This window comes from Miniopterus natalensis, chromosome 19 (genome assembly GCF_054644295.1).
Source record: "Miniopterus natalensis isolate mMinNat1 chromosome 19, mMinNat1.hap1, whole genome shotgun sequence".
In the NCBI taxonomy this organism is placed as follows: domain Eukaryota; kingdom Metazoa; phylum Chordata; class Mammalia; order Chiroptera; family Miniopteridae; genus Miniopterus; species Miniopterus natalensis.
In genome coordinates this window covers 10659897-10730542 of record NC_142099.1, presented here as the reverse complement: position 1 = coordinate 10730542, position 70646 = coordinate 10659897, and the positions used below count along the sequence as shown (strand labels likewise).

General features: G+C 46.5%; 5 protein-coding genes across 12 annotated transcripts; 4 read left to right on the top strand and 1 right to left on the bottom strand.

Annotated features, from left to right (window-relative positions):
* Window positions 1–7631: 7631 nt before the first annotated feature.
* SPRR4 (small proline rich protein 4) lies at window positions 7632–12274 on the top strand. The gene is made up of 2 exons (XM_016220138.2): window positions 7632–7665; window positions 12027–12274. The coding sequence occupies exons 1-2, from the start codon at window positions 7632–7634 to the stop codon at window positions 12272–12274; spliced, it is 282 nt and encodes a 93-aa protein (XP_016075624.2).
* Window positions 12275–28508: 16234 nt separating this feature from the next.
* Window positions 28509–40396, top strand: LOC107542694 (uncharacterized). Of its 8 annotated transcripts, none has more exons than XM_087828018.1 (3): window positions 28509–29096; window positions 40039–40044; window positions 40148–40396. In XM_087828018.1, the coding sequence occupies exons 1-3, from the start codon at window positions 28509–28511 to the stop codon at window positions 40394–40396; spliced, it is 843 nt and encodes a 280-aa protein (XP_087684144.1). The 8 variants fall into 8 exon arrangements, with proteins under 8 accessions (XP_087684144.1, XP_087684149.1, XP_087684145.1 ...); XM_087828023.1 differs by lacking the exons at window positions 40039–40044; window positions 40148–40396 and having other exon boundaries at window positions 28509–28688; window positions 28905–29000; window positions 29073–29186; XM_087828019.1 differs by lacking the exons at window positions 40039–40044; window positions 40148–40396 and adding an exon at window positions 29130–29186 and having other exon boundaries at window positions 28509–28904; window positions 28977–29036.
* Window positions 40397–44076: 3680 nt separating this feature from the next.
* LOC107542705 (uncharacterized) lies at window positions 44077–44397 on the bottom strand. The gene is made up of 2 exons (XM_016220140.1): window positions 44350–44397; window positions 44077–44247 (listed from the first exon to the last, which is right to left on the bottom strand). Exons 1-2 carry the CDS (start codon window positions 44395–44397, stop codon window positions 44077–44079), a joined length of 219 nt encoding a protein of 72 aa, XP_016075626.1.
* Window positions 44398–61286: 16889 nt separating this feature from the next.
* On the top strand, window positions 61287–61604 carry LELP1 (late cornified envelope like proline rich 1). Its single transcript, XM_087827930.1, has one exon. The coding sequence runs from the start codon at window positions 61287–61289 to the stop codon at window positions 61602–61604; it is 318 nt and encodes a 105-aa protein (XP_087684056.1).
* A 7868-nt stretch (window positions 61605–69472) lies between these two features.
* On the top strand, window positions 69473–69823 carry PRR9 (proline rich 9). Its single transcript, XM_016220139.1, has one exon. It carries the CDS (start codon window positions 69473–69475, stop codon window positions 69821–69823), a length of 351 nt encoding a protein of 116 aa, XP_016075625.1.
* The last annotated feature ends 823 nt before the right edge of the window (window positions 69824–70646 follow it).

Here is a 70646-nt window from a genome sequence, read left to right as displayed (position 1 = left end):
AGGTCACAACTCAGCAGACACTACACATCATTGAATGCTGTCAATCACACTCAAACACATGTTCACACACACTCAGACACCTGGGCGCACAACCACTGACATTGTCATTGTCACTCATGTGTGTGGCTCCTGAGCAGAGTCCAGCCTCTGATCTCATGTCCAGTGGCTTGTTCTCTCACCTTTCCCCAGGCCTCTGCCACATTCCAGCAGGGATGGCTGACCGTCGGCCCTGGGATTTCTACAGACAGAGGCCCCAGGATGAAGGGTGTGGTGCTGAGGGCTTGGAAGGAAGAGTGCCTTCCTCCAAGAAAAGAAAGTCCCTGGAAAGGGGCTTGGGGTGGGGGGTAAAAGAATACCTGGGTTAATCCCCTCTCCCCAACTTTTTATTGAGTAACCTTGGCTGATTACTTAGATTTCTGAGCTGTAAAATGAGAACAGCCCAAGCTTCCAGATCTGAACCACACTCGAGCAGGGGGTAGGGGGGTCTGCCCATCCCTTGTTCAACCTTCACAAGTCCCCTGGGAAAGTGAAGGCGCTTCCGCTGCTGGGGGGCTGTGCCTCCAAGGTGTCCCCAGCTGGCGGTGGCTTTCACAGAGAAGCCCGGCTCCAGCCACCAGGCGCGGGTGGCGGGAGCGCCGCCTGTGCGTGCGGCCGGCCCGCTTGGCCCTGCCTTCTCCTGCCTGTTTGTACATGCGGTGTGGCTGCCTGACGCTCTCGGGGGCGTCACGGAGAGACGCCTGGCAGACAGCGGGCTTGGCCTGTGCCCAGGCCTACCGAGACGACTCCTGACTCACAGCGGTGCCACCTGTGTCCCTGTCTGGGGCTCTGTCCAGGGCAGAGAGCACTCGTTGTTGACAGCAACTCCTGGCCCCTGGAATTTATCTTAGTCCCCTGTCTTCTGGAATGTTCGCACCAGCTATTAGGTGTTAGACTACGGCTGCTTCCATCTCACTCTTCAGTAAAATAAGAAGGGAACCATTCTCTGTCCTCAGCTGTCTAGGCAGCCTGTTGGCTTGAGTCTCCTTGGTCCCCAAGGGCAGAGAGAAAGAGGTTACCTTCAATGGGTTTTAGGAGGCACTATAGCTCCAAATGGAGAGCACTGGACAGAGAGGTGTGAGACTCGAGTTGTCATCTTGGTTCTGCCCCTGGTCTCCTGTGTGACCCTGAGTGAGTCATTTCCTTTCCCTGGGCCTCAGTTTCCTTACCTGCACGTGACAACGTGTCGCTTGCCTGGTTCTTTCTCAGCTTCCTTCCCATACTGACTCAGTCTGAGTGACTCACTCTAATCTTTATTTAATCTCTTCTGCTAACTAGTCACAGTCACGAAAAACCTTTAAAGATGTAAAGGTAGAATGGGGCCACCCAATACCAGACATTTGTATGGCTTCCTTAAAAGGCATAGAGCAAGCTTAGCTAAAATCAACATCTATATTTTAATATTCCTCAATCTTAGGACTAATAGAACCAAAACACCCACATAGTCTAAGGCTAGTTTTAGATTTATATATATTTATATTTACATATATATATACACATATGTATCTCTATATATTTACACACATATATTTATATACATCTATACACACACATACATATTTAAAGGTAATAAACTGCTATTATAAGCAAGGTACTATACTAGGATCTTAAGTTATTTTATACAATATTTATTACTACCCTGAAAGATAAAAAAATCTTATTTTGCAAATGAGAAACATAAGACCCAAGGCAGTAACAAATTTTGCCCAAGACTACACAGCTAGTAGCTGACAAGCTGGGATTCAAATATAGGTCTGTCTTTCACACAAGCTCCTCTTTTTGGCTAATTCTACTCTTCCCCCAAGGTTAACCTGAACACTTTCCCTGGCGAGCAGGGGCTGGGTTGTTTTCATCTGCATTTTGTTTAGTGCTTGGTAGAGAGGGAACTCCGGGTGATGTCCAATGGGATGCTTAGGTGCTACCTCTGGCTTCAGTGGAACTGGCCAGGAATGCTTTCTCTTGCTTATCATCACCTTGAAGAAATAAAGACTAAATGGCAAGGCAACTGTGCATGGAGCCAGAGCATTTCTGTGGGGAGATGGTGAGAGATTAGCTTGTGGTTTTTAAGATCAATTGATAGCAGTTGGCCGCATTTCATTCAAATCTTCATGGAATGTTCTTATTCCACCCTCTGCTTGAGACTGGCTCAGAGTGGTGGCCTGTGCATTGGCTCCCTTAAGACAAGGGGTGTGTGCGTGTGTGCGTGTGTGTGTGTGCATGTATATATGCTATTCTCTTTGAGGATAGTCAGGAAAGTGCCACCAGCTACCATAATCTTAATAAAGTTTCCTGCTGGTCTCCCATTATGTGTTGTATTATGATTGGGCCCCCTGGGAAGAGAGATGTAACATCAGAGTCTTGGTCAGAAGAGGCTCATTCTAACACTCTTTAGAATAGACTGGGGTGGTGAATATAGCGTTGGCTTTTCTCTCCCAGGGGGCTGGTGACCACTGGGTGCATGACAGGTGGTGTGAAAAGAGGGAAAGTTGAAGAGACAGGATCAGGCAACAGGGGCCAGTGACCTTGTGAAGATGTGAACAAGGACAGGCACGTGCCCAGGACACCTGCAGGTGCCAACAAAGCAGCGCACACGGCTCACAGTGGGGCTGATGATAAGTTCCTTCCACCTCCGGGTTGGACCAAGAGGGACCGTCTGCCCCAGGGCTTGGAGCCAGATGGCTTTTGTGGGAGGAAAGCTGGGAGCTGAGTGGTAATTAAAGCTGTCTCTCTGAGAAATCTCCACCAGCTGAAATTAGAGATGGTCCTTTGAGGTCACCAGTGGGAAAACAAGCCCCAAGAGAGGAAGCATGGACCTTCAGTCCAACTCTTGCTCCTCAAGATGCACCTTCCATTTGGAGATCTCTTGCTAACTGTGACTTTCTCTTTTTAAGCTCTTGTGTCGGAACTAAAACGAAAGCAGAGCAGCCTTTAAACAGGACTGTGCTAAAGGCTCAGTTACAACCAAAGGGGAATGGGCCTGGAGGGAGGCATGTGACCAGATCATTGGGTCGGTAAAGCTGGGTCACTCATTCTCGGCAAGGCTCCACTCCAAGGTGCCTTCCTGCTCACCCTGCCCTGCCTCAGGCACAGAGGTCTCCACACCCTCACCATCCAGGGGCACCTGCAGGCTTTTCATCCGCCAGACCTGCACTTCATAACTTCTTCCCTGTTCTTTCAGTAACAATGGTTTGCTAGAGTAGTGATTCTTCAAGGGAAGAGATGGTGGGGGCCCGGCTGTGTAGGTCCAGAAGCCTTTTGTGAACCACCAGAGGAGATGTAAATGTCCTGTGGCTCCCCTAGTGTGCTACACTTAGCCGTCCTGGAGATTATCACCTGGTCCCTTGTCTTCCTGTCCCACTCACTGCCTGTTGGTTTACCAAACACTTGGCTGGGCACAGATAGGTCCTCCAGAAGCATCTGCTGTATTGGGGAAGGACCAGCTTGCGAAGCCGTTGGAATAAGAAGGGAACCGGCTGAGGTGCTTAGTTCCTCTGCCTGTGAAGAGAGGTGAGGGGCTCAGGAGGGTCTTCTGGGGCCTGCGGGTCTGTACCAGCCTCTGAGGGCGGGACTCTGCTGCTATTGAAAACCGCTGCGCTGGCTCTGCAGGCCCAGCAGGCGGCGCTCTGCCCTAACTACCTAGGGCTTGACGTGGGTTGTGGTTTGGCTCAAGGTCCCGTGACCAGAGTGAGAAAAGAGATGGTTTATTTAGCTTCCCAACCACAGACAGAAAGTCATTTGTAGGAAAATATCAGTTGCCTGCAAGCACATGTCCTTGCTGTGGACTGTGTAGGCCCAGGCTGCCTCCTCCATTTCCCTGCCCCTCCTGTCCTCCCTACAGCCCACCTCCGGGGCGGGCAGGCACACACATCTGAGCGTGCACACACACAGGGGCACGCGCACACCTGAGTCACTGTCTTGGCTGCCAGTTAGGATACGCTGGGTTCAAGCATTTCTTTCCCCTTTGGCCAGAGCCAAGCAGAACCAGGAGTGGAATCTCCTCGGGAGAAGGAAGTCAGGAGGGGCTAAGCCGTGCTTCAGTAACCACGAAACCCCGAATCTCAGCAGCATAAAACAACAAAGGCAATTTCTGCTCACCCCACCTGTGCACCTAGGGTCAGCTGCCGTCCTGCTGCACGTTACTTTAAGTGCAGGATGCCAGCGGGCAGTGCTGCCCCGATCTGGAACACGGCCCTTCTCATGGCAGACGGGGAAAGAGCATGCTGAACCTTGGTGGCTCTTCAAGTTGACACTTTATGGGCAAAGCAAGTCAGAGGGCAGGGATGCCATCATCAAGGGGGCAGGGAAGGTAGTCTCTGGGGGAGAGGGGCACGGGCAGCAAAGCCTTTATGAATGTAGCACCACCTGCCTCACCCACCTAAGAGAGTTTTGGAAACCTACCCCTTAGAATTATTGATCCTGGTGTTGTCTTCCTTTGAAACGTGAGTCTCGTCCTAGAAAACCTAACTGACCTTTATCAGGTTCTCCTATATGCAAAGGGCCGCCAGGGCCCTGAGTAGGAGAAAGAACCACAGCCCAGCAGGGAGGAACACAGGCTGCGAACAAAGCACGCAGAGGGCCTGTTCGACCAGGGGGCCGACACAGAGGGGAGACACACCAGGAAGGGGGACCCAGCAATGTGGGAGCCGCTGAGCTCAGCCTGGGCAGAGGATGTGCGTGCCCCTGAGGGCCACGCATCATGACTTCTGGTTGGAGCTGTAGAGAAGGGTGGGGTTACCGGGAAGAGAGACTAGAAGCCTTCTCAGAGAGGGCCAGAGTGTGGAGGGCCTTTTACACCCTGCGAGTGACCGTGGACTTGATCCAGAGGGCTGTGGATATCACAGAAGGGTTTGGGCATGGAGTGGCTTGGTTACTATGGATAGAAGGTATTGTCCTGCCCCTTCCCTCCTTGTCCAGTTCAGGCGGGTGGCTGTGGCAGGGTATATCAGTCTGTTGAGTAGGTACAAAGCCAATCACTGACAGAGCGGCAGCTCAGAGCTCTGTGAGCCCTGGTCTAACCTGGGGGTCTGAGTCATCACCTGGCATTGTCCGAGGCTAGGTCCTGCAGCTACTTCTGTAGCCACTTCCCCAAGGAAGGTCTCTGTGGTCAGAGAGCAGGGCATTGACTGGGTAAACTGGCCTAACTTGTGGTGTCTGCTAATTTGTCTGTTTGATTTGGTTCCCTATCTTAGCCACCATCACAGAGGCCCCTTTCTCTGACCTGAGGGACAGATCTGAGGCCCGGCTCACCACCCAAGGCACAAGGAACAACCAGGGTCCCCATTGGGCAGTGCCATAAATGAAAATGTTCTCTTTCCCCAACCATCTTTTTCTAGGAAGAGAGCTACTGTTCCGCCATGGCTGCCTCTGGCTGGCCTTTGCTTGAGGTTACATCTACTGAGCTCAGTTGACTAGGAATGGAGATCACAGAGGGCTCCTAGAAGAAGAAAGAAAACTAAGAAATAGTTGTCTAGCTAATAATAAACCCTTCTTACGGGCACCTATACAGAGCAGTCTCTTTGGTTTTATACCATTATTCCCATGTCCCCAATCTGGTTTTCTTTGCTATGCTAAAGCAGACCTTGCTGTCCAAAATTCCCCATTAGCCAGCCAGCTAATCAGTCAGCCAGTCAGTAAGGCAGTTGGTCAACCACTCAACCAGTCAGCTGTTCAGAAAACTAGTCAGTCGGTCAGCTAGTTTGTCAGCTTTATACACTCACTCACTCCTTCCTTCTTTCACTCTCTGACTCACTCACTCAACAGCATCCTTCAATAATTGGACCACCCACTCACTGATTAGCTAGTCTATCAGCTGGCCAAACACCAGTTTTAACCAGGGTCTAAGTTCTGTCCTGAACATCTTTCCTCCCCTTAGGAATCTAGTAGTTTGACTGGGTACAAAGATACACACACACACACACACACACACACACACACATCCAGGTACCAGGGCCTCCTACGAGTAATGGTTGATTTCAGCATAGATCTTCAAAGTTTGAGAGATATAAAGACAGAGCATGTGGTTGGGGTAAACAGGGAGAGCTACTTAGAGAGGGCGAACATAAGCCTGAACTTGAAAAGATGGCTTAGCCCAGAAAGCGTCTTGGTACTTCATTGGTTCTGACTGTAAAGCCAAAATGTCTGAATCAGTTTACCATTTGGTTCAACTCATTCATTTATAAATCATTCACCCATTCATTTCTGCATTCATTTGTTCATATTTATTGAGTGGATACAATATATATTTGATGAAGGTGTAATAGCTCCTGCCATCAAGGAACTTACGTTTAATGCTAAAATAAGTAAATAAATAGATATTTTCTAATTTATATGTATATCAAGTCAAAAATTATGTGAAAAGTTCTTCAGGTAGGTATAAATAAAAAGCTATGGGTGTTCTGCAGAAGACAAACCAAAGAGATCATGGAGAAAGTAGTATTTAAAATGATTCCTAAAGATTACCTTGAATTTCACTGGGAATCTGGGCGTAGAGGGCTATCACAGATGGAATGATTGGCCATCTTCCCTGAGGGATGCTTTGCCCACTCACCCCGTCTCCCTCCACAGCCAGTTTTCAACTTCCACAGGTGACATCAATGGGTGTTCTGTTGGAACTAGCCCCTCACAAGATTCAGGACTTTAAATCTCTCTTTAGAAAACTCCTAGGACTGTTGAGGGTCTTCTAGAAACATATCATAGAGGGATGAGGGGTGGAGGAAGGAGATAAATTAATCATATATTTCTGGAGACTCATCATCTCACTCTTCTCCCCATGGGTGTGCTTTTAATGCCATTACACAAAATACTTAACATAGCATCTGAGCATCTTATTTACAAACAGGTAAATTACAAGATGAAGTGACTCATGTTGCAAATGGATTTTCCACATTAATAAAAGGTCACAAGATCTCTTTAGTGTAGCATTCCCTGCCGTGTTTGTTGATAGATTAATTGGTGAAAGGAGAAACTCGAAACTGAAATGTTCTAAGCCACACCTGCTAGTTAAGTATTAGCCAGAAATTAAGATAAAGCAAACCTGACATGATTATGATTTTTAAAATAGGATGTAATTTGCCCAGATTTACATTTTTTATTTTACTGGATAAGCAGCTAAAATACAGGAATGGCGGCAGCCCCAAACCTCTATGGTTCTCTCTGCCTTCCCATCCTAAAAGCCTCTCCTGAGTAACCCAGCACTCTCTTTTGTCTTTTCTTGTTTTGTTCTTGGAAAAAGCATCATAAATATGTTCCATGTGTCTCCAGATGGAGCCATCAACAACCCCTTTTCCCCAAAGCCCAGAGAAAAAGTTCTCTGGTGGGGATGAGTCTAGATAGAGAAATAGATGATTAGTCCTATTGTCTCTGGCAGGGTCCCCTCCCAGTGTCAGGTTTCTGTTGCCCAGTCACCCCGTTGTTTGTTTGCAGGGTGGAGCTGGGGTTTCTCAAGCTTTGATTCATCCTCAGAAATGAGTTTTGCCTGTTCCCTCCCCTCCCTGATGGAGTCAAAGGCACACACCTGCTCTCAGGTGTCTTGCTCCCTAGAGAGAGAAGATGCAGAGCCTGGCCTTCTGGTTTCAATACAGCATGGCCCTCTGAGGATGAGAGAGCAGATGCAAGACTCAAGATGGCCGGGTGACGATGGTCCAAGGCCAGGCTGGGCAGTGGGGTTTCAGAGTGGGAACTACAGAGTCACCATTTCACTTGGCTTCTCCGGTCCTGCCATACCTGCAGGAGTTGTTTACATGTGGCGATTGATTCCAGGGGTGCCAGGGAGTCTCCCCCTTCTTCCTCCTTTGAAAGGAGAGTCCACTCTGGCTGGAAATCTGTCATTACAGATTTGAGAGACTTGGATTGGCCTTCTCTTCTAGTTTCAGGATCCAGTCACCATCAGAGCCAGTGTTCTCAGCCATAAAATTTATAACACAATTAGCTTTCTTCATAGAGTGTTGTGAAAACTGTATATGCAGGTGCTTTATGAGGTTTAACGACTAATGAAAATGCACCTGTGCCTGGCATGTGCGGACCAGGGGTCAGTGTGGGTCTGTTAGAGAAAGGAGGGAAGACAGGCTTGGCAAGGAAGGGAGCACCTGAGTGCCAAGGAGGGAAGGAGGGAGACTTGTGCAAGAGGTGAGAACCACCAGAGCCAACTCCATTTAGTCATTAACGTAGCCTCTGCTAAGAAGCAGCCCAGTGGCTCAGTCACTTCAGCTGACTGAAAATAGCTGTGACGTCAGATGACCTGTGATCCAATCCTGGCTTTGACATTAACCTCTCTGTGACCTTGAGCAGAGCATGTCCCAGTTCCAACTCTCGGTGTCCCCCTCGATAAGATGGGGATAGTGTGGCCAACGGGAAAGTTGAGCGCCAAGGGCTTGAAAAGTTGAATGTGTTGGATGCAGTTGAACTTGATGTCGTCTTAGGGATTTATGACCTGGAGCGCACAGCCCCTTCAAGGTCAGCCATGCTTTAGTCTCTATGTCAGCCACCCCTGGAGCATCCCCGAGCTAAAATTCTCAATCTTAAGCAGGAGCTGTTTACTGATCAAGCCAGGGGTCGATGAGCAGACTCAGAATAAAGACTCGAGTGTATTCCTGAGCAGCCGTGTGGTGACTGAGGCGGGAGGGGTGGCTCCATCTACTCACTTGCACCCAGCACACCTACACTCAGGCCTTCCAGGGGCCAGGCACATGGGATGCCTTGATTTACCTCCATACCACGTCTGTCTTGCTGCATATTTCCCTTTTGGAGAGTCTGTGTCAGGGCGAACACAGTGGAGTAGGAGCGTGGAAGTGAGGGGCGCAGGTGGAGAGGGTGTTGTCTCCAAGATGGGACGCAGAACCCCGAATCCAGAGCCGATCTTAAAGATGGTGGGTTTGGGGGGAGGGGGAAGGAAGGCTTAATTTCAAAGGTTTAACTGATCCTGGAAAATGAGCAATATCCGGTCTACATATGACAGAAAGCTCAGGTAAGATCATTAGTCATGGTCCCCACCCAGGGGCAGTCCTTGTCCACAAGGAGATGCTGGCCACTGTGATACAGTGGAAACGAGCTTTGGGAAATGTCCCCACCCGACTCTGCCCCTATCAGTTACATGTTGTTGAGCCGTCAGCTAGCTTTCCTGGGTCTACTTTTTAACTATAAAATCTGATTTAAACTACCCAGCAGAACTGCCATGAAAATTAAATAAGGGATTTGGAAATGATTTGACAATCACTTTTAGGTTTTTCAATCATTTCTCAGGCAGCCTTACACTTAGCTCAACAATGACAGAAATGAGCACATTGGTCTCTAATTGAGCAGGATCCTGAGGTCGAAAGGGGATCAGCCTCCCGGAGCAGTCCTGTCTCTCTCCCTCCCAGGGGCTTGGAGGCCAACTGAGGGTCAGAGTTCTTTCCTCCCATCTGAATATAGTTGCCAGATTTAGCAGATAAAAATACAATTTGCCCGGCCAGTGTGGCTCAGTTGGTTGAGCTTCATCCCAAGCACCAGGATGTCCCCAGTTCAGTCTCTGGTTCAATTCCTGGTCAGGGCACATGTCCAGGTTTCAAGCTCGATCCCCAGTAGGGGGCGTGCAGGAGGCAGCCAATCAATGACTCTTATTAATATTTCTCTCTCTCCCTCTCCCTTTCTCTCTCTGAAATCAATAAAAACATATTTTAAAAAATATATAATCTGCCCTGTTACAGTTGAATTTCATATAAACAATAAGTAATTTATAGTATATTTAATACAATATTTGGGACATACTTACACTAAAAAAATATGTATCTTGTTTATCTGAACTTGAACTTGAACTGGGTATTCTGTATTTTATCTGGAAGCCCTAACCCAAAAGCCAAATTCTATCCCACCCTCTTTGACCACCACTTATGCCCATCAGTGCCTGACTCCTGGTGGGCAGGTCGGGGCACAGCACCATGCTGAATAAGCTTAGGGACACCATTCACATTCTTCAGCTTGTGCTCAAGGAGAAGTCACAGACAATCCTATGTAAAAGGTCCTCACAAGATTGGGAAACACATAAGCCCTGTGTAGTGGGACAGGGCTAGGAGAGAGAACCTGTGGCTGGACTCTTGACTTCTCCTTCAATAATCTTTAAAACCCTGGGTTCTTTGAATCCTTCCCATCTGGGTTCAAATCCTATCCTGCTGCTTACCACCTACGGGATCCTTCTCAGCCTCACTTTTCTCATCTGCAAAATGGGAACAAAGGCATTTGCCTTATAGGGGCTATAAAGATAAAATAAAACAACGGCTTGAAGGGTGATCTCAGCGCTAGGCACCAGTGAGTGCTCAATAAATGGCAGCAAAAGCGACATTCGTATTGTTGTCGAAAGTGCCCCAAGGCCATATGCCCCCTTTTTCTCCTCTTTCCTTAATGTTTCTTATAAATCCTCAGATTTGTTCTATTTTCAAAAGATCTTGAGTCCTTGAGTTTGAGCAAAGGCCTTATGTGGGTGAAGTCAGCTCTGGAAGATGGGGGCCCAGGGTGCTGGAACATCTGGTGGGTGTTTTCCATCCGAAGAGTCTAGTCTAGTAAAGCAAGTCCCTGGAGGAAGTGCAGGTGGGAGAAGTGGGTGAGGAATTGCCTGGGAGGTGGTGATCAGGGCCACGCCAAGTGCCCGGGGCAGGTTGGGGGCCTTTATAAGGTTGCCAGGAGCGGCTGGCCATGAACCTCGCTCAGCTTCTCCTCCTAGGGTCCAGCTTGCGGCTTCGGTAAGTGGGGACGCATTCGTCCTGCTGGGATCTGCAGGGCCCTTTCCTACCTTCTTGAACTGTCTCGTGCCTCTAGGCCAAGCTCCTCTTCTTTCTCCGATAATCAGAGAACTGGCATAAGTCTCGTGACGATTAAGGAAATGTCATTCTATTTGTTACTTAGGAAATTCAGTCTCCGTTCTGTACCATTGCTAGGTGTGACAAGTTTCTTGATTCTGATTTTTCTCATTGAGGGGTTATATTTAGAGCTGTAGCATTTTGTAGCCATTCTGATCTTTCTTCAAAGCTCCCTCCTGCCCTTTTGGCACTACCAATAAGCTTTTCAAACTTTGCTTTTAGCTTTACAGAAATTGTATTTTATATATTGTATTTTATACTATGCAGCTCCCATGTCTCATGATTGCCCCCTGGGACCTATACTTCTCATTTCTAATCACAAATTTAGAAGGTGAGGAATTCTGCCTACAAAGAAAGCCAGAGACCATGTCAGAGCTGGGAAGGCCTCAGACACCTTCCCGATCAGCATCCTTCAGATAAAGGCCTGGGGTCCAGATTGCCCAGAGGTATGCCTGGCCGGTGAGGAGCCAGTGCTCTTTCCTCTGAACCAGGCTGCCTCTTGGTGAAACATCTTCCTTATAGGCCTCTTACCTCCAATGATCTATTTGGCCTTAAATACCCTACCCTAGTTCTCCATGGAGGGCTAGAACCACTCTCCCACAGCCAAGTTAAATGATTTGCCTTAGCACCCCCTGGGCAGTCAGGGATGGAGTTAGGATTAGAACTCAGTGCTCTGAGCACCCGGAACAGGGTTTGCCCAGCCCATTATTTACACGCACTGCCCTCTGAGACAGAGGCTGCCTCTTCTTTATGCCCATCCACACTCATTGCACTACCCGGGTAACCAGTTGACATTGCAGACCCATCAGCTAAGAGCTCATGCCTTGATCTTGTAAAATGTCTGGGCTACCTTTAATCACCAACTCAGCATCCCTGTCATATTTTCTACTAAGACTTAGAAATAAACTACGCATTCAGTTGAGTCAAGAAGCCATGGGAAGATGAAGGAAGATAGGAAATCAGAGCAGCATAGAAGGGAAAGGAAAGGAGAGGAGGGTCACAACAATGGGTGTGTGTGTGAATCAATCCATTGACCAATCTGCGGCCGTTAATCGCTTATCACATTCTTGGCTGGTGGAGAAAACACTCTTCTCAGTGTTGGAAGGGAGAAGAGATGGAAGGAGCCCTTCTCATGGCGTCCCCTGCCCGGGTTTCTTTCAGGGTCACCTGTTCCTGCAATGTCTTCCCAGCAGCAGCAGCAGCAGCAGCTGCCCCAGAAGGCCCAACAGCAGCAGGTGAAACAGCCTTGCCAGCCACCACCTGTCAAATGTCAAGAGACATGTGCACCCCAAACCAAGGATCCATGTGCTTCTCAGGCCAAGAAGCAATGCCCACCCAAGGGCAAAGCCGTCCCTGCTCAGCAGACGTGCCCCATGGCCCAGCAAGCCCCCAAGAGTAAGCAGAAGTAAGGATCAGCTGGAATACCACCTGGGCGCCACCCAGGCTACCAGACGGGCCTCCCTTCTTCCTGCTCCTGTTCCCCCCAGTTCCAGGACTGTCCCTTCTCTCCCACCTCCTCCTACCCAAGGTCCAGTGAAGCATTGTCAGGAGATCTTCCCATTCAGATCCGCATCACACCCCTCACCTTTGCCTCCAAGTCTACATCCCACCCTGACACCCTCCCAGGTGGACCTGAGGAGACCTCTTCCTCTCCAGCCCCCAGCTTGACCACAGCTCTGATGCATTAATGGCCCAACACAAGGAATGTATCTGGGCTTCTTCTGGGGTCCCACCCTCACTGGTGGGGACACAAGAGGCCAATGCACAGCTTCTGCCTCATTTCCTTCCCCAGCCCCCACCCCCCCAGCTTCTCGCTTATTTCCTCCCCTAATAAATCTGTGCTTCATGTCATTATCTGTTTCCTGGCTCCAGTCTGTGATCCGTTCATTGGTTCAGAGGGGACATCTGGGGGAAGCGAGTGTGCGAGCACCTATGGGCCTGAGAATGCGTCCTCAAGAGCAGAGTTGCTCTCCAGTAACTAATGGAAGGCCCGTTCCTGATGCATCTCAGGTAAAGGAATGGGAGAGGGAGCCCGGGGCCTAGCTGACAGGAGTCTGGGAAACTTGCCCTGGCCGGGTAGCTCAGTTGGTTAGAGCATCCTCTTGATACGCCAAGGCTATGAGTTTGATTCCCGGTCAGGGCACATGCAAGAAGCAACCAATGATGCACAAGAAAGTGGAACAGCAAACCCACTTCTCTCCCAGCTCCTCCTGCCCAGTGTCCAATGAAGCATTGGAGGTGGGAGAGAGAGTGTTTCTCTCCTCCCCTCTCTCTCTCTTTCTTCCTCTCTCTCTAATCAATTTAAGAAGAGTCTGGGAGACCCACGTAATGAATCACACCCAGGGAAGCGTAAAGGGCAGAAAAGTGTAGCTCCTGCCATTCGAATCGCCCAGCCTACCTGGCCAATGTGATTTTTGCCCCTTGGAAGTTGTCATCCTGAAACAGCAGACAAAATAAATTTAAGTGATGTAAAAGTATTACAAAGCACTTCTGCAAATGTACAAATAATTTTTTTAATTTGGATGGTTTTTTCTTGTGCTTTTAAAAAAATTTTTTGTATTCATTGGAGTGACATTGGTTAATACATTTATATAGGTTCCAATACAATTCTATAATGCACCATCTGTGTATTGTATTGTGTGTTCACCACCCAGAGTCAAGTCTCCTTCCGTCACCACTTATCCCCCTTTCCCTCTGATAATCACCATGCTGTTGCGTGTGTCTATGATTTTTTTTGCTTAATCCCTTCACTTTTTCACCCAGCCCCCCAACTCCTCTCCCCTCTGACAGCTGTCAGTCTGTTCTCTGTATCTCTGAGTCTGTTTCTATTTTGTCTGTTAGTTTATGTTGTTCATTAGATTCCACATATTAGTGAGATCATATGGTACTTGTCTTTCTCTGGCTTATTTCACTTAGCATAATACTGGCCAGGTCCATCCACACTGTCACAGAAGGTAGGTTTCCTTCCTTTTTACAGCTGAGTAGTGTTCCATTGTGTAAATGTACCATAACTTTTTTATCCACTCATCTACTGATGGGCACTTGGGCTATTTCCAGATCTTGGCTATTGTAAATAATGGTGCAATGAACATAGGGGTTCATATATTCTTTTGAATTAATGTTTCAGGGTTTTGAAAATATATTCCTAGAAGTGGAATCACTGGGTCAAAAGGCAGTTACATGAGTCAACCAATTGACGTTTCTCTTTCACATCTATGTTTCTCTCTCTATCTCCCTTCCTTTCTCTAGAATCAATGAAAAAACAATATATCCTTAGGTGAAGATTAAAAAAAAGAAAAAGTACATATTAAATGAGCCTGTTTATATAGGGTCAGAATGACTGGAAGGTGAAATAAGGGAGCTCCAGGGAGCTGATCAAGCTCTGTCTTGTTATCTAGGTAGATGGATGCAGTCACTTTGTTGTTTTTGTTTGTTTTTCAAATATGTCTTTATTGATTTCAGAGAGAGGAAGGAGAGGGAGAGAGAGAGAAACATCAGTGATGAGAGAGTCATTGATTGGCTGTCTCCTGCACTCCCCCGACTGGGAATTGAGCCCGAAACCCGGGCATGTGCCCTGACCGGGAATTGAACCCCAATCTCCTGGATCCTAGGCCAACACTCAACCGCGGAGCCACGCCCGGCCGGGCGAAGATGCAGTCACTCTGTGAAACCTGCCCAGTCACAAACCCACCGGTACATTCCTTGCCACCTCCTCTGGCCAGGAGCTCCTTAAAGGCAGACTGCCCAGACCTTGGCGCTTGCATGGGAGTTGTTTTGACACTTAGTTCCCTTCAAGAAAGGCGCAGGATTCCGTAGTCAGGCTGAACAGAGCTGAATCTCAGCGTCTCCGTTTCCTAAGCTGTGCGATCGCATCTAGTCACTTAGATTCCAAGCCTTAGTTTTCTCACATGTGAAAAGCTCTAATGGTTTAATATTTAATATTTAATTATTTTCAGAATTTTTGTGAGGATTGGAGATAATGTCTATAAATTGGCTGGATGTAATATATGCTCAATAAATGATTGAGCTTCTTTTCCTTTACGTCTGGGGAGGGAAACTGCCAGTGCCTTAGCATAAGGCCATGCCTGTGCCTACAGGGTGGCTTGTTACTGGCTCAGGGATCTATGCTAATATGTAACTGTTGTTTCTTGCCCAGCCTGGGAAGCATGAGTTCTGGCTCTGTACTAAATAGATCTGTGACCTTGAGCAAGTCCCTTCGCCTTGGTCCTTTGTTCATATGTGAGAAGTTGATTTGGATGCCTTCTTCCTGCCCTAAAATTAGGTAGATCTTCACCCCAACCACATTACCGCTATGATGGTAGAGCCACTGGTCTCCTAATAAGCAGAGGACATGTGTTTGGGACACGAGCAAACCCAGAAAACGAGAGAAAGAGTAAATGAATAAATGAACAAGTGAAAGAAGGTCAGATTCCATGAACAGTTTCAGACTGTGGTAACTAGAAGATCTGAAAAGAAGCAACAATTGTGTGTTTTAGGTGATTTGGAAAAAAATAAAGATTTCTTTTGCATGGGCAGGGGAAGGAAGAGGGCAGAAAAATATAAATTTAGTCCTTCAGGACTCCGAAAGTCATCATTTGGCCCTGCCAGAGCTCCTTGGTGGGAGGAAGCATGGGCCTCTGATTCACTATAAGAAATCAAAATATGTCACTCCCAAATATGCCTCTTTGACATAAAAATTATTTTGAGCTGAAGGCAATTAAGAAAGAGCAAACACAAAAGTACCTTGCCCCTTTTTCTGCTAGAGGCCGGACATAAATTTTTCTTTTACTGGAGACAGACTCTTACCAGCCCAGAAATGGCACCAGAGGGATCTGCAAACAAACCTTCCTGCATTAGTTCCCCCCTACGTTTATCTCCCCACACTTTGCTGCCCTTAGAAGCCTGGGACCGCTTTCCCTTGTCCAGTCACTTCTCTACAAATGTATTGTTTTTTGTTGAAGGCGTTATATAAGTTGCAGTCCTGGGCCACAGCTTTAATTTCGGTTTTAAATTTCTCCCTCAAGATGCGCACACATAAATAAACTGTTTTTCTCTTAATCTCTTTTTTCTTTTTTTTTAGTTCTCACCCGAGGATATGTTTTCATTGATTTTAGAGGGAGGAAGGGAGAGAGAGAGACATTAATTTGCTGTCTCCCATAGAGGCCCCAACAGGGGATCGAACCTGAAACCTAGGTATGCGCCCTGACCGGGAATCGAACCCACAATCTTTTGGTGTACAGAACAATGCTCCAAGCAACTGAGCCACCCGGCCAGGGATAGTCTGTCTTTTTTAACAAGAGTCCAGCTAAAAACCTAAGATGCCTAGAGGTCAAGTTTTGCCTCCCCTGTAGCACCAAAATGCCTGCAAACCATTCACAGGTGATGCAAGATCATCCCCTGGCTCCAGACCACTGGCTCCAAGACCTGCTCAGCCTGAGCCTGCCCTTTGATGATTCCTTGCGGGGAAGGTGGGGTTCAAGGGTGTGTGGAAGTACTTAGCTTTCCTTGGATGGGATTTAATTTCTTCCCAAGGCTCCCGATATCTTCAGGCCAAACACCCACATCCATCAGCATCTAGTTGCGTCAACATCAATATGTGCCCAGACACCTTAGCACTCACCTGCACCTCCTCTGACCCACCTGCACCTCCTCCGACCCACCTGCACCTCCTCCCACCCACCTACACCTCCTCCCACCCACTGCCACCTCCTGCCACCTGGGGTAGGTAAGGGGACTGGGACTCTCCATCTAGATTCAGGCACTAGGAGTTGAGATATTCTGTTAGAGTAGTGATTTTCAACCCTGATAGTTTCTGAGGTCTTTTAAAAAATTAACTGATTAAATAAAACTAAAGTGGAGACCAGATAGGGGTATTTTTTAAAGGAAACCAGATGATGTGAATTGCAGTCAAGGTAGAAAAGACATTGGGTTTAGAATCTAGTGTTTCCCTACTTGTCTGATCATAAAACTACCTGATAAGCACTTCAGAAATACAGATCCCCAGGCCTCCTTTCATTATTTCTATTTATTACGATGGGGAAGTTGAGGTTGAAATTTTTTTAATTTATTTTTAATTGTTGACAGTATTACAGATATTCCCCCATTCCTTCCAACTTTGTCCCCTCCCACCCAGGCCTTCACCACACTATTGTCTGTGTATATGGGCTATGCATATATGCATGTATGCTCTTTGGTTAATCTCTTCCCATCCCCCCAGCCCCTCCCCTCTGACCTCTGTCAGTTGGTTCCATGCATCCATGCCTCTGGATTGATTTTGTTCATCAGTTTATTTTGTTCCTTAGATTCCACGTATAAGTGAGATCATGAGATAGTTCTCTGACTGGCTTATTTTGTTTAGCATTATAACCTGATAAGGGGTAGGTTTCCAAAATATATAAAGGACTCATACAACTCAACAAAAAGAAGCCAAATAATCCAATTAAAAATGGGCAAAGGACCTGAAGAGACACTTACTTTTCCAAAGAGGACGCACAGGTGGCCAATAGACATATGAAAACATGCTTGGCATCACTAATCATCGGAGAGATGGAAATTAAAACCACAATGAGGTATCACCTCACACCTGCCAGAATGGCTCCATCAACAAATCAACAAACAACAAGTGCTGGAGAGGGTGTGGAGAAAGGGGAGCCCTGGTCCACTGCTGGCGGGAATGCAGACTGGGGCAGCCACTGTGGAAAACAGTATGGAGGTTCCTCAAAAGATTAAACATGGAACTGCCATTTGATCCAGTGATCCCACTTCTGGGAATATATCCTAAGAATCCTGAAACACCAATCAGAAAGCGTCTATGTTCACAGCAGCATTATTTACAATAGCTAAAATCTGGAAAGAACCCAAGTGCCCATCAGTAAATGAGTGGATAAAAAAGCTGTGGGACATTCACACAATGCAGCTGTAGTTTTTAACCAGCATCTCAAGTGATTCTTATGCTTAGGTCAGTTGGGGAAACACTGCTCACCCATGGGTATTGGGTTTCAGAAGCTCACCAATGCTGACTATTTCTCCACCAGACTTCATGCTTAACATTTGGTTGACATTCAGCAAATATGTGTTAAACAGACAACTGACCATTTCACAAACCAAGAAAATAATGAAATGCTCTGAGTTACTGGAGATGCGATTCCAATAATTGATGTGCTTCAGATCCTAAGTGGAAGAAACATACTGATACCTAGTAGCCACCAACTATGCTCTAGCCACTATAGTAGTTGCTTTGCATATGTAATCCCATTTAATAACAGTTCTGGAAGCCAAAATTATCATTTCTAACGTATGGGTAAGATATATTGAGATTCATAAGGGCCTTGGAGTCACAGTACTCGATTTGCATCTTGAACTTGCCACCTATTTGCCATGTAAACTTGAGCAGGTGACTTATTCTTTGTGCTTCAACTTCCACATCTATAGAATGGGTTTAATGACCTGTTCCAAGCACTGCTATTGTGACAATTAGCATCAAGTGTCCAGAACAAAGTCTAACACTTTGTGGGTGCCAATCAGATGGGAGCTATTGTTATTTGGAAACCTCCCCAATATTATACACACACACAGCTGGTAAAGACCAGAGGCAGAATGTGAGCCCAGGTCTCCATGTTTCCACACCTGTGATCGGTGGAGGCCACTCTGCCCTCTGGAGGCGCTGGCTCTCAGGGGTGAGCAGGAGCAGCTGGACAAAAGGGGAGAGACCAACAACTACAAAGAGCAGTCGCCTCCAGTGGGCTGCTGGATTCTCTGCAGACAGTGTTCAGCTGTGGGCTTGTCACTGTGCCCCTTCGACAGCCCAGGGGGCAATGAGTGACCAGACAGGGAGCACACCTAGCACATCTGGGACAAGCAGCCAACACTCTGCTCCTCACAGTGATCATGGGGAGGGTGAAAGTAAAACTCTCCGAATACTGCTTGTTTCTAGATGTTGACATATTTCAGACATGGGCTACTATGGAAAAATGGCTGGGATTAAAATTCTGCATGGCTTTCTCTGCCTGCTCTGAGTCTTGGGAAGTAGAGTGGGGGGACACCTAAGTCAGGAAAGGCCTCCTAACCGGTTAGGCTCAGGGCCAGCCTGCCCTGCTCTGTAAATGGGTGCTGAGCCAGAGGCAGGCTCGGAACCATGGAGGATTCCACAGCTGGTCCAAGGGGAGCCAGGCTCAGACATGGGAAGGTCAGCAGCCTCCCATGAAAGAAGGGGCTTCTCTGACGGGCTGAGAAACCCTGGGAGATGGACTCACCATTAGAAGTCACCCGTTTCCCCCCCTTTTTAATGTGGGGAGTTTGTAGGACCAAATTCACCAGCTAGTGCAATTTGATGGTGAATCCAAGCTTACCTGAAGAGGAGAGTGGCCTTAGCACCAACCCCTGGGTGAGCTCCAGGCAAACAAACAGGGAGAAGTTGCTGGCAGTCAAAGGAAAGTTCCAGAGTCCGAGCCAGAGTGGTGTGGGGTGGAGAGAAGGAAGCACAGGGCAGGGCAGGCAGGAGAGCAGGGCCAGTGCGGGTCCTGAGGGACAGGAAACTCCTTGGCATCCAGGGCCAAGGTCAAAGGAGGGCACAGAGTTCCCAGCTTCAGAGCTGGGTTCGGGGCCTCCAGGGCCTGAGACAGCTAGGTGGGGAAGACAGAGGAGCAGAAAGCAGGTTCCAGGGCTGAGACTCTACCAGGTACAGCAGCAGGTTCTTCCCAGGGGTCCCTCTGTCAGGGGCCCCTAGGAGCCAGTTGGGGGAAGAGAGGGACCCGGCTCAGGCCCAGAGGGGAGCTAAAGTGAGGCGAGAGGCTTGTAGCTCAGTGGAGCAGATGTGTGGGGAAGGCAGTGGGAGCGCTGTCTCTCCTTGGCTGAGCCCTTCTTTTCTCAGCCCATTCCTGAAGATAAGAGACTTTCCAGCAGTCTCTGGGCCTCTCTTTACACATAATGTCATTCATTCATTCATTCGGTTGGTCGGTCAGTCAGTCGTTTATTTAATCGCCAGCTCACCGAGCGGCTACCGCATACCAGGCGCCGTGTGAGGACGGATGTGGACCAATGTTATGGGGACACAGTGGGAGGTGACTCAGGACTGAAGTCAAGGAGAGGTGACTCAGCTGGGGAGCCAGCAGGTGCTCCACAAATATTAGGTGTGTGCTTGGTGGGAGTGCAGGGCAATGACGAGGAGGAACTGTCCACACACCTGGGTTGGAAGGGTGATCTGGATTTTCCTACGGCCACACCCAGTAGCAGACTGTGTTTGGAGGGCAGCTCTGAGCTTCGGTTATACGTTATGCTGATCAAATGCTGGTTAAGGACTCAAGGAATCCCTGTTCTTATGTCCCCAGAAAAGAGAAGACCGTGGCAGGGAATCTTCAAGAACTGGCCTCAGGGGAGGGAAGGTGTAGCTGGGCAGGCGCTCAGAGGCCGCTCACCTTCTGCCATCCCAGGGTTGCTACGGTCAGGGTGCCCAGGCCTTGTCGCTGTGCCACGGGGGACCCCTTCCAGAGTGAAAGCAACTCCTGTTCAAAACAAGCCTTTTAGCCAGTTCTCTCCTCTCAGAGCCTGGCCCACAGAGTGATGAGGAATCAGTGCCTTGTTTCCACCTCGGCTAATTAATGTCCTTTCCTGTTTTTTAGCAGAGCTAGAAATGCCTTCAGTTGATCCCCATGGCCACTTCAAACGGGAGGCAGACTGATGGTTACCTACGCGGATTATCCCGCCATGATTAAGGCTCGCCCATAGGGAAGGCTCTTTGTGCCTTTCTCATTGCCACACACACAAAGCTTGCCCAGGACTCTGAGTGCACCCAGCTCCAAGCCAGGAGCCTGGGCTCCCCCTCTCCCTTTAATCATGTGCCTGCCTTGTTTCCTCTGTAGGCATCAGGAGGGGCTGAGACAAAGGCGAAAAGGACTTCTGGGTTGAAGGCCCTTTCTTGGGGGGTTTGTTGTTGACCTTGGGGGAAGTTACTTCACTTCTTGTGGCCTCAAACTCCCAAGACCCATTACACTACTGGCTCTAAATGAAGCCATGTCCCTAGCCCCAGGGAATCCCGATCTGATGAGGGAAAGTGGTCTTCCTGTAGAGAGCTCCTAGAATGAGCCATGATGGGCATAGACTAAGGGCTCTGTTAATATTTCTGGGTGAATGAGGGAACAAGTATTACCAAGGGAACACCACTGTTTTTAGCAGGCACAACTCTGACACTCAGAACCCGTCTCCCCACCCCCCAGGAGATACAGAGCCAGCAAGAGCTCTAAGTGTTGAGACTGGAGTTGGAAGTGGGCAAGAGGTGTGTGTGTGGGGTCATCCCTGAGGGCTCCATGGATGGACTTGGGGCACAGGCAGTTAGAAAAGGTTCCAGGGTCTCAGGTGGGGGTGATGTATGGTTGGGTTAGGAAGGAGGAAAGGGCCATGGCCAGAAGGCTGGGTGGAGTGGAGGGAAAGATTATCCTAGAAGATGAATTATCCCTTGAAAATCTCTTAAATAGGAGAAAGGTGAAGGTGTAGTTGGTTAAAGCAAAGCAGGTTTACCTAGATTAGCAGCCAGTCAGGAAGGGGTGGGGTCCGGGGAGGTAATAATTAATTCTGAATGGGTGTAGTTCAGTGGAGTTTGGAGAAAGATTCGGGAAAGGGAGATAATGGTTTTGAAACTCCCAGACGAGGAGTCTGCATTCAATCAATTCCATGACCTGTAGCATCTATCTACCTTTATAAGGCAGACAACATATGCCCACCTCTGCTCCTCCACTCCCCTCCCCTTCCCCACTTGCTCATGTGCCCAAATGTATTCTATCCCATAGGACGTGCAACCATCTCAAGAAAAAAGAGAGCTGAAAGGTGCAAGATCACAGGAAGACTCAGATTTCCCTCCAGGGTTAACTTATGAAACCCTCCAGGAAGACTATGACTCACTCCACCCCCATCATGAGCCCTACACTCTGGTCTAAGGGAGAAGGTGGCAGTGAGAATTAGGCGCAGGTGACATCAATGGCAGGCAGCCAGGGCTAAAAAATACTAAGTGGGTGGTTTTCATCACAAAAGCTGAGCCAACTGGTAATTGAGGGGAGTGGGGTGAATCATGTTTGACAGGTAAGGAATGAAAACAGAGGGGCCTGGGACGATCCTATTTTCCTAAGGCAGGGCTCAGTCATCTTATAAAAAGCCAGCTGGCAGTTGACTTTACACCAGATCAGAGGGACCAGAAAGCCTGTTCTTCTCTGCATACCAGGTGAGTCTCTGATGGGAACCAATGTGAAATCCTTGTTTATTTTTTCATTATTAGAAACTGGACAGAGGTAAATGTGTAAGAGGGCTGATGCAGGGTGTTGATAAGAGAGTGAGACTACTGGGATATTTTTATTTATTTTTTAAAATAAGTTTTTATTGATTTCAGAGAAAGGAAGGGAGAGGGAGAGACAGAGATAGAAACATCAATGATGAGAGAGAGAGTCGTTGATCGGCTGCCTCTTGCATGTTCCCTACTGGGCATGGAGCCTGCAATCCAGGCATGTGCCCTGACCGGGAATTTAACCGTGACCTCCTGGTTCATAGGTTGATGCTCAACCACTGAGCCATGCTAGCCAGGAGGGATATTTTTATTTTAAATTAAAGCACAGTTTGGGTTTGAAGAGAACTTAGTAGGTGGTTAAGTTGGCCACCTCAGTAGACAACTATGAAACTGGGAGTCAGGGAAGGGGATATATTTGTGCAAGATCCCACAGTAAGTTAAAAGTAGGCTTATGGCTACAACAGGCCCAGAGCACTCTCAGAAACACCACTGTCCTCTCTGTTTATGAAACTTACTATAAAATTTTTAATTCATATGATAGACCTCTACAGAGCCTTTGTTATATTTAAGGCACTATGCTAAGCACTTTGGGTAAATCATACCCATAGGAACTTACTCAACAGACTCACAACCCAGCAGGGAAGAGAATGCATATATATACACAGATGAACAAAGTACATAGTGACTGGTAAGGGGAGAGGGGCAGGGAAGGGCTATGGCTGCTGGGGAGCCACACTCATGAAGAGTTCCCGGGGATGGCTCATGATGTGAGCCACGGTGGAGCAGTATTTGGACAGCAGAGATGGGAAGGAAAGGCCAGAGTGAGGCTGTAGGAGCTTGGATTCTTATACAGTCATCCTATAAGTCACAGCTATGTTGTGTAGTACTAGGAGTGGGTAGACTGCAGTTGTGTCTTAGGTATTGCCTTCCAAAAGACCTAGTATGGGTACTTGTCAATGAGGGATGTGACATGTCTGGGGAAGAAAAGAAGCTTAGCAATGAACCCACTGAAATGGAATGAACACATTGCGTTTAAGCTCCTTTTCTTGAAAGGGCCCAGAAATTACCAAAGCATATTTTACTCTCAATTGTAAGAGGACGGCCAAGGGGAGATGAGGCTCACTCTTGTACAGGGGCCTAAAATTAAACCTTTTTGGCATTGAATGTGGCTTCCTCCCTATTTAATCCCTGTTTAAACCATCTGTTCTTCCTCTAGGTCCAGACTCCTTTGAACCATGAGCTCCCACCAGCAGAAGCAGCCCTGCACCTCACCCCCTCAGCTTCAGCAGCAGCAGGTGAAACAGCCCTGCCAACCTCCGCCCCAGGAAACACACCAAACCAAGGAGCCATGCCACACCAAGGTGCCAGAGCCCTGCCATACCAAGGTTCCTGAGCCATGCCACACCAAGGTTCCTGAGCCATGCCACACCAAGGTGCCTGAGCCATGCCACACCAAGGTTCCTGAGCCATGCCACACCAAGGTTCCTGAGCCATGCCACACCAAGGTGCCTGAGCCCTGCCACACCAAGGTTCCTGAGCCATGCCACACCAAGGTTCCTGAGCCATGCCACACCAAGGTTCCTGAGCCCTGCCACACCAAGGTTCCTGAGCCATGCCACACCAAGGTTCCTGAGCCATGCCACACCAAGGTTCCTGAGCCATGCCACACCAAGGTTACGGAGCCCTGCCACACCAAGGTTACGGAGCCATGTCCCTCAAAGGTCATTCCAGCGCCAGTTCAGCAGACCAAGCAGAAGTAATGTGGTCTGTGCCCTTGAGGAACGAGCACTGGATGCTGAATCCCCTCTCCCATTCTGCTTATCTATCCCACTTACAATTAACATTACCCCTCCCTCCTTACACCTCCAGAAAGATGTCCCTCACACTCAGTCTGGAGGGCTCCTGAGCCCTTGAATAAGCCTGAAAGTCTCACTGGCTGAGATAGTCTTCTAGCTGCTCAGGGCTCATCTGAAGAGTGATTTTGGGGGGTGGGATCAAGTGATTCTTCCCTGCTCTGCCCCCAATAAATCATTTTAACTCCATAGCTGGCTATGTGTGTCATTGGCTGACTCAGCTTTCTTCACTCTTCTCTCAACATGAAGTAGGAACCGCACACAGCAGGGCTTTCATGAGGGCTGTTGTCAAAAAGTGTCTGATGCAGGCACTGAGAATGTGCAGATGTGTACGTGTGACTGTTGTACTCACAGGATGTCCCTGGGCTGCCAATGGGAGAGCAGTCAAGGCCACCCAGAACCTCCTGCTTTGGGCAGCTTCAGCCGGAGCAGGGCTTTCTTCTTGCCCCTGAGTGTATCATATCTGAATGTAGATGGTCGCTGCCTCAAGCCACCTCTGACTCTGAGCTCTTGTCCCCAAATAGCCCTTATTCTGTCTAGTTTATTCCATTATTATTATTATTCCAAAAAAATAGTGCTTGTACATATTCCAGTGTGATTATCTGTCCCTCACTTATCTTCCCTTCCTGTTGCCCCAACACAAGGAAGCCAAGCACTTAAACACACACACTCAAACACAAACACACACACACACAGGTCCACAAACATACCTACCCACGCACTCACCACAGAGAAACACACACAGGTAGACTCCTAGACACACACACACAGATCCCCCAAGTCACACAACACACACATCCATGCTGATTTGATCACCTTAGTCAGCGTTTATCTTTCACTGAATGCCCAATATGATGACCTCAATGCTGCAGAAGGAGAGTAGACTCCACAGTGCCTGCCCTAGGAGCAGCCTAAGAGGGGTGATCTTTACTCTATTTCCTATATAAACTTACAATGACACAAAAAGCATGGACACGGCATTGTGAAAAATCTCCCAGAATACCACTCCCTTACCCCACTTACAACCAAGGACTCTAGTCTTCCCCACTGCCCTTGAACCTGTGAACTCAAGGTCATCTGGCAGAGGTGGAGTTAGTTCTCTATCTGGTCTGAGCTCCTCCTCTTCCCTCAGCAACTCTCTCCAGCTGTAGAATGCCTGTCACCCAGCCACCAGCAGGGGGTAGGATGCTTGTCTGTGTGAGGAGTTTGAGTGTCAAACTACACAGGGGTGGCTAACTGCATGGTTCCAGCTTGGATGCGGATGTCCCCTGTGCAGATGAAGAGATGCACATTCTGTTCTCTTCATGGGTAGATCTTGGTTTCCTCTGTCCCAGCAGCATCACAAACCTCCATGCGTGCTGAAGAAAACAGCAGATAGTACCTGGTTTAGATGAGAAATGCTCAGTAAGGGAGTTCCCACTGGGCCACAGGCTGTTTTCTCCTGTCTCTGACTCAGAAGAGTCCTTTTGAGGGGTCTGTGCCTGCAACGTTCCCAGCAGGCTTCCTGCCTCTCCCTACTCGTACTCGCTTCTCCACTTGTTGCTCAGGCCCCTGTCCCTCTGCCCTCTGTCTCTTTTCTGCTGTATGTTCAGCGCCCCCTACACTCCCCTACCACCCTCACACCTCTGCAGAACCAAGTGCCTGCCTGTCAAATGTTAGGAGCTTACTTGATGTTTGCTGAGATATTGAGTGGTCTATACCTTCATTAAAGTATGCTATGGATTTGAGGGAAATGTTCTGAACCTCATTCTTTGCACACAAAATTATAATATTTGCTTAAAAGTTTACATTTTTGTCATTAGCAATAAATAATTTTTAGTTTTCTGTTGTTGTTTAATAAATCACCTAGAGGCTGGTGCCAGAGAGGCTTTTTTTTTATAAGAGTGAACAAAATATCAGGACGGGGTAGGAGAAAGTCCACTCAGAAAAGAAAAACAGGAAATGAGAAAGGAATTTCTTCTAGAACCAAAGTCCAGAATCCACAAGAAAGACCCAGATTTGTATAGAGGAGCAGGTACCTCTGGAGATAAGAATCCCAGGTAGATCAGCAGAGTCTGGTCAAATCTCCCTGTGTCCGGGGCTCCTGAGAGATGGTTTTAAAGAGGCAAGGGACCTGCACCCAACCCAAGAGGAGAACTAGAGCTTAGGTATGGGGGCGGCACTGGCACCGTCTCAGAGGGAGGTGACTGGTCAGACACCAGCAGAGAGAGAAGAAGATAAGTGGGAAAGGAAGCAGAGGAAGAAGGCGATGAACCCTCACCGTCTTCTCAGATTACTTCATGAGATTTCATAAGAAAGTAAATCATTTTCAGGTAGTTGCTTTATGATTATCAAAGCAATTTACATACATCTCTCTAAAATAATGCTTTCTCTATCTCCCCTTCCTTCCTTCCTTCCTTCCTTCCTTCCTTCCTTCCTTCCTTCCTTCCACTACACAGCCATCAGGGAAAACAATAATTGCCCATTGACTGAGCATCTACCAGACTGGTGTGAGGAGAAGGTACAACTAGGCCTTTTGGGAACTGAGGGAAGGACCTCATAGTAGTGGCTCAGGTTCATGGGAGGTAACACAGGGGTAAAGCAGTGGGAAGGGAGGAACCATCCACATACTTGAGTTTTAAGGATGTTTGGATTTCTCCAGGGCCACACCTAGCAAGCGATTGTGTGTTGAGGTCAATTCTAGGTTAGTGACCTCTGTTTCATCCACCATGATCTGAGGACATGACTGGTGTACGATAAAAGAGAACCCATGAGAGGCAAGGTCTTCAGGGCTGTGCATCATGTTGAACAGATCCAGTCAATCCTTACTCTCCATCCCAAATGACATCTGCTGTCCTTGGTCAACATGGCATCTTAAGGCTCTCACCAGAGTAGAAACAGTTCATTTCTAAAGCAGGCATTTTAGGCTTTCTTTTCCTCTCCCAGGCCTGCATCTGCTAAGAAACAGAACAGCATGTTGCTCACTTATTGTCACTTACTGAATAGCCACTTAGGTGAAGATCAGATGATTCACCTACTGTTCTTCAGGGCCTCCCAGAAGAACCAGTAGTGCCTATTGTTCACCTCCACATCCGCTTAGAGAATTAAAATGCTCAACAGAATTAGTCTGAGCTAAAGATTAAGGCTCTGTCCAAGAAACGTACTTGTTCCTGGTCCCAGAGCCCCAAACTTCCCCTTCATGTAACTCATCACCACACTGGAATCCTGTTACCCACAGCAACCCCACCAAAAAGGGTGGACAGTGGGGCCAAGCCCAGGTAACATCTGTGTCAAAGAGTAAGTGCCAAAAAATGTTAAGCCAGAGATTTTCATTACAAAAGCTGGAATAAAGATAGGATAGTCCAAAAAGGATTCCACTTCCTTAAAGCAAGGCTCATATTCTGTATAAAATGTTAGCTGGCCAGAGACTCCCCATCAGACCTGAGAGAGGCCAGACAGCTTGAAGTTTTCTCTGCACCAGGTGAATCTCTCTACTTGTAATTTCTTAATACTTGTCCAATTGTATTTTATTTGCTTGGAGTCTGTTTGTCATGCTAAATGTATATTTACTTTATTTTTTATATTTACTTTAAATGCAATGGTAATTTGTGTTTAAGGTGACAGTACAGATTTGTTGATGTCCCACTCAGATTGTAACTATGGAACTTGGGGTCAAAAAAGAGGAGTGGATTCTGTAATGATGACTTGTTCAGTTATAGGATAGGGACTATACCACCTCCAAGGTACTTTTAATATTTCTAATCATTACTAAGAATTTGAAATATTGAGGCACTGCACTGGCAATCTACATGTTCAAACGATAGGTTTTCCTTTACTCCATGAACATACCATTCGTCAGAGAACATAAAACATGGGTCTAATTTACAAACATATTGCAAGGAAAGTGATTAAGAGAGAGGGCAGGGCAGGTAATGTGCTCTGGCAAATGAGGAAGGTGACTTGGATCTGGCAGAGAGTGTCTGAAGGAAGGCCATGATGTGTGAGCATGTGTGGAAACAGCAATAGAATGGAGAGCCTTCCAGAAAGCAAGCTCAGAGAGGATGGCGTGGACAGGAGGTCAGAGGTGGAATCATGTGTGCTCATGGCAGGTTGGTGTGCAGAACTATGGGAGAACTAGTTTACCTGGGAGAACTATGTTGTGGACTTGAGGGGGTAGACTTGAGACTTTTGACTTTAACATCTTTCAAGATTATTCAAAACCTGTGGATTCAGTCAATCCTGGGAGCCAGTGTTGTGCTGTGTTTCCAATATAGGTTTCCAGAATCACCAGGAAGAAAGGAAGGATAGATCAGGGCTCCATTCATGTGGAGCAGAATAAAGCACCTTCAAGCTTGTCTTTTTGAAAGTGCACAGGGATCCCCAAAGTTCCCATGGATTCTGGGAAACAGAAGGACAGAGAAGAGAGGTTTTCACATCTGAAGGGGCATGAGATGAGATACATTTATCATTAAATTATTCTACTTTGTTTCACCAAACCACTGGCTCAACATTTCTGTTCCTAGGTTCAACCTCCTTTGAATCATGAGTTCCCACCAGCAGAAGCAGCCCTCCATCCCACCTCCCCAGCTTCAACAGCAGCAGGTGAAACAGCCCTCCCAGCCTCCACCCCAAAAACCATTTGTTCCCATAACCAAGGAACCTGGTCACACCAAGCTTCCACAGCCTGGCCAAACCAAGGTTCCTCAACCTGACCACACCAAGGTTCCACATCCTGGCCAAATCAACGTTCCTCAACCTGACCACACCAAGGTTCCACATCCTGGCCAAATCAACGTTCCTCAACCTGACCACACCAAGGTTCCACATCCTGGCCAAACCAAGGTTCCTCAACCTGACCACACCAAGGTTCCACATCCTGGCCAAATCAACGTTCCTCAACCTGACCACACCAAGGTTCCACATCCTGGCCAAACCAAGGTTCCTCAACCTGACCACACCAAGGTTCCACATCCTGGCCAAACCAACGTTCCTCAACCTGACCACACCAAGGTTCCACAACCTGGCTACACCAAGGTTCCAGAACCAGGCTACACCAAATACCCTGAACCAGTCAATCCTACGTTTCCTGAGAAGGGTCACACCAAGCTTCCTGAGCCAGTCCACCCTAAAGTCCCTCAGCCTGGCCAGCCTATGATCCCTGAGCCATTTCCTTCAACGGTCATTCCAGGCCCAGCCCAGCAGAAGACCAAACAGAAGTAATGTGGGTCACAGCCATGCCCTTGAGCTGATCACCAGATGCTGAAAACCTTCTTCCCTTCTGCTCTGTGTCTTAATTATCTGTAGAGCTTGCAATCAGTATGTTCTCACCATCAGCCAGAATCTCCCTCTTATTTGCATCCTAAAAATATGTGCTATGAGGCTTTCCCTTGCACACTCTAAAAAGTCCTCTGAGCCTCTGAATTATGCAGAAAGCCTAAGTGGCTTTGCTGGTCCTAAGTTGCTCAGGTCTCATCTGAAGAGTCAATCAGGATGAGAAGAATGCCTGTTTCCTGCTCTGCCTCCATTAAATCACTTTAATTCCACTTTTGGCTGTTTGTGTCATTGGGTAAATCTGCCCCTTCCTGGTCTATCATGAATAATTAGAGAGGAGTTGGTGTAGGCATCTATCATCTATCTGTCCTGGTACTGTGTGTTTCCATGAGTGTGTGTGTGTGTGTGTGTGTGTGTGTGTGTGTGTGATTACATTTAGGGGTCATCTCAAGAATGGCAATGGCTATTGTGTAATGCAACCCAGAGCCTGTCACTTTGGGCGGCCACACCTGGAGCAGGGCTTTCCTCTGGCACAGGACTGAGTCATGCCTTAGTTCCATGGTGCCTCCTCCAGGCCACCTCTGATCTTGAAGACCCTGTCCCCAGGGCTCCTACTTATTCCCCAAAACATCACTGCTACAAACTTGAACCTAATTATTTTGGTTTCCTTCTCTCAGTTTACCTTCCAGACGTCCAACACACACAGACATACCCTCACAAAGAGGCACATTTAGTAAGTAGCCACACACTCACCTAATTATCTACACGATGGGTAGCTCAGACAGTGTTATCTTTTGCTGGGCACCCATCTTGTGCAGGGAGGCCTGAAACTCTCTATAGCAGGAAGAGGGAGAGGAGGGTACACCATGTCTCCCCTTGGAGAATTTGTTGTGTTCTCTGGGAGATACAGTACTCAGGTCCTCATATAAACATGCACATAATCACACACACACACACACACACACACACACACACACACACACACAATAGTGTCCCAAAATAAACCACAGAAACCTAGTTATCAAGTGACTCAAAAGAGGTGGATTTGAAGAAGAGATTACAAGGAGTATGTGATCCAAGTGAGGTGGATAACTGGCCAGGAACTGGTGGAGAACAGGCCATTAAGCTATAAAATGTCAGGGGTGAAAAGAGGATTAAATAGCACCTAGTACAGCCCCTGCATTTCCAGATAAAGAAGTTGATATCCAGAAAGGAGATTAAGACCAACCAGAAACTGTTTCCAAATCATACCCAGAGCCCAGTACTCCAGATTTCTAGACCCTCACTTTCTCCTGCAGATGCTTCTGATTTCAAGGATGACCAGCAGGTTTGCAGGCCTTTGTTGAGTGCATCTTGGATTTTAGGGAACATTTTCCAAAATCAGTGAAGCCAACATAAAATTTCAGAATGGCTGCAGTGGTCACTGGGAAGTGAACCCCATGTCTTGACAAGGTTGGTGGTCCACGCCACCAAGCAGGTATGAGACAGGTGACAGAGAATATCTGAGTGATGCACAGCACTCCAAATAGAGTTGGCAAGAACTCAGAAATATTTGGAAACTGTAAGACAGAAACTGTCCAACAAGTCATTACAAGGCGATGAGTAGTTGTCACACTAGCAGAAGGGAATGACGTGTCTTGGGTTTGCATGGTATGCACATTTCAACTGGCCTCATATTACTGCTGATTTCAACGGTGGGAGAGTCTAGAGATAACTCCAGGCCACTCGCAATTAAACAGGCTGATCCTGAAAGGGGAAATGGACTGTATGATACACAGATTTTATGAATATAGTTTAAACATCTTAAAGAAGAGTTTGGCAAGAAAGAATCAAAAGGTTTAAAGATATGCCTGACCCTTGAACCATCATTTTAGTCTAGAAATTTATTTTTAGGAAATAGTCATGAATGTACACAAATATTTTATACATGAGGATATTCATTTCAACATCTTACATAGTATGAAAAGTTGATAACACTTGAATGCATGTCAATAGATAATGCAATAACTGATGAGATGTCTATGTTGGGTTTATACTGCAGCATTAAAAAGATTGTTGTAGAAGAATGATTAGTCTGATTGGAAAATGTTCAGATTATATTATTACAAAAACAGATACTAAACAATATGACCAAAGCATCTTTTTAATAATGTATGCATGTGTGTGGGTTTATAGAAAAATATATCCTGACACCAAGTGAAGCAAAATGTAACTATGGCTATTTGACTGCTTATACATTAGTGTTCATTTTTTAATAGCTCGGTTTTTCCACTTCATGCATTATGTAGTGTTATTTGATTTTTGTAGAACTTTTAATCATGATATTAGACAATACAGAAGTCAGAGAAGAGGTAGCTGACTAGAGGACATGTATGTCCTGCCCATGTATGTCCTGAGACTCTTCAGCAGGTCCCACATCAGCAGCCAACGGTGGGGGATTCCACATCCTGGTTGGGGTAGCCTACGTGTCTCTCTTCCCCACACATCCCCATTCCAATTCTCGATCTTCTGGTAGGGACACTGGATGCTCCAATACTCCACTCACACAGTCCAAGGGCCTCCAATCCTGCCCACTAACTGACAGCTGAAACCACCTATGGGTTAAATGAGGAGTTGTTCCAGTCTTGTCCCAGCTCCTGTCTTGCCTCAGTTCCTCTCCTCTGTGACTTGGCAAAATTGGCCCCCACCGGGAAAGCCATTTAGAAAGTTGGTACTCGTTCTGGGTAAAGAGATTTACATCCAAACTATACACAGGTTGGCAAACTTCAGGTCCACAGCCTGGTTGTTCATTTCAATTTGTGTAGATACGATGGTTTCTCTGTATGGTTCTCTCTTCTTTTCCTCGCCTTCACTTTCCTAAGTCCTACCAGAACTATGACCTCCATAATTTTTGAAAAATGACATTTAGATGTGACTGCCACTCTCCAACCCTAGTATAAGGGTCCCACATTTTGGGTACAAAACATGTTCTAACTGCGCTCAGGTCATTAGTATACAACGGCAACAATAAACATGGTGGATTAAACAGTGTTTGCCCACAAGACAGAACAGGGCTTTAGGGGACATAAGTGTCGATACAGGCATTGTGAAATACAACCTGAACCCCCTCCCTTTTTTGGCAACTGTCCATTGACTGAGCATCTACCAGACAGGTGTGAGGAAAAAGTGCAACTAGGACTTTGGTGAACTGATGGAAGGAGCTCATGGCAGTGGCTCTGCCTGAGGGCTCAGGTTTATGGGAGCAACACAGGGGTAAAGCAGTGAATGGCAGGAACCACCCACATATCTGAGTTTCAAGAATGTTAGAATTTCTCAAGGGCAATGCCTAGTAAAAATTGGGTGTTGAGGTCAACTCTGGGTTAGTGACTTCTGTTTCTTCTTACCATGATCAGAGGACATGACTGGTGTATGAATTCAGGGACTCATAGCTCACTTGTTTCTGTGTTGTCCCCAGATAAGAGACTTCCTGAGAGGCAGGGGCTTCAGGGCTGTATATCCCCAATAAGGTCTACTGTCCTTGGGCAATGTGACATCTTAAGGCTTCCTCCAAAGTCAAAACATCTTATTTATAAAGCAGGGATTTTAGCCTTTCCTTTCCTCTCCCAGTCCTGGATCCACTGAAAGATGAACATAAGATGGTTCACTGATTGTCACCATCTGCATGGCCTCTTAGAAGAACCAGTAATGCCTATTGTTCATCTCCACATCCACTTAAGAAACTCAAACATTCAATAGAATGAATCTGAGCTAAAGATTAAGGTCCTGTAAAGAGGCATGGTTTTTCTGATCCCAGAAACTCAGAAGTTCCCCCTGATTTTACTCATAACCATCCAAAAAGCCTCTTTATTACCTTACCACAAAGAATGTACAGTGGGGACAGACCCAGGGTGACATCATTGTCAAATACTAAATCTCAAAAAAAAAAAAAAAGTTAAGCCAGAGATTGTCATTATAAAAGCTGGATTATTATATAATAAGCTAGAGTAGTCTTAAAAAATCCTACTTTTTAAAGGTAGGAATAGTTTTCTGTATAAAAATTGAGCTATCCAAGACTTTCCGCTGACCCAAGAGGCCAGGCAGCTCAAACTTTTTGGCACACAGGTAAGACTTCCTGCTTGGAACTTGTCAATACTCATCCAGTGGTATTTTATTTGATTGGATTAGGATCTCTTAACGTTCTAAAGATATATTTATTTTAAATGCAATTGCAGTTCGCACTTTTGGGTAGTAAAGTAGGTCTTTTGTACTTCCCATTTAGATTATAGCTGTGGAAATTGGTCAGAAAAGGGAAATCATTTCTGTAAAGATAGCTATTCAATTAACAGGAGAATATGGACTGGACTTTATATCCAGGGCTCTTTCAGTAACATTTTAATTATTAGTCTAATTGTATTAAGAACTTCCAGTATCAAAGGCATTGCACTGGGCAATTTGAATGATCAAAAGTTAAATTCTTCTTTGTTTTGTGACCCGATGACCCTATGATCCTTAAAACAAAACATGAGGTTAATTTGCAAACATACTGCAAGGAAAGTGATTAAGAGAGAGGGCAGGGCAGGTAATGTGCTCTGGCAAATGAGGAAGGTGACTTGGATCTGGCAGAGAGTGTCTGGAGGAAGGCCATGATGGGTGAGCATGTGTGGAAACAGCAATAGAATGGAGAGCCTTCCAGGAAGCAAGCTCAGAGAGGATGGCGTGGACAGGAGGTCAGAGGTGGCATCACGTGGGCTCATGGCAGATTGGTGTGCAGTTTACCTGGGAGAGCTATGAGAGCTATGTTGTGGACTTGAGGGGGTAGACTTGAGACTTTTGACTTTAACATCTTTCAAGATTATTCAAAACCTGTGGATTCAGTCAATCCTGGGAGCCAGTGTTGTGCTGTGTTTCCAATGTAGGTTTCCAGAATCACCAGGAAGAAAGGAAGGATAGATCAGGGCTCCATTCATGTGGAGCAGAATAAAGCACCTTCAAGCTTCTCTTCTTGAAAGTGCACAGGGATCCCCAAAGTTCCCATGGATTCTGGGAAACAGAAGGAAAGAGAAGAGAGGCTCTCCCACCTGAAGCGGCATGAGATGAGATATATTATCATTACATCTGTCTTCTTTGTTTCACCAAACCACTAGGTCCAGCCCCCTCTGAAACATGAGCTCCCCAGCTCCCTCCCTACTTTCAGCAGCAGCAGCAGGTGGAACAGCCCTGCCAGCCTCCACCCCAAGAACCATTTGTTCCCATAACCAAGGAGTCATGCCACCCTGTTTCCTCAGCCTGGCCACACCAAGGTCCAAGAGCTGAATCACCCTACGGTTCCATGTTACTACAGGCCCATCCCAGCAGGAGATCAGGCAGAAGTAATGTGGTCACAGCCATGCCCTTGAGCAGCTGACCACTGGATCCTAAAGACCTTCCCTTCTGCTTCTGTGTCTTAATTGTCTATAGATCTTATAATCAGTATGTTCTCACCCTGAGTCACCATCTCTTTCCTGTTTGCATCTAAAAATGTGTGCTATGAAGCCTTCCTTACACTCACTTCAGAGTTCCCCTGAGCCTCTAAATTAAGCAGGGGTCTTAGTGGGTTTTTTGCTCTTGAGCTGCTCAGTGTTCATCTGAAGAGGGAATCTGAATGGGAAGATATGCACATTTCCTGCTCTGCTTCCATTAAATCACTTTAAAGTCCACTCCTGACTATATGTGTCATTGGATGACTGCCTCATTCACTGCTATTCCATCATGATAGAACCTGTCATCAGAGAGGAGTTGGTGTCGCCATCATCTATCTGTCCTGGTGCTGTGTGTTTCCATTACATTTGAGGGGCATCCCAAGAATGACAATGGCTATTGTGTAATGCAACCCAGAGCCTGTCACTCTGGGCAGCCACACCTGGAGCAGGGCTCTCCTCTGGCACCGGACTGACTCATGCCTCGATTCTATGGTGCCTACTCCAAGCCACCTCTGATCCTGAGGACCCTGTCCCCAGGGCCCCTACTTATTGCCCAAAACATCACTGCTACATACCTGAACCTAATTATTCTGGTTGTCTTTACCAATTTAACTCACAGGAACAGATTTATCCTATGACTCAAACTGGTGGTGAGTTTTAGACAGGGATTAGGGGTACACAGTCCAGGCGAGGTGAACAGTAAGCCGCTGTGTTGGGAAAGAACTGGTCATTAGCTGTAAAACGTCAGGAGTGAAAGAGACTTAAGAGCATCTAGTACAGCCATTCCATTTTTCAAGTAAAAAAAAAAAAAAAAAAAAAGATTATCAAAACGTTCATTAGAGTAACCCAGAAATTATGTTTTTGCAACATACCCAGAGCCCAGTTCTCCAGACCCCGGGTCCTCACTCTCTTCTGCAGCCTGGCCTTGTGGATTTCAGGGGTGACCAGCGGGGCTGCAGGTCTGAGCTGAGTGGGTTGGGATATTAGAGAGCTGTTTCCAGCAACAGAGAAGACACCATAAAGCTTCAGAAGGGCTACAGTAGTCCTGGAGGAACAAACTCCATTTTATGATAAGATGCATGGTCCATAACTTCAAGGTGAGTGAGACAGGTGACAGGAACAGGAAATCCAAATAAGTTTTGCAAGAATTCCAGATATTTGGAAACCAGTAACACAGAAATTGTCCAACAAGTCACTACAAGGTGATGAGTGGTTGTGAAACCGGCAGGAGGAAATGACATGACTTGGGTCCGTGGTGTGCACTTGAGACGTGGCTTCACATTACTGCCGATTTCAATGGAAATTTAGAGAGCAGGTACTGCTTCTCATGAGGGACTTGAAGCTCAAACTATGTACAGTTTGGCAAAATTCACATCCACAGCCCGGGAGCTGATGGAACTTGTGCAGATAAAGAAATGCACATTGGTTTCTCTTTGTTTTTCTTCCTTTTTTCTACATCTTTATGTTTTTTCTTCCTCCTGGAACTGTGACCTTCATAATTATTTTTTAAAAATAAAAGATTTCTTCTGGTTCAGACAGAAAGTGATGACTGAGGGAGTTCCATGAACTGTCTTCTGTCTGACTCAGAAGTCTCATGGTGGGCCTAGGGAAACTATTTTCCTCACCTAGTCTTTGCCAGCTCTCAACTTAATTTTCTCCCCTCTCTCCCCCCTCTTCTGTCTGTTCTCTATAATGCTTTATATTCTACAGCCCTCCCCAAGCCTGCCACTCCCACGTCCCCAGAGCTCAGTGGCCTGCCCCTGCTTTGGTCTTATCAGGCCCTCTGGCCCTTAACACATTTGCAGGGACGGCTGTCAGGGGGGCTGCAGCCTGGGCCGGCTGCCCTGTGTGTCCCGCACCATGACCCTCATCACACCCACGGACGCTAGATCTGACTTCTAGCACCATGAAGGCAGGAACCCTCTCTGTCCTGTTCAGGGCTGTAGGCTCGGAGCCCAGCCTGCCACCTATCAAATAGTAGGACTTAATCTCATGTCTTCTGAGGTGCTGAATGGTTTATACCTTCACCAGATGACACTGTGGGTTGGAGGGGAACATTCTGAACCTCACTGTGGATCCAGATCACTTCTGATCCTTCCCACTCTGCTCTGCTCTGTCCACATCTAAAGCAGTGGAACTATAAACCCCGGCTCTGTTCTCCTTACACCTGCGATACTTTGGAAAAGTGGGTGCTGTACCTTCCAGAAAACTGGGAGAAATCTGACAGTTGGATCATTTCCCCCAAATCTGATTGAGAGATTCCCCAGTTGGAGTCTGTCCATTTCCTGTGTAAATTTCATGACAGCAGCAGGGGCTTAAGAACAGAAAACCCCACGCTACTTTTCGAGTGAAAAAATTATAAGAAATATGATAGGATTCTCCAGAGAAATGGGACATAAAATATAATCATCAACAACACTAGTCTTTATTTTTATAATATATAAGTTGCAGTTTTATTTTCCTACAACTTCTTTTTAAAAGCATGTTTCCCATTAAGATGAACAAAACTCAAAGTCTATGAGCATTTTGTTATAAATATGCTAAATATGGCTTATCATGCAATTTCTACTCTGCTTAGATATATTGCTTAAAAGCAAAAAACCTATTGGAAAACTCTTAGAGCTATAGTTCCTATCAGAGTTTTTATTTAGTTAATCTCTCTGATCACACCCTAGCAATGTTCCTATCACTAAAACAATGAAACACATAATAAATAAAATGTATTCATGTCATATATATTTGTCAGGGTAGATTTTCCTCTGAGACAAAAATCTCCAAAATGTCTGTGACATCATACAATAGAATTTTATTTTTCATATATATATATATACCCTATTCCATGGTGGGTTGGCAGGAACTCAAACTCCATCCCCTCCATCCCTCATAACCTTCAGGACCACTCCTTCCTCTACCAAGCACGCAGAGGAAGAAAGTGGGGGAGAAAGCAAGCTTGCTCTTAAACCCCTAGATATAGGGGTGACAATCAGTATTTCCAATGACATTCCTTTAGCTAGATGTCAGTCACATGGTCCCACCAACTCCACATGGCTGTGTGCTCCACAGTAGGAGAACAGGCCCTTGGTAAGCCCTCACATCTTTTCACAGTCCAGCTTTGGAGTTGCCAAGTATTTATTTGCTTTCTTCCTTCTATACATAGTCCTTGATCCCAAATAGCCCTTATTCTGTTCCGTTAATTCCATTATTTATTATTATTATTGTTATCCAAAGAAACAGGGCTTGTACAGTCACCTTCCGTTCCTGGTGTCCCAACACATGGAAGCCAAGCACTTAGACCTTGAGTTGTCTCTCATGGGGAAAGAGGTGAGTGTGTCTATGTATAGGCCTGGATTAGTGGCTTCACTTTCATTTTATCTTGAGCAGAGTGGACTCCGGTATAAAGGGTCAAGGAATTCCAGGTCCCATGTCCCTGTGTTGCCCCAGGAAGGGGTCCCCATGGGAGGCAGCATCTTCAGGGTCCACTGGCACATAAGACAGAACAAATGGATGGGTAAAAGGACCAGGTTTCTCTGGGGCTGCTGAACCTGATTTGTTTCTCCAGTCTTTCACTGATGGGTGTCCCCATCACTGACGGGGTCCTCAAGCCCTGTCTTCTCTTGACCCTGGGGTCTCTCTTGGGGTGAAGGATTTTTAGGGCCAAAAGAATCATTTGAGCCTTGCCTTTCCCCTCTCAGACCTGGGTACACTTAGGAAGGGACATACAGAATTATTGCTTTTTCCTGTCTGGGGAAGTTGATGCCACCATGCCCTTGGCCTCCCGGGAGAACCAGGAACGACTGTTTATCTCCACTTCCACTTGCAATACTAAGCAGTGCAACAAGCCTGGTGTGTGCCGAGGATTAGGGCCTCTGGGAAACAGGGCTGATGCTGGATCCAGCAGCCCTAGAACTTTTCCTCCTCTCACCTTTCAGTCCACACCACCCTCTCTGTAAACATTCCAGTTGGGTGTAAAGGACCCTCAGTGGGGACAAGGCCCAGGTGACATCATTGTCAGATAACAAGTGCCAAAGAAATGTCAGGTGGGTGGTTTCATCACAAAAACTGAACCAACAAGTAGATGAGGGGACTGGGGTGAATCATGCTTGGCAGGCAAAGATTAAGACACAGCAGTTCAAAAAAAAAAGTCCCATTTCCTTGAGACAGGGTTCAGTCACTATAAAAAGCCCGTTGACTGGGGACACCACACCAGCTCGAGTGACTACACAGCCTGCCTTTGCTGTGCACCAGGAGACTCTCCTTCCTCCGAACTTCTACCATTCGCTCAAGGTATTTTCTTTTTATTGGAACTCTTTGGTATTCTTGCTATCTTTCCCCCAACTATTGAAGTTCAGTTATTAGAGTTACAGCCTCTAGGGATAGCTTTGTTGTGAAAGTGATCATAGCCTGCGCTTGAAGGGTCCTGAGATGTTATCAATATTGCTCATCCGTTCTTGCTGTGCCAGTGAGAAGAGGGTTGGCTCGTGTGGGACCCTCAGTTAGCAGGATAGGTCCTGCTAACTTATAGTTAGTAGAGCTTGTGGTGACATTATAACTCTTTCTTTATTCATGACCTTAATACAAAGAATTTCATTCTTTTGGCAGACTGTTTTGTGAGAATTTATTGTCGGTACTTTGCTAAAAAAAAAAAAAAAAAAATCTAAACAACAGGGATTTTATTACCTGAAACTACAATTTATACAGGAAAATAAGACATAGAAAGGAAAGCTAAAATACAATGTAGAAAGTGACCTGCATAAAGCAATAAGGACAAGCAGAGTGCTGTGCAGTTTGGGGACAGAGGTGATTTCTAGAAGGCTTGCTCTAGAAGGTAACGTATGAGGCCATCTGTGACCCATGTGGTTGGGTAGCGCTTGAACGAGCAGATTGAAGGAAACATGTGAGGCAGAGTAGGGTGTTAGCAAGGCTGGAGGGGGGATCATGTGGGGTTCTAGAGAAGTCAGTAATTATCTTATAGGTGACAAACCATTCTATTATCAGAAATGTGTGGGTGGGCTGAAGTTACTGAGGTTTTTTCCCCAAATAATATCATGACATTTCCATGTGATCTAATATTGTGCTCTCACATTTCTGCCAGGAGCCTGCAGCTGTGTTGTGTTGCTAATTGGGTTTTTAAATGTGCCAGGAAGAAAGAGAGCACTGGGAGGGGCTCTGAGTGGAGCAGAAAAAATTATCTCTCCATTCCCCCTGTTCAAAGGCTCAGAACTCATCAAGCTGTCCTTAGTGGTAAAGAGAGAAAAAGGAAAATATTTGCTTCTTAGGAGACCTGAACTAGCATTGAACGTGTCTTCCTCCCTAGCTTATCCTATCTGTTCTGTCTCTAGGTCCAACTTCCTTTGAACCATGAGTTCCCAGCAGCAGAAGCAGCCCTGTGCCCCACCCCCCCAGCTTCAGCAGCAGCAGGTGAAACAGCCCTGCCAGCCTCCACCCCAGGAACCATGTGTCCCTCAAACCAAGGAGCCATGCCACACCAAGGTGCCAGAGCCCTGCCACACCAAGGTGCCAGAGCCCTGCCACACCAAGGTTCCTGAGCCCTGCCACACCAAGGTTCCTGAGCCCTGCCATACCAAGGTCCCTGAGCCCTGCCACCCTGTGGTTCCTGAGCCATGTCTCCCCAAGGTGCCAGAGCCATGCCAACCCACGGTGCCGGAGCCATGTCCTTCAACCATCATTCCTGCACCAGTTCAGCAGACCAAGCAGAAGTAACGGGGTCCATGCCCTTGAGGAACCAACCACCAAGTGCTGACTCCCTCCCCCATTCTGCTTGAGTTCCACTGGCCTTGCAACTAGCACGCCGTCACCCTGAGTTACAACCCCCCTCATTCGCACCCTGAAAATATGTGCGATGAAGCCTGCCTTCCCAAACTCTCTGAGCCTCTGAGCTTCTGAATGAGGCCGAGGGTCTCGATACCTTAGAACCTTAGTTTTCAGCTGCTCAGGATTCATCTGAAGAGGGACTTGAAGTACAAACATGTGGATCAGCTCTATTCTGCCCCCCATTAAATTCACTTTCAATTCCACTGCTGACTCTGTGTCGTAGTCTGTCTGACTCAGCGCCTTCATTGCTTTCCCTTGTGAAATGGGACCTGTTCGAGACAGGTTGGTGGGGAAGGACCTCATTCAGGGTCTTCAGGTCCTGGTGCTGGGTGGGTGGGGGTTTTCACCCACTGACTTTTCCGGGGCTGGCAATGGGAGGTTGTGTAATGCCACCCAGAGGCTGTTCCTTGGGCATCCAAGGCTGGAGCAGGGCTACCCTCCTGCCACTCAGTGAGTCACGCTGGTGTCGAGCTGGTGCGTCAGCCCTGCCTCCGCCTCTCACCCCGAGTGCCCCGCTCCTACGCCTGGTTCGCAGGTTGCTGGCCTATCCAGCCAATTTCTGTGTTTCAAGGGATGTTGTTCCTACATATGTGAATCCGCTCCTCAGCATTCATTTCTTTCTGATACCCGTGACTCGGTTTCTCAAACATACACAAGGACTCGCAACCTCCACACTTATCTCAGACAGCCCCCTCGCATTCACTGCGTGCCCACTCCGCCAGGAAGGGAATGAGGCTCCACAGGGCTTGCCTTAGGGCATTTACGGCTGTCTAGAGGGATGTACCTCACCCCCCACCTGGCCCCTCATACAAACACATATACGCACCCATGCATGCCAGGCTGGGCGTTTCCCAGGGTAGCACACAAAAGCTGATCTCCTGCATCCCCAGGTTGCAGACTTTATTCACACACAGTGTGGCAGGAACACAGGAAGTGAGGACTAGAACGCCCACCACCCCATCTTCTTAGAATATAAAAATGTTTACAGTGAAATGAATCATGATAGAATGGTCAACTGTGCATTTATATATATGTATACATTCATATTCATATTTATATCAAAAGTATGTTTCTTTCTTTTTTTAAACAGATCTTTATTGATTTCAGAGAGAGGAAAGGAAGGGGGAGAGAGAGATAGAAACATCAATGATGAGTCACTGATCGAGCCCACAACCCGGGCATGTGCCCTGACTGGGAATCGAACCCCGATCTCCTGGATCCTAGGTCAATGCTCAACCGCTGAGCCACACCCGGCCGGGCATATGTTTCTTTTTATATTCCTGGGAGATAAAACAAATGTTCTTACAATAGTATAAAATGAGACATATTTTTCCTTAGGTTGTAAAATGAAATAATGAGAAAACCATGAGCATTTGGTATAAGAGACAATTGTGATAGTTTTTATTATAATGTTTCTACCTGACAGTATTCTTTAAAATCCTTTTGAAAATGTTTACCTAAAAAGTCTTATTAATCCGTCTTCTTGTTTAATCAACAGATAAGGTCCACTATGATATTGGAATAAACAGTTCCACACAGCAACAAAATAAATTAGTCAAACAAACAAACAAAAAGTGTGTCCTAATCATATAATTTATTAGTTAGCATAGGCTAGCTGCTATAACAAACACCCCCTAAATTTTTGTGGCTCAGTCCAGTAGAAGTTATTTCTTACTTGTGCCCAAGTCCAGTGTGGGTTGGCAAGGTCTTTGCTCCATGCAGTCGTGAAGGGGGCCAGCTATTTTTCCTCAAGTTGTCTCACCATCATTGAGTGCCTTGTCCTCTGAATTCAGGTACAAGAACAGGAAAATGGGCCGAGTATGGAGAAAACATCGTGCTCTTATCCACTTGGAATCAGAGATGACATAAATCCTTTCTGTTCTTATTGGCTTGAGTAGAACTTGGTCAAGTGGCCTTATCTACCTCACAAAGTAAAAAATGTAGTTTATAGGTATGCCCAGAAATAAGAGGAACACAAAGATATTGGTGAGCTCTTCAATTCCTGCCACTGCCTACCCTTCTGGTCCTCAACTATCCATTCACTCCTTTTGTCTCATAAACAGAACACATTCCCCTGGGAACCACCCCATAGCCCCATCCAGCTCTGGTCACATGAAATTTTCTGTATTGTGTTTTTCTATGGCTCCTACTGGTTTAGCGATCTAGGAAATAAACAGATGAGCCATTTTTTCCTGTTACCCAGCATCCAGTGATGAGATCCTGGAAAACTAAATAGAAACTACCATGTGCAAGAGAAAATGATGGAAGACAAATGGCAGTCTCTAGGCCTTAGTCTTCTGAAATCCAGCTAGGCGGGCATCGTGAAGCCATGCTCTTCCCCGACCCCAACATCCAGAAGTGATGGGCATTCTGTTAAGGTCTTGATTCTGCTCAGTAGAAGGAACTTGTTTTTCCTTTTCTAGTCATCATTCTGCCAGTGGTAAGATTATTCCTTTTACATGATCAAATCTAAAGTGTGCACTGTGGACTGTGCTCTCCTAAATTAGGTCACTTTTGCAGCTCGCTTTCTAATCGTGTGTGTTTTTAAGGCTCTTGGAAACGTGTTTTTTGTTTTGTTTCGTCTGAGATCTAGAATGTGGGATGTGATTACTTTGGGGATATGATTCCTCAAAAACTTTGTAAACTTCTACTTGCTTTCAGTCAGTTCTGCTAATTACGATGCCCAAATTTCTTTCCCAGAAAACATTTTTATGCTTATCTTATTTAATTGTTTCCTTTATCCAATGCCTTTCTTTTTCAACTGTGGATTTTTTGGTACTATTTGGAAAAGTAGACTTAGATGGGAAGGTAGTAAATCTTAATTTAATCTTGACCAAAAACCTGAGTCTTAATTCTCTCAAAACCATTCTCAATTTTATTTTTTTCTCTTTAGTATCTAGAATTAATCAACTTTCTCAACCCTACAGGCCTCTAAAATTCTAGTTTTTCTCTGTCCCCTCGCAAGCCTGCGGAAGAGCCTATTTTAATTTCTTTATTTAAATTTAGCTTTATTGAGCTAGAATTCATATACTATCAAATTTACCCTTTTATATATTTAAAATGATATAGAAATAATCTTTGGTACGACATCAAATTCACATAACACTGACACTGAAATCCTGAGCCTTAGGATCAAAGAAGAATAGAAATAAACCGAAATGATGATATATTGTTAACAATCAAGCTTAAAGAAAGAAAGAAAGCAGTGTTCCCGTCACAAACAAGTGCTTTATTCAGGAAGTGGAAGGACAGTTACAGTCCACAGGTGATAGAAACCCTCTGCCCCCATCACAGACACAGCAGCCGTCGGGAGAAGCCTCCGCTGCCACCCGGGTGGATGCCAGCGGCTGCTCTGCCTTCCTCAGGCTCCGTCCCCTGGAGGGAAGCAGGGAGGCAGGCTCAGGAAGGAAATCACTCGCTCAGGAGTCATCCCGGGCACACTGCAGGCTGAAGGGTGGAGAAGCTGCTTCTGCATCCGCGACGGGCTTTGAAGAGATGATGAAGGAAGGGCTGGGGAAGCAGGCGAGCCAGTTCTTATCATTTCCTGGCCCTGATGAACGCTGAAGCTGTTACTTGCTCTTGGGTGGGCACTTCTGCTGGCATGGTGGAGGAGTTTGCACAGGAGGGCATTTCTGCTGGCACAGCTGAGGTGGGCAAGGCTCAGGGCACTTTGGTGGTGGGCAAGGCTCAGGGCACTTTGGGGGTGGGCAAGGCTCAGGGCACTTTGGGGGTGGGCAAGGCTCAGGGCACTTTGGGGGTGGGCAAGGCTCAGGGCACTTAGGTGGTGGGCATGGCTCTGGGCACTTAGGTGGGCAAGGCTCTGGGCACTTAGGTGGGCACACAGGAGGTGGCTGGCAGGGTTGCTTGCACTGCTGCTGTTGATAAGACATCTTTCTAGAGTCTTAGAATCTGAAAGAATTACATGACAGGTCACAGGAAGGCATTCTTACAGAGAGAGAACCCAGTGCTTAGAAAATACCGTGAGATTTCTCTCTCCAATCTTCAAGAATGTGCTTTCATCTCTTAACTTCATTTTAAGACTCTCTGGGTTTTCCTTTCATCTTTATAAAATTGTTTCATCAGCCCTTAGAAATATCTGTCTTCCCACTTTACCATTTTTCTAAAGAAAATATTGCTGAAAGAACAAAGTCCTGTTTTGTACGACAATAACACCTTCATGAGAGTCCATCACAAGTTCTAAAATCATGGGCAACCTCACAAGCAACTTCCCTCATCCTTACCTCCTGTGAGGTCCCAACAGGCTGCCTTAAGTATACAACAAAGGGCTGCTCAGGAACAATGCAAAGAGCCTTTGAATTCACACCAGAACGGAAGGGATACCAAAAAATATAAAATAAAATAAAATACGCTTGTCTTTCCTTTCCTTCATATCAAAGCTTTCCTATCAATGTTTTCTGTACAGCATATCAAGCGACCTACCTAAAAACAAGTGAAAATAGTATATCCATGTGCCCCAATTCTAAGATTTCATCAAATAAGTAGCATCTAACCCATGATCATGATTTAGGACACACCAAACTTGCTGTCCTTAGATAAATTCAACAGTTGAGAGCACCAAAAAAACAGTTGGACTCTAGAAATCAGACTCACCAATTTCCGCACCACAGATCAGAAGTCGAGCGCCAGGATGGTAGCCGCACAGCAGGCAGCCTTTTTATAGGGCCTGCTGCTCCACCCAGGTGGAAGGGGAGCTCCTAAAACTGACCTGGTCCAATAATTTCCCACCCAAAATGCAAATACATCCGTAACTGGCTTGACAGGGACTCGGAAAACATATCCTGCTCCAGGATCTCCTCTCTGGGCTACGTGCTCATGACTCACAGAGGCCCTGGCTTAGCTCTCCATCAGTGACTTAGGGCTGGGGGAGGACTTGGGGAGTCCCTTTCTCAACTGGGGGAGATGACCCTTTTCAATGTTTCACCTCCCCTGAGTCATAAAACGTTCTTCCCTGGTCCACCTCAGCTGGCTGCCGTTTTGTTGTGCATGCTGGATTGAAAAGAGCTTGGCTACCTGGTGACACCTGACTATTTACCCAGAATGTCCTTAAATGCATATGCCTTTGATCCTATGGCCTCCTGGTCTAAGTCTTCTTTTATTCTTCTAAAACGGGCTGAAGTAAGGCTGCAGGTCATCTCAGTAGATGCCCCATAATGATACTGGGGACACTCAGTAAAATGTGACCTCCAGGGCCCCATCTGCACTGCTTTGGTCCTGCGGATAGGGAACACGTACCTCATTCCTATGTTCCTTACAAATCTGTGCCACCTTGGCCACGCGGAATCTACTAGGATCACACTTTAGCTGTCCTCATTCAAATTTCTGGCAGATTCTGGGGTGGGATTCAGTGTCCTCAGCACTTTTCCTCCTTGCTGCCCTCGAGGTTGTATGTTTGAGCTCTTTTATTTTTTTTAAAAAGGGAACTCTTAATCACTGTTTAATGAAATTCAGAGAAGCGAACAAAAGTCACAAGCACTCATTAAAGTCTGTTTACTGGACCACACCTACGTGGTTCCCTCGGCTGTTCCCTTCATTAGAGGGCAAGATGCAGTCCTTCCCTGTTCACGGGTTAGTGGGGAGCCCAGACCCACACACCAGCGGCCAGGGCGCACGGCTCTGGGGCCTGCCAGAGGGGCAGTTGAATCTCCTGGGAAATGTGCCTTCAGCTTTCCCCCTTCCGCCCACGAGTGCATGAGGCACCAGCTAAGGTCTTTTCAGGCCTGTCCTGAGGTCTTCCGTGCCACATGTGAGACATGACCACATGAAGAGGCATTCAAGCTATTTATCAAGAGCCTTTTGAAAATGTCCCATCTGCCTACAAGGGACATTTTTCAGTCACCAATTCCTAGCAGTGTCTCCGAAAGCAGGAATGCTGCTTGTGTCGCAAGATGTGGCCTCTGACGAGAGCAAAAGAATTCAAACGTTGGCTGTATGTTTATGTTAATTCTGCATTAAGTACATAATTTGAATATGTCACCTGCCATTTCCTGGACATGATTTTCTATGGCTGGTTAAATCAGAAATTCAAGAAGTTGGTATAAAGTGATTTTAAATATAAAAATATTAAGAATGTTATATGAGACAGGTGATACGTAATTATGACAAACATACTGGGCCTATGGGAGTAACTAGGGTTTGGGAAACAATATTCTAATATGTTCTCCAACCCTGGATATGGGTTTGATTTCTGCCTTTTTAGAGTAAGCTCTCCAAAGTTCCACAGTTTCTCTACTGGGTCTTGGACCTGGACAATCCTCTTTTCTTTACTGTCCCATCGGGTACTGAAACATTTATTTTTGAGCCACGGCTGGTGAAAAGGGTCCATCTGGGGTAGGAATCGAGTTGCCACACTGGCCGTATGTCACTGTGCAATGTGGGAACACACTTGTTACGGGGTCAGCATCTCCCCTGCCCACATGACCCAACATGCCCTGGTCTTCCGGTAGACCAAACAATTCTTGCAGTTTCCTTATCAGAAAACAAAGCCCTTTTATTCCACAAATAAATACCAGTTTTTAAACTGCAAGAAACAAATATAAATAAGGATACCATTTAACACTCGCACGATCACATTGTAATGACTGAGAGTGCGTCTGAGGAGGGCCGTGAGGTCAGAACACAAAAAGCCTGACATGTAGGTGAAAATATGAGCTTAAGCTGATCATATACATATTTGCTTTCTCTCACCGTCTTTACAAGCAGGTTTTAGGTCTTTAAAGGCAGTGATTTTTTAAGATATTTTTCTGTTTATTGTCTGTACTCCTTGAGCCCTCCAGACCCCTCAGCTTGCTGCATAATCTCCCCTTATCTGTCCGGTTGGAGCATGTCTGTCATCGAGGACCCGATGGCAATGCACTTTGGGGTTAGTCCTTTCATATATTTTTAAAAATCTACCTGCAGTCAGCAGGGCAGGCTCACTGTGTGTATTAAACGTTTAAAGCGATGTTGCCAGAGCTTCCTGGTCTTGGCCAATAACCAGGAAGCTTTGCAAGAGCTTGGTTTCATCATCGCCGAGGAGAAAGGAGAGGATGATGGAGAGGGGAGGAGGCACGGACCACCGAGGGTCACTGCGTCAACCGGGCATCACACCCCCTCAGTCATCAGGTTGGGTTCCCAGAGCTGTCATCGTTCCTGCCTGTCAGGAAGGGCTCTGGTTACCCTTAACCATGACCACGCAGGGCCCGAGTCACCACTTCAGCACCTTCCGGCCAGGGGTGTACAAACAGTGTCATCACCAAATGGTTCATCTGGACCGGGTCGGAGGGCAAAGAGCAAAGAATTTACCCAACAGGCCACTTCCTACTCACCATAGCCTCACATCACATCTAAAACATAAATATTTAGAAAATCTCAGATTTCTGCCATCGAAAATTTGAGAATTACCTGCTTAAATGGGCTTTCAGCGTCAGATGCTCCAGATTGGGTCATACCTTTGAGGGTGTCCCTCTGAGGACACTGCCCTCGAAGGGGCGCTGAGCCTGAGCGTGAAGGCGCTGACGGCACGGCAGCCCGGCGCTCCTGTGAGCCAGGCGAGAGGCACTTTCCAGGCCGCTGCGGCGACTCGAGCGCTCCGTTTCTCATGACCAGCTACAAGAAGAGCATTTATAAATATGTATTATTATGTATGAAAAAAATATGGTGTAATTTTTAATTTTGTTTACTATTCCTGTAATTAGCTGTTCAGAACAAAAAATAATCTCTAGTTTAAAGGCCACATTTCTCCTTGTGGCAGTTTGCTCAGAAGGTCAGGCTAAGTTTTTATAAGGAAATAAATAACCACCAGCACTAACCTTCCAAAAACAAGCAGACTTCATAAATTCTAGTTTTATGCAGGTGTGTCTCGTTCCATTGCACTTTACTGTATTGAACTTTGCACTTTTGCGTTTTTTACAAATTGTAGGTTTGTGGCAACCGTATCAAGCAAATCTTTGGACGCCAAAAATATTATGATTTGCTGGAGGCTCGGATAGTGGTTAGCATTTTTTAGCAATAGATTACTTTTAATTAAGATATAGACATTGTTTTTCTAGCTATAATACTACTGCACACTTAACAGACTACAGTATAGTGTAAACAGAATGATTACATGCACTGGAAAACCAGAAAATTCTCCTGGCCCGCTTTATTGTGGAGGTCTGGAACCAAGCCTGCAGTATACCTGAGGTGCGCCTACATTCCCTGAATGTGGTATCGGAACTTAAGGGAGTGACTTCCAGGGCCAATAAAATTATGAACTTACCACCTAGGGTCTGTATCAGTGAGACTGAGAACATCGGGTAAGAAAGGGAATGAATCAGACATTTCTTCTCCTAAGGGTCTTTCCAAGAAAGGAAAAGTACATGGGCTGTGGGTCCCTCCACAGAAAGTTATAAAAGAAAACAAAGAAACCTGGGTAAAATTGTGAAAAACTCTAGGGAGAAAAAGCTCTTTGGGCTTTAGCATGGGAACTAGGTGACTGTTGCCTGGGCAGAGAGGACTGCCAGAATTATAAGAGGACACTTTAGAGAAAAGTTAAATGAAATATAAAAATTCCTCAAAAGATCTAACTTGTCAAAACTGACTCAAGATCATACGGAGCTAAATTTGACCACACGATCTAGCAATAGCACTCCTAGACATCCACCCTACTGGCTTCAAAACATGTCCACACAAAAACCTGCATGCAAATCTTTATAGCAGCCTTATTCACAATTTCCAAGAACTGGAAGCAACCCAGATGCCCTTCAATAGATGGTTGGAGAGATTGCAGATTTAATCAGGGAAGCGCAGCGAGGACCAGCCCATCCCTCTTCCAGTGCCCAGTTGAAGTGTACATCCCCCACCTTTCATTTCTGCTCCACACTACAAGGGTCACCTTGTGCTAAAGGAACAAGGAAGTGAATGAAAGTTATTTGGAAAAGGGGTAATCTCTAGGGAGGCAATGCTGCATTTTAATTTAATTTAATTTTATTATAGTCGACTATTTGTAAACACGAATTCCCGTTGCAGCACTTCCCAGTGGTTGCAACAGCGTCACCTGTTACACAAGACAATCTCACATGGCAAACAATGTTTTGCGTTTTAATTATTTTCTATCTTACTCTACATTTGAAAAAGTCATACTTTCAAACTTGTCATATATAATACTGCCTAGAATTACTGTAAGTTTTAAAATCTATTGATTTAAGGTAATTTCAATGAAAACTATTAAGTATATAATAATATTAGCAATAAGCAAATATAAGACAAGTGGTGTGGAAGTCACTGAAGTTCTGGGAACACCTCCCCAATATACCCTAAGGTCCTTGCAGAATAACCTAATTTCTTCCTACTCAGAAGGTTACCTTCCATAAAAGTCCACTCCAGGTCCTACCTTATCCTGGCCCAGAACTCATCACTTTTGCTCTTCCTGTCTATGTCCTTTAGTCACTAGAGCTGTTCCATTTTTACCATGGATGGTTGGGGATCCCTTGCTTGTTTTTGAAAGTCAAAAAGGGGGCTACCTCTATGCCTGAATCTCAAGACACCTTCTGCATACCCTATGCCCTATATGTTCTGAACTCTGGAAATAAGACAAGGTCCAACATGCACAAAACCTAAGAAAACTATAAAATAATAGAAGAGCAAGTGTAGTAGAATTCAAGAGGCCTGATACCTGCAGGACTGGTATGTGTGTTTTCTTTTTCCCAAACTTGGGCTCTAAGTCCCTGAAAGCAAGGGGTTTTATGTGTAAGACTCTTTATTTGTTTAATATCTGTCTTCTCTTTATATCCCCTCGCTAGTCATATACAAAGACACTCTACCACTACCACCAAATGCAGTCTCCAGGAGGACAGAGTTGAGAATTTGTTTATCTCTTACTAATATATCCAAATGATCTAGAATAGAGTCTGGGGGGGGGGGGGGGGTAAAAAGGACACTGAATAAAGGTTTAGTGAATTGATTCATGAATGATATAATCTATTTTTCTCTCCTCAAACTTAAGATGACCCTATCTGAACTTACTTTATCTAGTGAGAGCACCAAAAATCTTTCCTAGAATGTAGTTTTCCAAAGAGAGAAGAAATGTGATCAGGATGGGGCTGGTCATAAGGACTCCCTATTAACCAAGGAGGAGGTGTTGGTGACCAGTAGGTCTCAAGGGTCAAGACTGACTGAAGGGCCGAAGCAACCATCCTTGGGCTTGTCACTTGATAATAGCTATTCCTGTGGCTGACTCGTTGTCTAAGGAGAATCCGTAGGTCCTGAGGGATCACATATGCAACAGGCTTTTGCTTTGAGGAGTCTGGGGCACCAAACCTATCTGCCCTTGCTCTCCAGGTAAGCTCAAGGCAAGGCAGAGACACTGAATCACCTAAGCTTCTAACTCGGGCAGCAGATACTGAACACCTGTCCCTTTCCAAGAAACAGGGAGTTTTTGTGAAATCAGCTGACTGCCAGGAACAAATCTGCCACCCTCAACAGCTTAAGCACAGGTATCTACAAATTGTGTCATCACCACTACGTTCATGATTGTTGGGACAGACTCAGGCATGCCAAGGGACTTCCCTGGCACAAAACAACTCCTTATATCCTCATAACACACCCAAAACATAACTTCTTAAAGGCAGGCTTGACTTCCACAGTCCAGGATTTGTGAATCACTTGCCTAAATCTGATGTCACCGTGATAGGGACATCAGTTTCTGAGGACACACCTCCCAAATGGTGGCTACTGTCCATCACTATGGAAGACACTAATGTTTCTTCAGGTTTGGTGCCCCAGACTCCTCAAAGCAAAAGTCTGTTGCATATGTGGTCCCTCAGGACCTATGGATTCTCCTTAAACAATGAGTTAGCCACAGGAGCAGCTACTATCAAGTGACAAGCCCAAGGATGGTTGCTTCGGCCCTTCAGTCAGTCTTGACCCCTGAGACCTAATGGTCACCAACACCTCCTCCTTGGCTAATAGGGAGTCCTTGTGACCAGCCGATGGGGGACAGAGATTCCCATGCTTGATTCAGCAAGTGAGTGAAAACCAAAAATGAACTTCTCCATCCCAACATCCCTACCCTAGGTTGGACCTAAAATACAGAGATGAAGAGAAACTCTCCTAGTGGAGAGGGAGAAGCAAAGAGCAATGAAATCTAGACATAGATAAATGTCAATAAATGCAATATGTTAATAATAATGATATGTGAGGTTTAAAATTGAGGTATATGACAACAGTAACACAGGAGCCTGGGATTAAGTTAGGGAAGTTAAGGCATTCTACACTTCCTAGGGTTTTCTGAGCGTTTAAGAACTAATGTTTATCAGATTATAGGAAGTCAAGTATGTATGTTATAACATCTACAATGTCCTCCAAAAAAATAGCAAATCAATATGTATTCATAAGAAACTAATGGGGAGGGAGGAATATTTAAGAATATTTAATCAATCTAAAAAGAGGCAAGAGAGGATCTATAAAGAAATATTTAAGCACTGGGGAGGAGTTCCAGTTCCACTCAGAATGTAGGAAGCTGGAGAGAGCTGCACCGAAGAGTGAAAATCACATAAACTACAAAAGAGGACTTCTCTCAAGCCCATAAAAGCAGAGTTTCAAAGCAATCAAAGAGCTTAAAACTCAAGCAGAGCAGAATGTGAGCACTGGCTCCCCTACGTCAAACCTCAGGAGAAAGAGATGTGAGGTGCCATAAATCAAACAACAACTCAGCTAAGGTCTCTAACAAATTTCCAAAAACTAAGTATCAGCTACCATGACAGCATGGGAGCCCAGGTGTCACAGGAACAGTGGACTCTGCACCCCCTTGAAGGTTCCTCTCCATGCTTCTCCACTTGGTGTTCGTGAGAAAGGCTGAGGATAGGCAGCTAGACCAGAGGATGTCTCCCTCGGTGGTGCCAACAAAGGGGAGGGGAGCAGCCATCACTGTAAAAAAAAGGCACAAAGCTCCACCAACACCCTCTCCTCTTTGGACAAAGAAAGCCTTAGGTTTCTGGGGAAGGGGCAGCAAACTCTGTTGCCCCCAGTGCACAGATAAAGACCACTGTGGCTGGTGAGAGTGAAAGAAAAATGCCTCCCACTCCTAAGGAAGATTGAGGGAAAAGTCTTGGTCCTAAATTTCTGGACCAAGATCATTAGATGTCTCTTATACTAGGAGAGGGCAGACATGCTCTGTTACATAAGATCTACCAACAATACAAGGAAGAGTCTGGCTGTCTGTCACAGGAAGGAGGCAAAAGACAACTGAGGAAGGCCATGCTCAAGATTCACTGCTTCATAATGGTTATTAATGAACATAATTGTCACCGTTGTTCCTAGTGATCACAGAATTTGAGGGTGCTAAGTGTCATCCGTGGCTGTGTCCATTTTCTCCATGAATGTAGCAGCGGGTAAAACAGAGGAGACTAGGAGATCCTTGGACGGACCCTGGAGGCAGTCAGGGGCAGGTCTCCTGCTCCTCTGTTTGCCCATTCTCAGTGCCCCAAAGGCCAGCTGTCACCTAAGCCCACCTCCACCCCCAGCCTCTGTCCTTTCTGGAGGGGGACTCGCCATGGAGGGGAGGCAGAGTGAGTTTCAGCTATTGATATTTCTGGTATTAAAGTTAAAACATATCATATACAGGTAACAGTGCACTAGCTGTCAGAGTAAGGACATCAACACTTGCGTGTAGTCTCCCTGTCATTTCCACCGCGCATTGACGAATGAGAGTGAGAAGCCAAATAGCATCTGAATATCATTGTGAATGTAGCTGTTACTCACAGACCCTGCTGAACGTTCCCCAGGCAGGGCCAGCCTGGGCAGGCAACAGATCCTCAGGGCAGCGATTTCCAACCGGGGTCCGCACAAGTTATGAAACATGCGGAACCTGACTGTTGTCAGGGGCACTGACCTCTTTTCCCTTAGACTGTCCAAAAAAAAAAAAGAAAGAAAAGATAACAAGATAACAGCCAACACAACAGTAGCCATTCAATGTGAATGAAGCTAAATTATACCTATTTTTTTGTCAGATCGGCAAAAAATATATTTTTATACAGAATTCTACTAATTAATTTATGTGTGCCAAGAGATGAAAAGGGTTGAAAATCACTGCCTTAGGGGAAGACCTTAAAAGACCCCGAGGACAGTCATGAGCCTCCCAACAGTGAGTTAGGCGGGCAGCTAAGTTAAGGAACCACAGAAATTCCCTCATTACTCCATAGGACGACCAGCTGCCTCCCTCCCAAACCCTGTTCCCTGAAGAAGGACCCACTAGGCAGAGGACTGGGGGGTGAGAAGTGTAGACACCGGGCCACCAGCAGCAGGGCTGGAGGGGGGCTGGGCAGGAGAGAGGCGCTGCAGACTCAGCAGGTGGGAGCTTCAGCTCTGAGCCAGGACCCCCGAGTGTGAACTGATCCTGCCTGGGGTCTCCCCCAAAGAGGCAACAATGGGGCGGGCATTCCAGTTTGAGAAGAGCAATGACAAAGCCACTGAAATAATATGATCGCACCTGTTCATTGATTATAAGCATTAGTTAGAGTGACTAAGGCGTGCTGGGCCCTGCACTGGGGCCTAGGGGTACAGAGACAAAACTAAGTAGTTCCTACAATAAATGAACAAACAAAATAGAAACAGACTCATAGACACAGAGAGCAGACTGATGGTTGCCATAGGGGAGGGGGTTGGGGCCTGGGTGAGAAAGGTGAAGGGATTAAGAAGTGCATATTGGCAGCTGCAAAATAGTCATGGGGATATAAAGTACAGCATAGGAAATACAGTCAATAATATTGTGATAACTGTGTACAATGCCGCATGGGTACTAGATTTATCAGGGTGATCACTTTGTAAGTTATATAAGTATCTAATTATTGGGTTGTACACCTGAAACTAATATAATATTGTATGTCAACTGTAATTGAAAAATAAAATTTTTTAAAATAAAAAATAGGTTCCTGATCTCTAGGCTGGCCCATCATGTGAAGATGAGAAGTTTAGAGATAAATAACTACAAAATACAGAGATAAAAATCCCTGAATGAGTATGGCTCAGGCAACTAACAGCTTGGGAGGGAATAAATCATGCCCGGGGCACATTTCCTATGAGTTCAAGGTGGGAGGAGGGAGGACTTGGCAGGAAGAGAAAAAGCCCAGCACGTCTTAGGGAAACCGAAAGCAGTTTAGCTCCAGAATTTATGGCAAAAGTAGAAGACTGACCTGAAAGAGTCTTGTAGACTCAACTAACGGCCTTGGGCCTCATCTTAAATTTGATGGTAAAATTAAACTTTATAAAATTCACTGTGACTGTGCTGTGGGGTATGAATTAGTGCTGGGTACTTGGGGAGACATGTGACAATGACAACCTCAGTGAAGGCCACAGCAGTGGCTGTGAGGGTGATGGGGGCTGACTTGAGAGATGTCCCCTGGGGCCCCCAAATACCAGTCTGGATCAGAAACCTGTGGCTTAGGAAACAGAGCTGGCAGGTCCTTGTCGTGCGTTTTGCTGGGATGACCTGGGTTCTGGCTTAGAGGTTGGGGTGAACTGAGACGCAACTCACTGAGTCGGAGCGTGCAAGAGGAGTGTGCTAGAAAAGACATGGATGGTGACTAACTCTGATTTTTTTTAATGTTAGTTTGAGGTGCCAAAGTACATCGGATGGATGTTAACATGGACTGTGAGGTGGTAGTTACAGCGCTGGTGGGGGACAAGATTGGCAGCCAGTGAGTAAAGTGAAAGGGGCCAGGTGAGGCTGAAGGCTGGCGCAGATGGGGAGGGGGTCATGGAGGGGGTAGAGGGGGCCAGAGGAGGGGGGCACGAGCCAGGCAACAGAGAAACCCCGGGGGAGAAGGGTGAAAAGAGGACACCACAATGTCAAACACTGCCACGAAGTCAAACCACAAAAGTACTGACCCATGTACGCGCAGGCGTCACAGACCTCCCCTCACCTAATACATCATGAACGAGCAAAGATACGTAAACATCAGGAAAAAAACAGCAAGAGTAACTGATGAACAACAGAAGGAGAGGGTTGTGAGTGTTCCCCATAGGATTGGAGTGTAGTCCACGCGAGAGGCAGAGCTGGCTCTCCAGGCTGCGTAAAGTCCCATCCAAGAGGGCCACCTGCTGGTGAGGTTGTCCCAGCGGAGAGACGCCGGGACACCTGCTGGATGCCTGGGAGCTGCAGGAGCCCGGCAGCCAGCCAAGGAGAGGACATATGGAAGGACTGTGATCAAAGCCCCAGCAGGGGGCGCGGTCCCCTGAAGAACACCTCCAAGTTTCCCTCAAGAGGAAATGTCAACTTTAACCACCTGCCAAGCCCAGGAAGCTCCTGGGTAGGGGACATCAGGACAGCGTCCGTCAGGTAAGAGCCTTTCTGCCCCTACCCTCTCCTCCCCCTGCAGCCCCGCCCTGGAAGCAGAGGCAGCTGAGTGGGTGCGAGAGGAAGGGGAGGGGACACTCCAGGTAGAGAAGACGCTCCCCTTTCTGTCCCAGGTGGGAAAGACAAGGAAATCCAGCATTCAAGGAAACAGGCCTTTTGATTTCTGAAATAAGATTGTTTATGTAAACAGAGGAACCAGAGAACCTCTTATTGTAGAAACATTATCCTAAAAGTCAATGGCATCTGCCGCAGACCTCATCCCAGAGGGAAGGGAAGAGCCAGCCCCACAGAGAAAGCGTTAAACGGCACCAAGGAAAGGAATGGTTGTTTTGACTTTATTCTGAGTCCTGCTTACTCAAACAAGAATTACACAGAGATAGAAAAAGACAGTAAAGAAAAACTTCACCTAAAAAACAGAGAGGGGGATCCAAGTGAAGTTAAAGTTGCTGATACATGGACTTCCCCGGCCTGGTCCAATATATGGACATATGGGGCCTGTGAGACACCTAGAGGAGCCATTAAATGGGCTGACTTCTTTGGCCTTAGTAAATGTTTAAATTACTATCTTTTCTCAATAACATTTTGTTGTTATTAATCCCGAGGATATTTTTTCCATTGACTTTTAGAGAGTGGGAAAGGGAGAGAGAGAGAGAAACATCGATGGGAGAGAGACACATCTATTGTTTGCCTCCCACATACCCTGACTGGGGCCAGGCACTGAACCTGCAACCCAGGTCCATGCCCTTGATCTGAAATCAAACCCTGGACCCTCCAGTGCACGGGTCTATGGTCCAGCCACTGAGCCACACCGGTCAGGGCAAATGAACAAACAAAATAGAAACAGACTCACAGACACAGAGAACAGACTGATGGTTGCCAGGGAGGAGGGGGTTGGGGCCTGGGTGAAAATGGTGAAGGGATTAAGAAGTGCAAGTTGGCAGTTACAAAATAGTCACAAGAATGTAAAGTACAGCATAGGAAATATAGTCAATAATGTAATAACTATGTACAGTGCCCGGTGGGTACTAGATTTATCAGGCTGATCACTTTGTAAGTTATATAAATATCTAATTATTGGGTTGTACACCTGAAACGAATATAATATTGTATGTCAACTATAATTGAAAATCAAAATAAATAAATAAGTGGTTCCTGATCACTAGGCTAGCCCATCATATGAGGATGAGAAATTTGGAGATAAATAACTACAAAATACAGAGATAAAAATCTCAGAATTAATCTGGCTCGGCAACTAAGAGCCTGGGTGGGGATAGTACAAAGGGATTTCAGAGCCAAAAATCAGAAAATGAGAGAGAGAGACAGAGAGAGAGAGGGAGCAGCAAGCCAAAGGATGACAAAGCCAGGAGAGGACTGACAAACATAATAACTCATATGTATTACAGACATTTATTGGGGGCTCTTTATATATTGAATCTCATTTAATCTTCACAACAACCTATGAGAACAGTGAGACAATATGATAGTGTATGTTTTCCACTTGCAAATATGCCTGGCATGTTATAAGCACTCAATATGTTACATATTAACATAGGTGCTATTAACATAGGTGCTATCATGGGTGCTATTATCACACATCTTATATATGAGGGGACTTAGAAAGGTTAAGTAAAATACTAGGCATCATTTGGCAAGTAGAGGTTGAAGGCAGGATTTGAACCCCAGGATCTGACTCCAGGGTCCTCATTTTTAACCTGGGGGCTTTGACACTCACTCATTTCCCCTTCCATCCTCTTTTTCTGAGACTCAGCCATCCAAGAAGCCTGGCCTGTGTCTCATCTAGGTAATGCCTTGCTGCCAGCCAGCTGCCAACCAAACCCTAAGCCAAAGGTGAGGCTGGTAGCTGGGACACTAACTGTAACACCGCCAGGAGCCTTGACCTTTAAGGGACGGGTGTAAGGACTGAAACAGTGATGGGCATATGTCCTGGTGAAAGGCTGATGAACGATATAGTACTTTCATTTGGTGGAGATTTCTTGAACAAGAAATGGAAGATGGAAAAAGGAGAGAAAAATAACAGCCAGTAGAAATCACTGTATCTTTTGACATCACTGTCGCATATCCAGTGTGCTAGTTTTGGTCCAGAGCTGAACAGCAGGTGGAGCTAGGTCTCCTGAGAACTGCTTCTTAACAGCTTTTAAGAGGCAGAGCTCAAAATTATGGAGAGAAAAAATGAGCAGAGAGGAGTAGGCTGCACCGAGACAACGGGTCTAACACCAATTCATCCCCATGGCAAGAGGTTAAATTTCTACCCACCCTGCCTTTCATTTGGGCTTCAATGCTATATGACAATATTCTGTGAATACCAAATAAGCCCTATATTAGGGTTCCCCATCCTCCCCAATATCTTCTCTCTTCTCTCCCCCAAGCCTCTCTCTGAACCAGCTCATCTTCATCACCCAGCAAACACCTGTTGGACTGAAATGAACTCAAGGTCCCGGGTCTGCCCAGTGGTGCGAGGGCCAGAGCCTGCCTCCAACAACCATGCAAGATGCTTCCTGCAGCCACATTCAACATCCCGAGACTCAAGCCCATCTTCTAACACAAATTGTTCTGTTCCTTCAGCACCCATAAGTACCCCAAATACCTAGGAGTCATCTTTCTTCTTAATTTTCCATTAACCAAATCCCATAAATTTGCCTCTTTGATAATGTTCCTTTCATTGGCACCCTCATTCTACCACCACTATTGCCTTCCTTCAGACTTGGAGATCTTTATAATTTCTTTAAAACAAATTAGTTCAACTTTTGCTCCATCACTCCGACCCTCAATCCATCCCACACTTTGATATGATCATATCACAATTTTAACCAAAAGTCATTCCTGGTTCATCAGTGAACGACTGCCAAGATGAACTTCCTGGAGCCGAGTTCAAGGGTCTACGTGTCTGAGCCTACTTGGCTTTCCCACACCAATCTCCTACCACCACCTCAGACACACCCCTATTCCAGCCACAAAGACCCACTGGCCAAGCCTTTGGAAAGGCAAGGAAAGAGCTTTCTCAGAGGCAAACCTTTCTACTCTAACCCAGTAGGTCAGGACTGGCCAAGAGCATCAAACTCAACTTCTTTAGGCAGTTGGACATCAAGGGGCGGCCACCCCCTGATTGAAAAAAATATCACAGAGCCCAACAAACAGTGAATTATAGCCAGAGACACTGAGAAAAAGAAGTAAGCCCCAGGCTAGTTGGCTCAGTTGGAGCGTCATCCTGTACACCAAAATGTTGTGGGTTCAATTCCGACAAGACACATACCTAGGTTGCAGGTGCATTCCTGGTCGGGGCGAGACCAAACGATCAACGGTTTTTCCTTACATTGATATTTCTCTCTCTCCCCGCTTACTCTCTCTCTAAAAATCAATAATAATAATAAAAAAAGAAGAACATATCCTCAGGTGAAGATTAAAAAAGAGAGAAAGAGCTAAAATAATCTTTGGACTTGGGCCAGGTGTGTAGGGTGGTAAAAGCAAGCTCCAGAGTCTCATATTAGAAAAATAGGGAGGAGAGGACGGTCAAAGGGCTCTGGTCAACCCCAGGAGGCTGTCCTAGAAAGGGGGAGAAGGACAAGTTCAAAGGAGTAAAGATTGGGGAGGCTGGGGGAACAAAGAGAGACCACGTGTAAATGAAGTTCTTCTGCCGCTCACTACAATGGGCCTCCGCGTCCTTAGGGTTCAGTGGTCTTCACCAATGCCTGATTCACCAGCACAAATTTTGAGGGACCCAGGGAGAGGACAGGACAGCAAAGGGGGTGATTAATCAATCACAGCCCATCCTCCTATTCAAGCGCTTGAGTTGAGTTGAAGGCTCTGGAGTCACACAACAATCACTACTTGATGATGCAGTACTGAGGTCACAAGTAGGGGTCCCCTTCCCCCAACCTCTGGTTTCCTCACTGCTGGGCAGAGGAACCAGAGGGAAAAGCCACCTTCCCAGCACAGCTATACCATCCACCTCACTCGACTACTTGTCAAGTTCAGTACCAACCCAAAGGGGTGAGTTGCATGTACAACTGGAAGTGTCCCTTTGTTTACCTCTCCTTTCCTGGGAGTGACCTACAGTACCCCAAGCATTAGACAAGGTTGAGATGGTGGCTGTGTCCAGGAGCAAGTTTCCTCTCACGTTCAGTAGCAAGAACAGGGATACACATCATTTGAAAAAGAGATTCTTGACAGTTTTTGGAGTTCAATTTAATGATCTTTATCTCCAGAGAGCAATACTGATTTTAAGACTAACTCAGATAGTTATTTTATTTTATCAGTTATCATTTTATTTTTATATTGTTAAAGAAATCAGAGTGTGCCAATTAGATCCAACTTGGAAGTCTTGTCAGAAACTGGAAAAGCCCTGTTGTATCTAGAAGTCAAAATGCCCACAGAGGAAGACCTAGCTCAAGGCAAAACTCAACAAACGGACGAGGAATTCCTCCTTACAGTTATATATTGTGGCTCTAACACATATTTACAGAGAAATTAGAAATGTTCAGTTCACCACATCCTCTCTTAATTTCCTTTCTTACCCTAATCACTGGGGGAGGAGGTCCTAGAATCAGTGGTCCATGGGAGCCCAGCCATGGTAGAAATGCAACCATCTTCCCGTCCCCAGTACTTGAGTGGAAAAATCAGTTCTCAAGGTTCTGAAGAGTTAGGCTGGGCAAAGGATTGAAAGAAGTGTCCTGGGTCCCTAAGCCCACCAATATACCCTCTCATTCCACCTCCAGAGGGAGTCCTTGAGAAGCCTGATCAAACTTACGGGCTCCGGAATATTGTTAAATTAATTAAATAAAATGCATGAGGTTACAGGAGACGCCGAGTATATTGATAAGGACATGATTAAACACAGTTATGACTGTGAACTCCTACTAGGGGCTGTGAAATGGGGACAGAGGTGAAATGAAAGTCGAGTGAGAATGGGGAGGTTGAGAAATGTGGTCGCCAATCCACGAAAACCACAAAAGGACGGCCCTTAAGTGAGCGTTTGGTCCAGAGCCTGAACATAGCTTGGAAAAGCTTGCTTTCTTTCTTTTGTAAAATTTATCTTTATTGTTGAAAGTATTACAGGTGTCCCCTCCCCCCCCCCATTGACTCCCTCTCCCCCCTCCTGCCTCGCCCCAGGCCTTCCCCACCCTATTGTCTGTGTCTCTGGGCTATGCACATATGCCTATAAATTCTTTGGTTAATCTCTTCCCGCCCACCCCCTTTCCTCTGAGGTTCCTCAGTCTGTTCCATGCTCCCATGTTTCTGGATCTGTTTTGTTCGTCAGTTTATTTTGTTCATTAGATTCCACAAATATGTGAGATCCTGGGACAGCTTTCTTAGACACAAGGATGGGCAGAGGTGCGGGAAGGCTGTACCGGTCCCTCCCACTTGGCAGTGTGGTCTCCCGCATACAATCTGTCCTATATTTCTTCGCAGGGCTCAGGGAATCAAGAAAGCATGTCGAGTGATGATAAAAATAAACCTAATGATCCCAAGAATGAGCCCAAGAACTGTGACCCCAGATGTGAACAACAGTTTGAGACCAGATGCCAGCCCAGCTGTTTAAAGAAGCTGCTGCAACGCTGCTCCGAAAAGTGCCCGCTGCCCCCCAAGTGCTCCCCATGCCCCGTGCCATGTCCCAAGTCTTGCCCCCCGCCTTGCCCCCCGCCTTGCCCCCCGCCATGCCCTCCGCCTTGCCCTCCGCCTTGCCCTCCCAAGCCCTGTTGCAAGCCCTGCCCTCCTAAGTGCCCGCCGCCCTGCCCACCCCCAGAGTGAGGCCCCAAGGGCGCCACCAGCCCCACGCCTCCGCCAGCTCCACCTGTTCACCACCTCGGGGCTGAGGCCGAAGCCATGGACTGACAAGTAAACGTGTTCCTCTGCTGTGCAAGACTTGCTTCTCCTGGGTTTTTGGTGTCTTGGGGGCAGTTTTCAGTTTATCTGTTGATTTCCAGAACTAAACCACCAAGAAGTGATCCCAGGGCAGTGAAGCTAGAACCCTGGCCCTCCACTATCAAAAACTTTTGAAGACGGTGTCCCCTCTGGCCCCACCTGCTACCTCCAGAGAAGTGGCATCTTCTGAGCGGGCACCCGGGGCCCACCTCCCTGTAACAGCGCAGCTTGAGAGCCGTGAATAGCGCTGTTAAAGTGACTAACCCCAGGGACCAAACAGGCGTGAGGGAGGAAGAGGGAGTGAGGGGGAGAGAAGAGGGGTGTCAGGAAAGGTCCCAGGAGGCTCAGGGAAAGAACCCCACCGTTTGCGGCCAGTCCCATTGCCCGTTGCTTGGACACAGCACGGAAAACAGGCTACATGGGTTGAAACTCCAGCTCTGCTCCCTAACTACTTTGTGACCTTAAGCAAGTTGCTTAATGTCTCTGAGCCTTAGTTTCCTTCTCTCTGTACAAGGAATGATGATGCTAGTAGTGCTGGTGGCACAGGGTTGCTGTGTGGCTTAAGGAGTTAAAGGCCAAGTGCCTGACTCACTGGGACAGCAAGCGCTTGCGGAGGGGAGCACACTGCAGCTGGCCAGGTGTCACATGCCACACCTGAGCTTAACTGCCCTGTGCTGTCTCCCTCGGGCTGCAAGTCTCCTGAGTGCAATAGTTAGGTTCTAACAAAGGTGCAGTGAGTACAGAGTGTCCAAACTGTGCCCAAGAAAAAACACCTGCTGTCCCCACCAACCAAGGTCATCTCAGAAGCAGGCTTTTGGGATGAAGGAGCTGGCAAGGCCTTTAGGGTGTGTGTGACCTCTCGTTTTTCAGATGTGAAAACTGCTAGTTTCTTTCTCTGATAGGAGGAGGCCTTGGGGTCTTGGTCTCCTAGCAACAATGGGAGCCTGGCACCCACATTCCAGGGCCTGCAGAGAGGTGCCTCCTGGACACAGGGAACCTCTGGAAGCCTAATATAGGGTATTAAGGGCCTATGGTCAGCTGTTGATAACAGGCTGAAAATTCTTCTACCATCATCATCTGTCAAAAAGAAGGGAGAGAGAACCCTGGCTGGTGTGGCTCAGTTGGTTGAGCATTGGCCCAGGTGCCAAGAGGTCGCAGGTTTGCACCAAGAGGTCACCAGTTTGATTCCAGGTCAGGGCACATGCCTGGGTTGTGGGCTCGATCCCCAGCAGGGAGCGCGCAGGAGGCAACGCGTCAATGTTTTTCTCTCCCTCTCCCTTCCTCTCTCTCTCAAATCAATAAAAACGTGTGTGTGTGTGTGTGTTTGTTTTAAAAAAAAAGGGAGGGAGGGAGGAAATAAATTGAACTATAATGTGACATCCTCCATCTATTTAATGATCACTTTTAAGTAACAAATCCCAGAGGCCCCGTGCTAAAGAGAATGCTAGTGCTGGTGAGAGTGTAAATAGACAAGAATCCTTTCAGAAAAGAACTTGAGGAATATGGAAATTCCTCAACAAAAGCATAAAATGATTCAACCTTTTGGCCTAGTTGTTCCATGTCTTGAAATCTATATAAAGAAAAGTAATTCGAAGATGGGCAGGTGGAGGTTATATAAAACTGATTTATCACGGTGTGACTTAGAAACAATTTAAATATCAGGGAATTGATTAAAGTTGGACCTGTTACTTGATGGAACATTACATAATCTCTAAAATGTATTAAAGGGGGAGAAAGGCTCCAATTCAATGTATAGTGTAAAGCAACTATGTTTAACCAAAAGCTTCTAGAAAAATGGTAATAATAGAAGGAAATCTGTTGACATTCTAGTTACTTTAGGAGTTATGGGTGACCAGTGGAATATGTTTATTTTTCTCTAGTCTCTGAATTTTCATTAGAAGGTTATTTTTTAAAAGCAAAAAACAATATACTTTTGAATACTTCAGAGACCCTCAAAATCCTTGCATTTGCTCAAAGAACAAAATAAGCCCCGGGGGGGTGGGGGTGGAAAAGTGTCTTCCTGCACCTGAACACACCATGTAGGAGGTGGCCCCACCTTGGGTGCCATCCTTGGAGATGTAGGATCTCACTCCCAGGCCTGCCAGGAGCTCCATGGCAGTGTCAGGCAGAGGTTGGTGCCCTCCCGGGTGGCTCTGAGGATTCCGGACACAGACTGGGTGGCAGCCAGCTCTGAGAACATGGAACCATCCTTTTGCCAATGTATTTTCTTTTCTCCCATGTAAATGAAACCAAAGATACACATCTCTTAATGGCTACTTTCCCAGCAGAAAGCTGGATCAAAGGCAACTCTGGGGAAGATGGCTGGAACATGATGAGTGTGCCACCTCCCTGCTGAATGCCATAATTACTCCCAGCCCCAGAGGCAGTCACCAGGTCCAGCCCCTAGTGGAAGAGGGCTGTATAAATAAATAGCAGTGCCAGGCTCAATGGCTCACAGACAATGTGATGGGGTAGAACCAAGCCCTCTCCTTTCATGGAAAAGCAGTTCTGAGGGTCCATTAGGAAGGCGACAAGAGGAGACACTCTATCACAGACCCCCCTTGCCTACCGCCACCTTGTAAAAGGACTTCTAAGACCTCTCAAACCAGGCCAGCTGGACAACTGGCTGTGAGGTGGGCCAGCCCCATGAAAGGGCTGCCTAGAACCACAGGAGGTCTTAGGAACCTAGGAACCAGGGGTCATTTTTATGTATCCCCCACCCCCACATGCAATGACAACTGGAGAGATGGCAGGAAGGAACCAGCAACCAATCCCGTCCTATTTTCCTGCCCTGCTTCCACGTGGCCAGCATTCCAGCCAGGGACTCGAGCACATCCGGGAGCCTTTGTCGACAATGACAAGTCGTAACTGCTTCTAGGTCACAGCTGTTGATGCTCAGCAAATGAACAGGCTGATAAAACAGTAAGTCAATCACCAAACACATAAAGATCCTTACGATACAAGCTGATCGGAAAAGACATCCTGCGGTCTTTTCAGCTCCACCTGTCTTCCAGGCGCGTGGCACCTGGGACGCCGCACCTGCAGAGCTCTGTGCTCTCTGGGGCGCAAAGGGAACTCTGCTCAGGCTGAGGGCTCCTGGCTTTTTCCACCAGCGACGCCCTCATCATCTCTCCCTACGCCACTCTGAGCCTCTGAACCGGGTTCAGAAACTTCCAGCTCACCTTCCTCTGGTCCTCCTTCCCGCGGAAACCGGCCAAGATGGTCTTGATCAAGCTCAGATCTAAACACCTCACTTTCTTGCTTAAAACCCTTAAAAGGCTCTGATTTGCCTAAACAGCTCAAATGATTTAACCTGTGTTATGTGCCGGGAAATTCCAGCAGTCACCTGTTTCTGGCCCCTCTGCCTTTATACCTGTTTCTCCTCTGTCCTTCTTCCTTCTTCCACTGAATCCTCCGGTAATGATGTACTTGGGCAAGTCCTCATCTCTGAACCCAACGAAGGGGTCGCCTGCTCCAAGAAGCTTCCCCCGCCCTGCACCTTCCTCCGCGGGCTGGCTAGATGGTCTGTGGTCTCGGGGCCTCCCTGCCTTTCTCGTCCAGAGCGCTTACCAGGCCCGTTCTGTTCATCAGCTCACACGCGACTGCAAGCTCTTCGAGAACAGAGACTGCCTCGAGTCACAGACACTCCATAGTAACCAGCGGGGACCGCTCAGTGGCTTCGGTGGCACTTTTCCACACGGTGTCATTCCCAGAATTCGGAGGCGGAGAGGAAGAACAGCTGAATGTGGGTGGCGGGGGCTGCAAGAAAGGCGTCCCCGGCCTTGGCCACTTTCCCCTTAGGCCACAAGGTGCAGATCCTGCCTGCCCTCCCCCTGGCTTCCCCTGGGAAGTACAGCCTGGAGCAGATTTCTCCCTCCCTCCCTCTTTCCCCCCCCTCTCTCTTTTCATTACTTAAACCAAATATATTTCAGAGAAACCAGATATTGAAAAGTAAGCCATAGACATAATACAAATTTAGAAGAATGGTGTTTTAAATATGAAGACAAAAATAGAAGCCAGATAAGAAAAGATTGCTAAATTGAATTTATAAAGTATATAAAAATACAATAAACACCAAAGTCAACAAGGGGACTTTTGCATCAATGAATATGAGAGCCAGAGTGACATTTAAGGGACCTCAGTGTCTAGGTGAGGAAACTAAGGTCCAGGGAGGGAAACGACTCGACTAAAGTCACACCGAGTTGGTTGTCAGCTGAGTCTAGGATTTCTAACTCTGATTAAGGCCAAGATGAGCCAGCACCCAACTCAAAAGGGAGAAGGGGTAAAGTCCAACATCAAACCTAAATAATCTGGAAGCGTCACTTGGCCCCATTTTCTGTCAGTGGTCTTTAACCTGGGGGCCGTGGCGCCCTCCCTGAAGGTGAAGGTATATACGTACGTATATTGTCCCATCACCCCAAAGCTGTTAAGAACCACTGACTGATCTGCATCTTTGCTACCTCCTGAAGCTTCAAAAGAAGCTCCTAAATGCTTTTACATAGACCATTGCCTAGTCTAGACACGAGCTTACCACACGACCTTGAACAAGGTCCTTAACACTTTTGCACCTAACTTTACTCATCTAAAAAAATGCAGTAAATTAATAATTTTGTGCCTCCTGTTTAAAGCACGTGCTGGGCTAAAGCAAGGAGATAGAATCAGGTGGCCTTTCATGTCCCCTCTGGATTCAGTGGCCTGTGATCCATGGTCCCTCCCACAACCTCTGACTCAGACCCTGTGGGTGACACAGGAGGAAAGGCAGTGAGAGGAGTGGTAGACTCTCCCCCAGAAGCCCACAAGCTCAGTAAGCTCTTCAGAGGCACCTGATCCCCAGCAAACGGGATGAGCCACATTCTGTGCCATTTAGCTTTATCGGAGCCCTTGCCCTATAATATGCAGACATCACCAGCCCAGTGAATCAGAGGAGTCTGGGAACTTTTATGATCTGAACAAAGGAGATAGTTATTGGATGGGAATGGAAAAAAAAAGCAATGTCCTGCACACAGCTGACTCTCTTCTGCTGACCCTGTGTAATTATACCCTAGCTCCCAATAATGACAGCTGCAGAAATCTAAAATCTTAACTCTCAGGTGACATTAAATCAGATTAGCCCCAATCTTGCTGGAGGGCCGGGGATGGTTAGAGAAACCACTTAGTCACCTTATCTTAAGATGTGGGGTGGGACAATCTTCCCATAGCTATCCAAGTCCCAGCCCCAGACACTGGGCCACTAAGGTTGATTTTTGATGGCTCAGACCCCAGATACTCCTACTTTGCACCTAGGAAAAAATTAGGTAACGTAAGGTCATTCAGCCAACCGGCTGGGCCACGGACACACACAGAAGACAGAAAACTGGGTCTTCTCATTGGTGGATTATAACTTAATCAAGGAGGAAGAGCTCCCCACACATGCATCTACACACTTACAAAGTCATGTAGATACCCTGGCTAATCATTCACAATCACATTTATAGTATCGAAGAATGTCAAAGCTGGAATGGACCTGACTGATTCCTAGTCTCATTTTCCTATCTTAAAGATGATAAAAGTAAGGCCAGAGAGGGTCAGGGACTCATGTGAGGTGACATCTTTTTAGGGACAGAGCCAGGTCTTCTGGGCCTCTGTGCCATATTGTCTACTGCATCGCAGTGACCCCTCCCCACCCAGGCATCTGTTTCTTACCAGGACACAAAGGGCTCATAATGGTGCTATATCAATCCTCCGTGCACCAGTCCTAAAGGCCAAAAGGTCACCTGATCTCCTTCAATTCACCTTTTAAAAACTTTTTAGGGATCAAGCATCTAAAAACTATATAAGCCTTTGAAGCAATTTCTGGTTTTAGCCAACTGCCTCTCTTAGGAAATGACCTAAACATACCTCTTCAAGTTAAAGGGACCATCATCATCTTTAAAGTCCCTGGAATTTGGTCAACTGTAGCAAACAAGCTCAAGGCCACCACTTTATGGTCTAAGGACTTCTTTCATAATGAAACATTTCCCATTTTCATTACATGAGATCCTCCTCTGCTTCCAGTTGTCTCCTACATCCACCTTCTTCATTCCTTAATGAATGCAGTTACTCCATCAATAATCATTTGTCTTCTGCTTTCTGTATCTGTGGCACAGCCCCTACCCTCTTTGAACCTACAACCCAGAATAGTGATAAGATCTTGTACATAGACAACAGGAATTCAAAATATAAATATCATATAAATAGCGTAGATACTATGGGAGTTCAGAAAGAGGTGAAATTACTTCTAGTTTACAGTAACCAGGAAGGGCCCTTGGAAGGTTGCAGACTTGAGTAGAGCCATGACGGATGCTTAGGATTTCAACAGGCACAGAGAAGGAGGGCACACAAAGTAGGAGTGACAGCTCAAACAGAGACTTAGCAGTAGAGAAAACTGGGTGTGTTTGCTTTGAAACTTTTCCTTTCATCCCCCTGGCTTTTATTGACCCGAGTTCTAAGAGAAGGTTTTCCAGAAGCCAAGGAGACAGACCAACCTTGTTCCATCCTGTTTTCTTGGTTACTATGAAAACTCTGCAATGCCACTTTTAGAAATGTCATAAATCAAGGTTGAGAAGATGAAGGTTACTTGCCTTCTCCCTCCTCTCTCTTTTCCTCCACCTTAAGAGAAGACACAACCCAAGAGTAACAAACGACTCCAATTTCCTTCAAGACCTCTGTGCAAGAAAAGAACTCTCTCCAGGAGGCTGTGGGTCCTCTGTTAGCTTGGGACCATGGGACAATCTGTCTCCCATGGGCCTGGAAGTGTGACTCTTCAGGCTCAGTGAAGACACATTCATTCTGAAAGAAGCCATCTGGCCCTTGATCCAGACAGACCCCAGGCCTTAGGCATTAGGTCTTCCCATGGGTAAAGACAAGATGAGCAAGGTGGATCCTATCTCTCGCCGCATCCTGAACCAGTTTGGACAGATAAGGAGCCCAATCCGAGTTTGACAGACTGAGATAACGTTTTATGAACATTCTTTTGCTGCTGCTTCTAATGAAAGACCTGAGAAGAGCCCCTCCCTGCTGAGGTCTGCTGAGGACCCAGAGGCCAAAATGGAGGCTGATTAACAGGCATCCCAAGCAGTGAGTCAAACTATGGGCAGTTTCAGAGGAAGCTCGTTAGGGTGACTCCACAATTAAGACCACAGCCCACGTGGCCAGTCATGCCTGTGGAAGGCTGGACCACGCACTATATAAAAGTCCTTACCTGGCTGGGCTCCACAATTCACGTTCCTGGTGGAGTCTTGCTGAAGATCAGGTAAGTGGGGGCACCTGCGCCCTCTCTCCCCAGCTGCTCTGCCTCTGGGAGGCTACGGTTCTCTTCCTCTGCTGGTCTGTACTTTCTATTGATTTTTGAAGTGGTTGGCCATTTCTTGGACCTCTCAAACCATCCTGTGTATTATAGCTAGCCTCTCGCACCTGATTTTCAATAAGATTTATAAATAGGAAAGGAGAAAAAGATCTGGGATAAGACTGGGATTTGGTGCAGGACCAGGCTTTGGCTATCCAAACAAGGGCTATGAGAATATTCTTCTTAGGAGATGGGCATCAAAGGGAGCTGAAGTTGGGATAGAAAAGAGAAAGGAATAGAAAGCAGCAGAGAAGTGAGTTCTTATGGGTAACAATAATTCATTCCCCGTTTCCTTCTGTCAACCCTTCACCCCTCAGTCCCCAGGCTGGTACTGTTAATGCAGATAATTTTAAATCTTGTGTTTGTTTCAGGTTCTGCAAATCACCCTAAGATGTCCTTTAATGAGCAGCAGTGCAAACAGCCATGTGTGCCTCCTCCATGTCTTGAGAAGACTCAAGAGCAGTGCCAGGCAAAGGCTGAGGAGGTGTGCCTCCCCCTCTGCCAGGACCCCTGCCAAGAGAAGTGCTCAGTGCAAGCTCAGGAGGTGTGTCTTCCTCCGTGCCAGGAGTTAAACCTAGGAAACTGCCCACAGCAATGCAAAGATCCATGCCCACCTCCATGCCAAGACCAATGCCCACCTCAGTGTGTGGAGCCATGCCAAGAGCTATCTCAGACAAAATGTGTGGAGGTTTGCCCACAGAAAGTCCAGGAGAAGTGCTTACTCCCCGGCAAGGGAAAGTAGCTGCTTTCATGACGCCATCTAGGGTCAAGAAAATGGCCAACAGATGAAGACCCAACCCCAGCCTATGCTACGGTGACCTTCTCCTGTGGGTACCTCTGCGTGCACCTGTCCTTGTCTCCTGGCTTTTTCAGTATTCCAGGACTTGGTCTGTGTCTCTAAAGACAGTTCTTTCTATATTTCATCAACCTCTGTGAATAAGTATTTTTTCAGCAGTTTAGTGGAAGGGCTCAACTATAAGAATCGTGTGCTTGTCAGGGGAGACCACAGAAGCCTACTTCAGCTCCGTCGGGGCAAAACTTCACCCAGCCCTGAGTGTGCCACAGCCAAGGATGCCTGCATTCATTCTTCAGAGTGTCAGCCTCTCACTGGAGCCTCAAAACAAATTGAATTTGAAGGACTTTGTGGTTGATTACCACCATCCAGGGTATGGCGAAGAGGTTGGTGGTATTTCAGAATAAAAAATTGGGCAATTTTTTCTCTGCATTCTAAAAAAGGACAGCAAATAATTGGATGTTGGAATGTTGGTTGTATTTTCTTAAAATGAAACAAATGTATTTAAGTGATTGAATTCAAACAGCCAATAAGGAAAGACGAGATGAGATGTTTGGGGTCCGGGTTAATATTTGTCTTCATGGCGGGTCTGCTTTGGGCCCTTAATTCCCACCATGTACCTTCTCTACTGATTGATGTGTGTCCGTGTGATGCAGGCTGGTGTGCTCTCCAGCTGCTTTGCCTTCTTCTCCCTGGTGAAGGTAAAATACAGAATAAAGCTGATCCTAAGCTGGTATCTGACTCGCGTGCTCTCTGCTCCCTGCTCCCCACC

Coding starts and splice junctions, on each gene's coding strand:
- LOC107542694 (XM_087828018.1), top strand. CDS start 28,509: ATGAGTTCCCACCAGCAGAAGCAGCCCTCCATCCCACCTCCCCAGCTT.
- LELP1 (XM_087827930.1), top strand. CDS start 61,287: ATGTCGAGTGATGATAAAAATAAACCTAATGATCCCAAGAATGAGCCC.
- PRR9 (XM_016220139.1), top strand. CDS start 69,473: ATGTCCTTTAATGAGCAGCAGTGCAAACAGCCATGTGTGCCTCCTCCA.
- LOC107542705 (XM_016220140.1), bottom strand. CDS start 44,397: ATGTCTTATCAACAGCAGCAGTGCAAGCAACCCTGCCAGCCACCTCCT. Junction 44,248..44,349: donor AACCCTGCCAGCCACCTCCT/GTGTGCCCACCT, acceptor AAGTGCCCTGAG/CCTTGCCCACCCCCAAAGTG.
- SPRR4 (XM_016220138.2), top strand. CDS start 7,632: ATGAGAGAGCAGATGCAAGACTCAAGATGGCCGG. Junction 7,666..12,026: donor GCAAGACTCAAGATGGCCGG/GTGACGATGGTC, acceptor GGTTTCTTTCAG/GGTCACCTGTTCCTGCAATG.